At 35.2% G+C, this 72,089-nt stretch overlaps 2 protein-coding genes across 2 annotated transcripts; one reads left to right on the forward strand and one right to left on the reverse strand.

Annotated features, from left to right (window-relative positions):
* The first annotated feature begins 22,028 nt into the window (after positions 1-22,028).
* LOC121997282 (potassium transporter 5-like) lies at positions 22,029-25,828 on the forward strand. Its single transcript, XM_042551626.1, has 9 exons — positions 22,029-22,222; positions 22,334-22,556; positions 23,039-23,287; positions 23,376-23,426; positions 23,563-23,823; positions 23,924-23,976; positions 24,050-24,164; positions 24,250-24,504; positions 24,599-25,828. The coding sequence occupies exons 1-9, from the start codon at positions 22,061-22,063 to the stop codon at positions 25,594-25,596; spliced, it is 2,367 nt and encodes a 788-aa protein (XP_042407560.1). The 5' UTR covers positions 22,029-22,060; the 3' UTR covers positions 25,597-25,828.
* A 4,879-nt stretch (positions 25,829-30,707) lies between these two features.
* Positions 30,708-39,195, reverse strand: LOC121997283 (tyrosine--tRNA ligase 1, cytoplasmic-like). Its single transcript, XM_042551627.1, has 10 exons — positions 39,030-39,195; positions 38,786-38,933; positions 37,907-38,190; positions 37,707-37,803; positions 37,484-37,589; positions 37,323-37,405; positions 32,905-33,050; positions 32,380-32,485; positions 31,132-31,191; positions 30,708-30,988 (listed from the first exon to the last, which is right to left on the reverse strand). The coding sequence occupies exons 1-10, from the start codon at positions 39,119-39,121 to the stop codon at positions 30,968-30,970; spliced, it is 1,143 nt and encodes a 380-aa protein (XP_042407561.1). The 5' UTR covers positions 39,122-39,195; the 3' UTR covers positions 30,708-30,967.
* Between the last annotated feature and the right edge of the window lie 32,894 nt (positions 39,196-72,089).

The raw sequence follows: 72,089 nt of genomic DNA on the forward strand, positions 1-72,089 counted from the left end.
TGGCCGGCCACACCATAAAGCCCTAATAATGGCGGGCTACATTAAAACCAATTGGATGTGTAACCTCCAATGAGGTGGCATACCATTATGAGGTGGTGATGTGGCTAATGATGTGGCTAGGTTGGTCATGCCAAGTAGGATGAGTCAACCTTCATGATGATGTGGCAAGACATCAAGTCAAACTTGATGTTTCAACTTCCATTTGGTTAAGTCAAACTTGACCAATTCTCTTCCTTGTTGAGTTAAATCCAACCTTTGATTCAAGTCAATTTTAATTTAATGAATCTAATTCATTAATATAAATTGACCCAATGAATCAAATTTAAATTAGACTCATTCAACATTTGAATCTAATTGAGTCTAACTCAATAAGTCTAATTTTGAATCCAATCTTTGGTGCATCATATGAACCTAATCAATTGGTTCATCATATGAACCTAATCTCTATCCACATGTTCTTTGTGTGTGACCCAATAGGTTCTTGTAACGTTGGCAATGTTTCTAAACTCTTTTAGAAACATAAGCAATGAGCGGCATCTAGCAATACATCATTGCTACCCAAGTTACAAGAAATGTTGAGATCCAACATCACCTTGTGACTACTAATTGTGACTCCTCACAATATGTGACATTGTCCTTCTATCCTAGACATCTAGATTGATCAATATGAGGCATAGACCGTGTCATCCTCTAATCAATCTAAATCTTGAACTCCAAGTAGACTCACTCGATCAAATGAGCTCAACATCTAATGTTGACTCATTTGGGCATGGCCATGCACTTAGTGGTCTCACTCTATCAAGAATATTGATGTCGCTCCCGTCATATGGGAGGGATAGATCCCATCTACATCACTCACATCCCTCTGCATAATTTGTTACATACCCGGTAATCGCCTTTATAGTCCACCCAGTTACGGGTGACGTTTGACGAAACCAAAGTACATAACTCCTTATGTAGGGATCCATGGTGACTTCAGGTCAAAGGACTAATAGTCATACTAATAGCCACATGAGAAAGTATATGACACTCATATAACGATCCATGATACTTTCTCATGGCGGGTCATTCAGTATACATTCTCTAATGCATACCCATGTGTCAGCTTAATATCTCTATATCCATGACTTGTGAGATCAAGTCATCGAGCTGACCTACATGCTAGTCTTATTGTATTAACATTGTCCCTGAATGTTAATACTCGACTAGGAATGATTTAGAGTAGTGTTCCCTATATCATCTCACTATCGATTCAACTAATCGATTGATATAGGTAAGAACCTTCTACTCAAGGACGTTACTATACTTACTTTATCTGGCACTAATACAAATAAGCATAATAACCAAAAACCAAATGCCTTAATATATATATAAGAATATGATATACATGAGTCCATACAATCATCAAATGATTGGCTCTAGGGCTCTAACTAACAATCTCCCACTAGCACTAGTGCCAATCAGTATAGGCTCTAAGGCCTAAAGACCTAGTGTGACCATTATGCTTCCTCTGTGCCAAAGCCTTGGTCAAGGGATCTGCGATGTTAGCCTCTGTAGGTACTCTGCAAATCTTCACATCTCCTCTATCGATAATCTCTCGAATGAGATGGAAGCGCCGTAGTATATGCTTGGTCCGCTGGTGTGAGCGAGGTTCCTTCGCCTGTGCTATAGCTCCATTATTGTCACAATAGAGCTCAATGGGGTCAGCAATGCTGGGAACCACCCCAAGTTCAGTGATGAACTTGCGGATCCAAACTTCCTCCTTTGCTGCCTCTGATGCAGCAATGTACTCGGCTTCTGTTGTAGAATCAGCTACTGTATCCTGCTTCGAACTCTTCCAGCTGACAGCGCCACCATTAATGCAAAATACGAACCCCGATTGCGATCTATAGTCATCCTGGTCGGTCTGGAAGCTAGCATCACTGTAACCCTTTACAGTTAGCTCATCATTGCCTCTATATATCAAGAAATATTCTTTAGTCCTTCTTAAGTACTTAAGAATATTCTTGACCGCTATCCAGTGACTTTCACCTGGATCTGACTGGTATCTGCTCGTCATGCTCAAAGCATACGAGACATCAGGTCGAGTACATAGCATGGCGTACATGATCGATCCTATGGCTGAGGCATAAGGGATCTGATCCATGCGGTCTCTCTCCTCTCTAGAAGAGGGACCTTGAGTCTTCGAAAGACTCACGCCATGTGACATCGGCAGAAATCCCTTCTTGGAGTTCTGCATGGCAAACCGAAGGAGTACCTTGTCAATGTATGTACTCTGACTTAGGCCAAGCAATCTCTTAGATCTATCTCTATAGATCTGAATCCCTAGAATGCGGGATGCCTCACCTAAGTCCTTCATTGAGAAGCAACTCCCTAGCCAGGTCTTGACAGACTGAAGCATAGGAATGTCCTTCCCAATGAGTAGTATGTCATCCACATACAATATGAGGAAGACAACTATGTCCCCTACAACCTTCTTGTAGACACAAGGCTCATCTTCGTTCTTGATGAAACCAAACTGTTTGATCGCATCATCGAATCGAAGATTCCAGCTCCGAGAAGCTTGCTTTAGTCCATAAATGGACCTATGCAGCTTGCATACTCTGCTAGTATGCTGTGGATCTACAAAACCCTCAGGTTGTGTCATGTACATATCCTCGAGTAGGTTTCCATTCAGAAACGCGGTTTTGACATCCATCTGCCATATCTCATAGTCATGGTAGGCTGCAATAGCAAGCATGATCCGAATGGACTTAAACATCGCTACTGGAGAAAATGTTTCATCATAGTCAATACCATGAATCTGCTTGAAACCTTTAGCTACCAAGCGACCCTTATAGATAAGTCCATCCATGTCAGTCTTTCTCTTAAAGACCCACTTACACCCAATGGGTTTTACCCCTTCAGGTGGATCAACCAAAGTCCATACTTGGTTGGTGTACATGGAGTCCATTTCAGATCTCATGGCTTCTAGCCATTTCTCAGAATCTGGTCTCATCACAGCTTCCTGATAGGTGGTAGGCTCATCCTCTATGAGCACAACGTCATCATGGTCAGACAAGAGAAATGTGTATCTCTCAGGCTGACGACGTATCCTATCAGACCTACGAAGAGGTATGTCTACTTGAACTGGTTGTTGTTCCTCAACTCTTTGTGGAAAAACATCATCCACAACACTTTGTGGTTCCAGTTCAACTTCCATCGAGGCATCAGTGCTATTGTTCGCATCTTGAACTTCTTCAAGATCGAGCATCACTAGTCTTTCTAGAAACAAAGTCCCTTTCTAGAAAGACCCTAGTCTTTGCCACAACTACCTTGTGCTGACTGGGAATGTAGAAGTAATATCCCTTAGTTTCCTTGGGATATCCGATGAAATAGCACTTGTCAGATTTGGGTCCTAATTTGTCTGAGACTTGACGTCGTACGTAAGCCTCACAACCCCAAATCCTCATGAAAGACACCTGGGCATCTCTCCCAGTCCATATCCTATATGGTGTCTTTATCACGGCCTTGGATGGAACTCGGTTGAGAATGAAAGCTGCCGTGTCTAGAGCATATCCCCATAGATATGTCGGAAGATCTGTGTGACTCATCATAGATCGTACCATATCTAATAAGGTACGATTCCTCCTTTCGGATACACCATTCCACTGTGGTGTTCCAGGAGGAGTGAGTTGAGATAAAATCCCACACTCAGCTAAGTAGTCACGAAACTCATGACTTAAGTATTCACCACCTCGATCTGATCGAAGTATCTTAATACTCTTGCCAAGATGGTTCTGTACTTCATTCTTGAATTCTTTGAACTTTTCAAAGGATTCAGATTTATGTGTCATCAAATACACATAACCATATCTACTGAAGTCATCAGTAAATGTGATGAAGTACCTATAACCGCCTCTAGCAGCGACATTGAAAGGGCCACATACATCACTATGTATGAGTCCTAACAAATCAATCGCTCTTTCACTGTGCCCACTAAAAGGAGTCTTGGTCATCTTGCCTCGTAGGCATGACTCGCATATCTCATATGATTCAAAATCAAATGAGTCCAGCAAACCATCCTTATGGAGCTGGGATAAGCGCTTGTCATTTATATGACCTAAGCGACAGTGCCAGAGATAGGTGTAGTTTATATCGTTCGATTTGAACCTCTTGGTACTAACGTTATAGATAGGGCTCTCTAGATCTAGAATATAGAGTCCGTTTATCAGAGGTGCACTACAATAGAACATATCGTTTAAATAGATAGAACAACATTTGTTCTTTATTATAAACGAAAATCCTTTCTTGTCCAAACAAGAAACTGATATAATGTTCTTAGTCAATGCAGGCACATAACAACAATCGTCTAACTCTAGTATAAGCTCAGAGGGCAGAGATAGAAAATAAGTCCCTACAGCAACAGCAGCAACCCGTGCTCCATTGCCTACTCGTAGGTCTATCTCGCCCTTTGTCAATGCTCTGCTATTTCTCAGTGCTTGTACACTAGTACAAATGTGCGAAGCACATCCGGTATCTAATACCCACGATGAAGAAATAGAGAGGTTGACTTCTATAACATTTATACCTGAAGTAGAAATCTTATTTCTCTTCTTGTTAAGATCTTCCAGGTATCCTGTGAAGTTCCTCTTCCAGTCCTTGATATAGTTGACAAAGATGTGCAACCATATCGTAAGCACCCATTAACTCATGTTGCTTCGAAGCTCAGAGTTCATGGTCGTGAGCATTATACATGACACATCTAATCGTCATCTTGATGCTTCTTGTAAGCATCTTTGTCACCGTGGGGCATTGGCGGGAGGAGCCTCCGGAATGGGCTGCTCCGAACGTACAGTTTACGTTCCTGAGTGAGAACTATTCTCGGGTTCCTGTACCAGTCCGGAAATTTGTTCCGTTGAGCTCGTCCTTCTTAAGGACAGATCGCAGGAGAAAATGTTCGTATTTGACGTCATGGCAATTCTACAACAGAAATAAATGCAGAAATAAGTATCATATTCTTTAAAATCATTTAATTAGGCCTTTAATTAAATGATGCTCCCACTGAATTCTATAATTCTTGTGGGACAAGATCCACATCATACTAACCCTTGAGTTAGCTTTGGCTAATACGCCCAAGGCTTAGTATGATCGGTAGGTAACGATTACCAATTACATCTCTATGCAACTCTTGTTTATAGAATCAATATCCGTATTTATATTAAAACTCGAGTTAGCTTTGGCTAATACGCCCGAGAGTTAATATAGATGTGATTTTGACCTATCTTTTCCAACCGTTGGAATAATGCCTATAGTTGACTCGATCCAACCGAGTAACTAGGAATACTCAATCTAATTGAGTTTGTATTCTCCCATGCGTTGATAGGCGGGACCAAGATTGTCCCTCCGTACCCTACCAAGATAATATGTATTGCTCTGCTTTGGCAGATTCAACAATACATGTGATCGAGGTAGTGATATGTATCACGACACGGTTAGGCATTTAGAGTTGAGTCGATTGAGATCTAATCTAATCGAAAAAGGATGCATCTTGTGCACGACTTAGATCTAATCTAATCGCAAGGGTGCATCATGTGCACGACTTAGATCTAATCTAATCGTAAGGCACTAATTAATTAACTACTTATTAAATATGCATCACATACACAAGCAATTAATTAATTTATTTGTGATTTAGTCATGGCCCTACTACGATCTTCTCAAGCCAATGAGAAGATCGATTGGTCAACCTAGGGTCAACAGCTTCTCCAAGCTCCTCCCTTTGACCACCTTGTGTTGCTTGTGCCCGCCTCGGAACTCCGTCTCGTGTGGACCCTCCACCGCTCCAATTTGTACATTACAATTTGAAACTCGAGTTACATTCGAGTCTAAATCTAATTTACAACAAGAATATAAGAGAAAGGCACGACGCGCAGGTCGCAGAAAAATAAAAACATACAACACGCGCAAACACATAACGGCACGCAGGCCGTATTATGAATTACAACACAATCCAATCATATTGGGTTTTTGGGCTATGACTATCACAAAATTAATATATAATTCAAAATTATATATTTTCATAATTTTCTATAATTTTACGAGTAAAATTTCCCGGCGGTCCCGTTTAGCGGTTTCGGGCGCAATCGCGGAATGGATCCCCTTACGGGGCCCAGGGGCAGCGCCCCTACCCGCGATCTAACCATCGCGAGGGTTCGTTTGCGATCCAACAGCGCCTAAACCCGCTGTTCCAAAACGATTTGGGCCGAGACATTGCCGTTTCGGAAAAATCTTCCCGGCGGGTTCGTTTTTAGCGATTTCGGGTGCGATCGCGGAGCAAATCCCCTTGCGGGGTTAGGGGCAGTACCCCTACCCACGATCTAACCATCGTGAGTTGCTCCTTTGCGATCTAATGGCACCCAAGCCCGCTGTCCCAAACGGATTTGGGGCAAAACGAAGCTGGTTTTGAAAGATCTTTCCGGTAGCCGAAGCCTACAAGTGCCGAGACACTTGTGTTTCGCTTCTACGGAAAAATTACCCATAAAATCATAAAAAACTAATTTTTACAGAAAATCACAGAAGGTTTTTATTTTTCATAAAAATAAAAATGAACTCGTACAAGCCTTGCACGTGGCTCTGATACCACTGTTGGGTTCTTCGGGCCGCGAAAACCGCTTTTCGCGTCGCGGAAACCCCGAATCGCCCAAGCCACGGATCTCGTGCAAGGAAAACCAAACAAAAAATACGAGTACGAGTTTCATAATTTTAGATCTACTCCTAGATCTATATGTTAAGAGTTTACCCTTGAAGCGTGCCCTTCGTTTAGTCCCGCTCGTCCAAGGAAGCGTTGGATCTCGAGAGTGTCAATGTAGACACTCCTCTAGTGATATCCACACGAACAAGGAGTGGTCTTCTACCACTCAAAGATGGAGAAGAGAGCCCCAAGTGTGCTAGCACTTTTCTAGAGCTCTCGGATGGGAACAAAAAGGAGAAAAGAGAGAAATAGAAGAGAGAATCACATACACTCCTTTAGTACCCTCCTTTGTGACCTTCACTTTCCCTTGTGCTCTTGGAAACAACTCAACATCTTCTCCTCACCATGATAGCCACGACCACAGCCACTCAAGAGGAGAGGAGAACCCAAGTGAGAAGAAGGAATAATGACACCACATCAATACCCAAAACAAAAACCTCCACACCATCTAATGTGTGGCCGGCCACACCATAAAGCCCCTCATTAATGTGGCCGGCCACATTAAAACCAATTGGATGTGTAACCTCCAATGAGGTGGCATACCATTATGAGGTGGTGATGTGGCTAATGATGTGGCTAGGTTGGTCATGCCAAGTAGGATGAGTCAACCTTCATGATGATGTGGCAAGACATCAAGTCAAACTTGATGTTTCAACTTCCATTTGGTTAAGTCAAACTTGACCAATTCTCTTCCTTGTTGAGTTAAATCCAACCTTTGATTCAAGTCAATTTTAATTTAATGAATCTAATTCATTAATATAAATTGACCCAATGAATCAAATTTAAATTAGACTCATTCAACATTTGAATCTAATTGAGTCTAACTCAATAAGTCTAATTTTGAATCCAATCTTTGGTGCATCATATGAACCTAATCAATTGGTTCATCATATGAACCTAATCTCCATCCACATGTTCTTTGTGTGTGACCCAATAGGTTCTTGTAACGTTGGCAATGTTTCTAAACTCTTTTAGAAACATAAGCAATGAGCGGCATCTAGCAATACATCATTGCTACCCAAGTTACAAGAAATGTTAAGATCCAACATCACCTTGTGACTACTAATTGTGACTCCTCACAATATGTGACATTGTCCTTCTATCCTAGACATCTAAATTGATCAATATGAGGCATAGACCGTGTCATCCTCTAATCAATCTAAATCTTGAACTCCAAGTAGACTCACTCGATCAAATGAGCTCAACATCTAATGTTGACTCATTTGGGCATGACCATGCACTTAGTGGTCTCACTCTATCAAGAATATTGATGTCGCTCCCGTCATATGGGAGGGATAGATCCCATATACATCACTCGCATCCCTCTGCATAATTTGTTACATACCCGGTAATCGCCTTTATAGTCCACCCAGTTACGGGTGACGTTTGACGAAACCAAAGTACATAACTCCTTATGTAGGGATCCATGGTGACTTCAGGTCAAAGGACTAATAGTCATACTAATAGCCACATGAGAAAGTATATGACACTCATATAACGATCCATGATACTTTCTCATGGCGGGTCATTCAGTATACATTCTCTAATGCATACCCATGTGTCAGCTTAATATCTCTATATCCATGACTTGTGAGATCAAGTCATCGAGCTGACCTACATGCTAGTCTTATTGTATTAACATTGTCCCTGAATGTTAATACTCGACTAGGAATGATTTAGAGTAGTATTCCCTATATCATCTCACTATCGATTCAACTAATCGATTGATATAGGTAAGAACCTTCTACTCAAGGACGTTACTATACTTACTTTATCTGACACTAATACAAATAAGCATAATAACCAAAACCAAATGCCTTAATATATATATAAGAATATGATATACATGAGTCCATACAATCATCAAATGATTGGCTCTAGGGCTCTAACTAACATCCGATAGCCGAAGTATAAGGAACTGCCTTCATGCCCTCTATCTCCTTTGATGTCTTCGGAGACATCTCTTTAGATAAAGTTACTCCATGTCTAAAGGTAGAAAACCTTTCTTGGAGTCTTGCATGATAAAACGAGCTAAATCATATCGATATATGAAGCTTGGGATAATCATAATATTCTTTTCTTGCGATCCCTTATTACTTTGATCCCAAGAATATGTGCATTCTCCCAAGTCCTTCATATCGAATTGTTTGGACAACCATACCCTTACTTCTGACAACACTTTGATATTGTTTCCCACTACCAAATATGTCATCTACGTATAGTACAAGAAATATCACCATGTTTCCATCAAACTTCTTGTATACACAAGACTCATCTGGACACTGAATAAATCCATAAGTCTGGATTACTTTATTAAACGGGATATTCCTTGAAGCTTTGCTTCAATCCATAAATAGACCGATTAAGCTTACATACTAGATGTTCTTTGCCCTTCGTAATGAACCCCTCTGGTTGCTTCATATGGATGTTTTCTTCAAGACTTCCATTAAGGAAAGCTGTCTTGACATCCATTTGCCAAATCTCATAATCCATATGAGTAGCAATAGATAAAAGAATCCGGATAGACTTAAGCATGGCTACCGTGAAAAAGTTTTCTTTTTCAATAAGCCTTACTTTGAAAGTTTTCACCTTCCCGTCTATCCCTCTTTTCCTATTGTAGACCTATTTACACCCAATGACTTTTACACCATTTGGTGGTTCTACAAGATCCCAGACTTTATTAGAATACATAGATTCTATTTTAGTATTCATTGCTCTTTGCCAAGATGCTGCATCTTTATTTTGGAGCGCTTCATCATATGTCCGGAGATCAGGTTCATGTTCACCAAGGATCAAGTCCAGAGACTCCCCCAAAACATGAATCTTTCAGGTTGCCTAACAACGCTCCCATTATAACGAGACACTGTCTGTAATTGTGCATTATTTGTGACACGTGTTACAGTTTCTTGTGGTATCTCATCTTGTACTGTTGGTACTAGATTAGACGTGTCCTTTATTATTTCCTTAAGAACAAATTTACTTATGGACATTCTAAAAATCGAACATTGGTGCTAACAATTACCTTATGATTTTTAGGACTATAAACCTACTTTCGTTTCTCTAGGATAGCTCATAAACAAGTGAACACTTGTTCTTAATTCCAACTTATTAGTGTCTCCCTTCAGTACATGTGTTGGACTACCCCACATCCGAATATGCTTTAGACTAGGCTTACGCTCATTCTACATTTCTATGGGAGTATAGGGTTCTGATTTAGAAGGTACTATGTTCACTTCTGTTTCCAGAGTATATCCTCAAAATGAATTTGGTAATTCTGAATGACTCATCATCGATCTAATTATTTCCATAAGAGTCCTATACCTTCTTTCTGGCATACCATTTTGTTGGGGTGTACCAGGTGCAGTCAGTTGTGATTTAATCCCGACTTCTGATAAGTGTCTCCTAAATTCTCCTAAGAGGTACTCACCACTACGATCTCACTGCAGTATCTTGATACTTTTTATCTTGACGTTTCTCCGCATCAGCCCTGTACTCTTTGAACTTATCAAAGTACTTAGACTTGCGGCGCATCAAGTAAATGTACCCGTATCTCAAATAGTCATCTATAAAAGAGATAAAATATTCAAAACCACCTCTTGCCTGGATAGTCATAGGTCCTCACAAATCAGAATGAACCAATTCCAACACGTCTTTGACTCTATACCCCTTAGACTTAAAAGGCTGTCGGTCATTTTTCCTTCCAAGCAAGACTCGCAGGTTGGAAAGTTTTCCACCACCAATGAATCCAAAAGTTCATCGGTTATTATCCTTTGAATCCTACTCAAGTTAATATGACCTAGTCTTAGATGTCAAAGATATGATTGGTTCATTTCCGAAGGTTGCTTTCTCTTATTAGAGCTAGAAGATGTGTTATTAATTTCCATTTGTTGCATCGTGGAATTTATTAGATTTATATAAATTGCCAACCAACGTACCAGAACAGATAACTTTCCTTTTTTTCTTGATAACAACTTTGTTATCAAAAGAGACAGAATATCAAGTTCTTTGAATATTTTAGAGACTGAAATCTAGTTCTTTCTAAACTTGGTAGGTAAAGATAATTTCTCAAAATCCATGTTTTATTCCTATCAGAGAATAAACATCTCCCACTGCAACAACTGCTATATTTGTAGTAGTGCCCATGTAGACGGTGATTTCTTCTTTATATAGTTGTCGGGTTTCCTGGAACCCCTGCAATGAATTACAAACATGATCAGTGGTTCCCGTATCTATACACTAGGTACTGGTAAATAACACCACCAAACATGTTTCAACAATTAAAAAAACACCTTTATTATTCTCAGTTCTGAGAGGACAATCCACCTTAGTGTCCAAGTTTTGTTTCTAATCAGTATTGGGACTACTAAGTATAACGGCTAGGGGATTGACAAACATTTGAAATCTTAAGAATCCCAAAAATATTTGGTCAAGACCAACACCTCAAAATCCCAGTGAGTTATCCATTAATTTTACTGTCTTGTTAACTTAACTTTATGCTAAATAAAATTAATAGTTGGTCTTTCTTTGATCAAATATTTGGTCAAAACTTTGAATTTAAAATAATATTGATTCCTCAAAACAATATCATTTAAATTCACCAACACCTCAAATACCGTGAATTTTGCATGCCACGATAGTGTCGACGTATGTAAATTCAAACATTTGTAATAGGAGGGTTTTACTCATTAATTATCTTGTCAATCTCTCTTTATGACAAATAAAATTACCTCAAACACCGTGAATTTTGTATGCCACGATAGTTGGACGTATACAAATCCAAACATTTGTAAGAGGAGTTTTACCCATTAATTTTATTATCTTGTCAATCTGACAAATAAAATTACTTCAAACACTATGAATTTTGTATGTCATGATAGTGTGGACGTATACAAAATCATACATTTGTAAGAGGGGGTTTTAATTTTATTATCTTGTCAACCTTTCTTTATGACAAATTAATAGTTGATTTTCCTTCGGTCACACAAATAATAGCAGTGACTCCGATGGGGAGGATACTATTAAATATGCCTAAGTGTATACCAGTACTTGATACTTAGTCCATTAAATAAGATTGTGCCCCTTTCGATGGGGAAGATCACACGCTCCTAATCAATTTCCTATAACCATCCAAAATGAAAGTTTGATCTAGTGATCTGCAAGCAAACTCATCTGATGGGGAGGGAAGCACTCAGAGCCAACAACATCACTTACAAACCAGTAATGGAGACCGTGAAATTTATTTACTAATCCCTCTCCCACTTAGTTATTTAAGGTGAGGAATTTTAACCTAACAAGTACACATTACATACATCACAGTAAATAAAAGCAATAAATATGGAAATTAATTTTCCAACTATTATGGCATTTTCCATCACTGTCCTTCGCATGCTGCCAGCCCTAGGGTTCATGTCGTCGGGTCCATCGAGTTTCCTTTTCCACTGCGCTTCTGGTCCTCCAATAACACCACGCCTCGCAAGGATACGATCCGCGATAAAAATAGAATTTTACATATATCGATCCTATATTCCACAAAGGAATGTACATGTAATCTAGATCGAAACAAAAATGTAAAATCCTAATAACTAATACAGTTCCTACTGTATTTAATATTACAATCATGTACACAATAAAATGCCCTAGACATGTCCAAGGGTCCAATCACACACAATATCTATAAGCCATAATAGTTGGAGCCTGCAACCACAAATTTAGCACATCCTATTATTATCCTGCCTAAATTATGTGTGACATGTGCATAATTAAACTGAAAACCAAACACACAGAGGCAAACCCTAGCTCTGATACCAATTGTTGGTTGGTCCTAGGAAGATCGTACCGGTTCCACTGTACAAAAATTTTGTACAAGTCCTGAACCTTTCCTAACAACCTATTGTGTTCTTTAGAAATTAAATTCAGAATCGCAAACGGAATTTAACATTATTGATTCCAAATTTAACTTATCTGTTCTTAATGGTTTAGATTTGGATTGCAAATGATGCTTAACATTATTATCCAAATCCACCTATATCATAAATTCAATTAAATATTAATTTCTATAATTGGCTTCTAGGACTACATGGCGAGGCACTAATCCTTCTTGAGTATGGGATCATCCACCATCGCCTAGACAAAGCCTTTTAAAGAAATCTAATATTTAATTTCCTTATATAACTCTAGGTTTAACCAAAAGGAACAATCGAATCACAAATTTGAAAAAACAAAACAAAAGAAACACAACTTCAAATATTTAATCCGAAAATCTAGAATCACTAGCCTCTTGTGTTTGGAATTCATACAAGGAAAACTAGTATGATGTGGAAAATAATTACTAGTTATACTTTTCTTTGTAAGCAATAACCTCTTGATCTTCTACCGTATTCCTCTTCTTATCTCGGATGTCGTGTGGGCAACGATCTACCGAGATGAGAACCACCAACACCTTCCTTCTTGCAAGATTCGACCACCAACCTTCAAGCTCCAAGGGATGCAAGAGCAAAGCCTCCTTTCTCTCCTTCTTCTCCTTACTAGAACCGGCCACCAAGGACTCCTCTTGTGTTGATGCCGCCGGCCACCAAGGAGGAAGAGAAAAGGAGAAGAGCAAGGAACTTATGGCCGGTCACCACCAAGGAAGAGAAGAGAGGAAAATAGAATAGAGTTGTGTCTCATGAAGGCACCCCCTCCCTCTTTTTTATAATCCTTGTTCTTGGCAAATAAAAAAATTTAAATAAAAACTTCCTTATTTTCTTTGCCATGAAAAGGAAAATTTAATTGATTAAAAACAATTTCCTTTTCTTAAATCAACATGGCTAGTCACCTCATAGCTCCAAGCAAGGAAAGTTTTGAACACAAAATTAAAACTTTCTTATTTACTTTTGGAAGAATTTTAAAAATAAAAATTCTTCTTTTGAATCCCTTCATGGTTGGTTTTAAAACGTAATTTTATAAATTAAAATCTCTCTTTTAAAACATGTGGATGATTTCCAAAAAGAAAAGTTTTCTCTAAAATTAAAATCTCCCTTTCAATCTACAAATAAGGAAAGATATCAAATCTTTTCTTAATCTTTTGTGGAGACTTAGAAAAGGAAATATTTAATTTTAAAACTCTCTTTTAAACCATGAACATGGTTACAAAAAAGGAAAGTTTTATCAAAAATTAAAATCTTCCTTTTAACTACAAATAAGGAAAGATATTAAATCTTTCATTTAATCTTTTGTAGAAAGCTATAAAAGGAAAGATTTAAATTTTAAACTCTCTCTTTTAAAACCATGATATTCACATAAGAAAAGATTTAAAATAAAATCCTTTTAATTTTATTAGGGACGACCACAACAAGCTTGGGCTCCAAACTATGGCCGACCCCCTCAACTTGACTCATCCCTTGGCTTGGCCGACCACCTAAGGGTGGGTAGGAAGTGGGTATGTGGTGGGTATAATTCTCTATATACAAGAGGCTACGATAGGAAGTGGGAGTAATTGGTTTTGGTCTCCTGATGAAATTAAGCTTCCCGTGTTCACCCCGAATACTCAACTTAATTTCATCAATAATAATTCATACCACTAAAGAATTATTATTGAACTACCGCATCAATCTCAAATTACATTTTGAGCTCCTTTTTATTATGAGTGTGTTAGTCTCCCTGTGTTTAAGATGTCAAATGTCCACTAATTAAATGAGTTACTGACAACTCTCTTTAATTATATATTAGTCCAAGAGTAGTACCACTCAATCTTATTGTCATGTCGGACTAAGTCCACCTGCAGGGTTTAACATGGCAATCCTTATGAGCTCCTCTTGGGGGCATTATCAACCTAGATTACTTGGACACAGTTTCCTTTTATAATTAACAACACACACTATAAGTAATATCATTTCTCAACTTATCGGACCTATTGATTTATCGAGCTAAATCTCACCCTTTGATGAGTCAAAGAAATAAATACTAAATATATGTGCTTGTTATTATATTAGGATTAAGAGCCCACACTTCCATGATAACTAAGGTCTTGTTCTTTTATTAAGTCAATATAAAAAGAACTTACCTTAAATGGTCCTGCTTAATACACTTAAAGTGTACTAGTGTAATTTATTAGCCAAGATAAACTCATACCTAATTACACTACAACTATTCCAATGGTTTATTCCTTTCCATCTTAGTTGCGAGTTACTGTTTATAATTTATAAAGAACCGATAACATGATCTTCTGTGTGTGATACCACACACCATGTTATCTACAATATAAATTAATTGAACAACTACACTTAGCATAAATGTAGACATTTTGACCAATGTGATTCTTTATTTCAAAACAAATATTTACAAAAGCTAGACTTTTAGTATACACTATAACACTACCTTGTGCTGATGGCATCCAAACCGGAATTAGAAAGTAAAGCTGATGAAGATGATGAGTTAGAATATGAGTTAGAATACGAGGCAAGTTACGAGTCCATACTCTTTTCCAAAGGTATTAACGAGGTGAATTCTAACCTAACTGCTAGTGTTTTCAAAATCATTGTATTTTTGAACAAAAAGTTAAGAAAATCATAAACTCAAATTAATCAACTTCTTAAAGAAAATGAAAACCTAAAAGAACAAATTGAAACAAATGTAATAGCTAAATCAGTTCAATCTGAAATTCTAACTCAAATCCTAAAACTTGAGGAAGAAAATTTTAAATTGAAAAATGAAGTAATTGAAGTAAAAGAAGTTTTAGAAAAATTCATAATAAGATCCAAGTACCTAGACATGATACTTGGGTCATAACAAGCTATGTACAACAAGTCCGAACTCGGATATAAGTCCAGTTCAACAAATAAAAGATTTGTATCACTTATAAGCCAAAATAAGAAACAACCCAAAGCTTGAGTTCCGAAAGCTTGTCTAACCAAGCAATTAGGACTCAATCAATTCTATATACCTAAAAATAAAATTCACTACCTAAAACCAAATCAAAATAAACTAACTAATTCAAAACCAAACCTAAAATATAAAATGAAATCAAATAAATCAAATTCAAATCGAAAAACTAAATTTAAATCAAATAACTACAAATTCAATCTAAACACAAGTTACAATCAAGTTTATTATAACTATAAAGCAAATCAACACAAACTTAAAACCAAGTTTAATAATTCAGGAGGAGACTCTAAATTAGTTGATACCTCCAAAATAATAATTTACTCGGCTGGGTAATTAGAACTAGTGTAATTAGAGACAAAAGTTTAACTTGACAAATAGTACCGGAGAAGTTTTGGATGATAGTAGATTAGGGAAGCTCTGTCTATGCATGTTTAGGAAGATATACCTTCGACCTGGTGCATTTGATTTAGTTGAACTAACTGAAGCTACCCCTCACTAATTCTAGCTGGTTAGACCAAAGTTTTATACTAATTTCAGTGGACAGGACTATTTAGAAAATTTTGAAAGCGTGGTTACTCTAATGATGTCCAAGTGATTCACCATAGCTTAGACGTTTATCCCAAAAATGCATGTTTGCTGAATCCAAAGCTAAACTTAAATCTAACACAAGTTGAATTAAATCCTGAAATTCAAACTTAATTAATCTCATAAAATTATAGGATTTCCTGATTACAAAATATAGATCGGATGAGAAGAATAAGGATTAAATTAAATTAAATTAAATTAAAATATAAATAAAACTTAAAAAATTAACTAAAACTTATACTAAAACATTAATTAATTGTAAATAAGATCTAAAATAAGATTTAAAACTCTAATTAAACTTACATTAATTAAATAAAGTTAAACTTAAAGTTGACTTAAATTGATTAACTTAAACTTAAAATTGAATTAAATAATTAATAAGTAAATAATTAAAATTAATTAAATTAAACCCTAAATGTTAATCCACTTAAGCTTTAAAATTAAGTTAACTAAACATTAATCTAACTTAACTTTAATTAATCTAACCTTAATTGGTAATTTAGGATAACCTTAATTGAAAACTCAATTTAATTAATACCTTAATTCAACCTAATTAAAACTATATACTAACCTAATTAAAATCAATCAAATTACTAATCAATTAACTTAATAACTAAGTATTATCAATCCAAACATACACGTAATTCGAACTTGAAAACTTCGAACTTAACTTTAACTTAATAAAACATTAGGAATCTAAGAAGGCAACAAGGAATATTAGACTATAACTCTTATTATAAAATAAATTTTTAAAGGATTTGCAAATTCTAGAAAAATTCTTTACTTATAATTTCTAAAAATTCCCATCTTTTTTAGTGTTTAAAAATTTATTTTGGCTAAAGTCTAAGACAAATCACTAGAAAACATGATCATATAGAGCTAGGTCTACCTTAATTATGTATTCAAAAACTTAGAATGATGTAAGAGATGTAGGTATTTTGGCTTGATTTAAGATGTTTATATCAGTGCATCAAAATAAGTTTGGGCTATAAATACAATAGTACATTGATCAAATTAAGTAGTCTTTTTTCAATAAATTTCTAACTGAACATTAGTATTTAACTTGACTAACCAAATAAATACTACTATTTTCTGATTATTAGTAACTAATGGTTAGACATTTAAGGATAATTTTTAGATGAATATTATTTTTTTAAATAATATTAAGTTTAGGAGGAGGATATTTGAAAACTACTTTTAAAATGTCTTAATTTCAAAAATTTTCCTCTTCCTACTGTTTGCAAACTAGTAGTTTAAACAAAAAATAAAATAAAACTTACTTAAAGTTTTTTTTAAAATGTTTTGAATAGATATTTCAAAAGTTGCATTGAAAAACAATTACTTTACTTAATCTTTGTGAAAAATATTTTACAAAATACTTTCAAAACTTGCTTTGAAAAAAGTCTTATAAATATCTATTTTGAAAAATAAAGTAAAAGTGTTTTGAAAATTGCATTGAAAAATTGCTTAAAAATACTATGAAAAATATTTTGAAATATGTTTTCAAAAACATTTTGAAAAGTTTTATAAAATTCTTGCAAAGGCTATCTTTTCACTTTGAAAATCATCTTTAAAATATTTTAAAAAGTTATTCTTAAAAACACGTTGGAAAATATTTTGAAAGATGTTTTCAAAAATACTTTAAAAAGTTTTATAAAATTCTTGTAAAGTTTATCTTTGCAATTTTTTACAAAATTTTAAAAATTCCTTTTAAAATTTCCTTAATTACTTTGAAACCTTCTTTGAAAATATTATGCAAAGTCATTGTGTAAAATATTTTAAAAACTATTTTATAAATTATTTTTGAAAAACTTATTTTGATAGGCATTTTAAAAAAATATTTTTGAAAATTATTTGGAAATACTTTACAAAATTTCCTTGAAATCATTTAGTTGTCCTTACATTAACCTGTAGAATTTTATGTAAAAACTTTACCATTGAATTTTTTTTTACTTACTCTGCTTACTTGTGTATTTTCATATTTTGGTATACTTATATGCATTATTTTTTATGTATACTAAAGGGGAAAGATAATAAGTTAGATTAGAAAAATCAACTTACTTTACTCAAAAGTAAACTTAAAGTGCATTACATGTTTAATTCTTATTTGCATATTTTTTTCTAAGGTTACCCCAGGTTATCATTATATCGAAAAGGAAAAGATTATTGGCGCAAGTTGCACTGATAATCAGATTTTGATGTATGATAAATAAGTTAAAGTTAGATGTATTGTTTGTCTAATCTTTTACCAAGTATGCAAGACTTGATGGGTCTAGAGAACCGAAACACCAGGTTGAAGTTCAACTAGATTGATAGCTGACACGAAGTCTAGATTAGTTGAGATCTAGCAGGAGGAAGTCTAGTTTGGTTGACAACTTGTTGAAGTCCAGTTTGGTTGAAATCTAGCAGGAAGTCCTAGTGGGTCAAAGGATATGACATCAAGCAAGTCTGCAAATGCTAAGTGAGGTAAGTCACTGAAAGAGAGAGATCCAGTGAGGAGAAGTCCCAGTGGGACTATAGGAGCGGTCCAGCTTAGAGCCATTTGGAAAGTCTAAGCTGAGATTATGACTAGATCCTAGTCTTGGGAAGACAAGATCTAAGTCATAAATTGATTATATTTTTAATGTGTTAACTTGATTTTGTAGGATAAACATATTATGGTTACTTGGACTAACTTTTTTTTTTTTTTTGCAGAAAAGAAAAAGGTGAGAAAGAGTGGTCAGGGCACCTGGAGTTGATCTAGGCACCCAGACCAATTTCAATGAGGGTCGAGTGGGTGCCTGTCTAGGCACCCGGACGGTCCGGGCACCCAGAGTTGGTCCAGGCGCTCGAAATTGGTCCAGGCGTCTGAACCAATAAAGTTCATCCAGAAGCTGAGTTAGAGCGCGACAACTGACCAACCCATGTCAATGGCCCAGGTGCTTGAAGGGGGTTCGGGTGCCCAAAGGGGGATAAACTTCGAGGGTAGAGTTTCGACGAGAACTCGTCACATCAACACAGTCCAGGCGCCCGGGAGGGGATCCAGCCGCTCGGATGGGGCTATAAAAGGAGGCTTCGACTAGCAGCTTCAGAACATCAGTCTCTACAACTTTTGTACTCGCGCATTGCTCCAAAAAAGTCTCCAGGATACCTAAAAGCCGCACCGACAATCTGCGCTCAAGTTTCAAAAATTATATTGTCGATATAATTTAATTCTTGCAATTATACTTAAGTTCTGTAATTGTTTCGTGATTATAGTGATTGTCTAATGAAAGTACTCAACGAGTACTAACCTTGAACTAGGAGTTATTGAAGACTTCGAACTAAATAAAATTACTTATGTTAGTATTTGTATTTTCATAACTTTTTCATTGTATATTCTTGATTTTTTAAAAAGTGATGAATGCTATTCATATCCTTCCTCCTTTTAAACATCTTTACGATCCAATAGATCAAAGTTTGAATCTTAATGAGTAGGGATAAATATTTTCGAGCTTGTGTAAAAGTTGTACTTTGATTTATCTCCTAGATGAATTAAGAGAAAAGTCGTCTATATTCAAGATTAGTCGGTCTGAACACTTGAATTTCAATTTTATAAAAAAAGTTATTAATTAGTAAACTTTTACTTGGAGGTAAAGGGAAAGAGAAGGGAAGGGTTTTTTAAAATCCAACATGTAAAACGTACATAACAATTCTAAAGTATGAACTAGTTCAATAAACAACCATCAATCATTCAAGTACAGAATAACGTTTCCACTATCCAAAAAAAAAAAAACTTTCTTGATACAAATTGAACGATTTATTTAACATTGACGGGTATAATATGCCTCGACAATATTATTTTTTTAGTGCATTATTACTTTCATTCTGGCTGTCCTAGAAAGTGACTCGGTGAGAGAATTACCCGATCCTCAGCCAATCACTTAACTCAAACTTAATTCTTAAATTCCAATAAATAATATTTATTTAATTTCTTGTTGGAAAGTGCAATTATTGTATAGATTTGATTTGTTTACATAATAATTGAGCTCCAAGTCAAGCTAATAGATTCTTGTTTTAATAAATTAATTATATAACGTTATTTGTTGGAGAAGCTAAATCTAATATTCAGAAAGCACCCTAATATTTTTCTTCATTGTTATTTGTTTGAGTAGTTGTCAGTACTCTTTTTTATATATAATTTTCACATCCAATTGTATGTGTCTTTACGTATAACTAGCATATCGAAACTCAAGGGTAATTTGAAAAAGAGAATAAACTTTGGATTAAAACAAAATTTTCCCAAAATAAAATTGTATTATTATTGTTCGTAGACTTACATATTTGATACTCAAGGGGCAATCATTGCCATTTTGGAAAGTATCGATCGAGGACCTTTTTCAAAAAAAATATATGGTGGAATATATCAAATTATCCTATCAAAATATATATATATATATGTGGAAATTTTAAGTGTAATTATTGTAACCTAGTAATAGTTTATACAATAATTGAACTAATTAAAAATTATGCTTAAATAAATTAAAATTGTTGTCAACATTAAAATGAGCAATTTGGAAGTACATGAACACGTTCACTTTCTTGCCTCTTGTGAAGGTCTATTTGGATCCTTAAAATATATATTTTTTTAAAATATAATTTATTTGTTGATCTTTTGCTTTAATAAAAAACAATCAAAGGCAATAACATAATTGTGGTGGATTTTTGGGTCCCGCATTGGCCTAATTCAATTAGTTTTCAGAAAGGACCTCAATTTTCTTTATATATTTTTTTCTTAAGCAAACTTTTAAAATTGTTAACTCAAATGTACAACTATCTAGTTTTCTATAAAAGGCATAATAAATTCACGGTCTTTGTGTAAATATCTTTGTAGAAAACAAAAAACAATGTTATTATATATTCTTGATTTATATTGGCTAGTGATGAGTAGTTTGGACTATGATTTGTATTTTAGCACCGAGGAAGACATTAAATCTTAAATAATCAAGATCATGAAACTCTAGTTTAGTTCCTTCCACGTAGATTGGATTCATACACGTTTATCTTTGGTCAAGGACAAAACCATAAATTTCATATTAGAGAGAAGGTGTATTTATGTTGAGAGGGACGACCGTGTCATTACCTCTTATTCTCCCCTATTTTTATTGAAGAAAGTTAAATGTCTCACACCCCCTTTACATTTTACATGTGAGACTAAATTTCTCCACAAAAATTGTTGAACCTCTTTTTTCTTCTTCTTCTTCTTCTTCTTCTTCTTCTCCATGTGCTTGAAATTTTTTTTTTGAAATAATTTATTTCAAAAATACCAACATCATTTACTTGGCCAAAACAAACCTAATTAACCACCACCATTATTCTATGCCAACCCTCATTATTGTTTTGACAAAAAGAAGAAAAAAGAATGTCCATGATAGAATGGTGAAGCATGAAACAAAACAATTACACTAGCATTGGAGAGAATATGTCAAAGCTGATGGCATACATATTGCCCTAGAAATCTAGTGATAGTGATTTGGACCAAGATACAATGAACTAGATCTACATAATAGTACAAAAGAAGTGGGATATTTACTTGTATCATAAAATCAAAAAATGCCTTAAAGTTTTCTTTAATTATATTTTAAAATGTTCTAAACATTTCTCTTCCCATTTTGTTTTCTTTATTCAATTATATGAACCCTAATGTTCCTTTCACAAACCTCATCAGTATATTCCAGGTATCAACTATACCAAAGTCCTAAAAATTGAAGAATAATGAAGCAAACCTAAACTTGGTTCTTAGTGATTAAATAAATGTTTAGGTAGTCCTCCTGTGTTTCCTATATAAAGGCAAGACTCAATTCATTAACAAAAGATCAAGAGGATTCAAGAGAAGTAGTAAGGAAGGTAGGGAGAGCAACCATGGCTGTCAATGATCATGACGGTGGAAGCTTGGATATCGGAGAGAAGCTAAGAAGGGATGAAGGACAAATGCCCTCTCCCATACATCGACGGTTGGTCCGCACGGACTCGTTGCCTTTTGAGGCAGGGAAAATCCCACCCAAGCACACTTTCACTGCTCATGTATGTTTGAAGTCCAAAAGGAATTAAACTCAACCTAATTTTAAAATGTCAAGACCTTTATCCTCCTCTTCCGCATCTTAACCTCTTTAACTTACAAGTTATTATGTGCAGGAGAGTTGGAGCCGGACGTTGCTCTTGGCATTCCAAAGCATCGGGGTGGTGTACGGTGACATTGGGACATCACCCTTGTACGTCTACGCGAGCACATTTCCAAATGGAATCCAACATGACGATGATCTCCTTGGTGCCCTTTCCCTCATCATCTATACCATCATTCTCATCCCTCTTCTCAAGTATGTCTTCATCGTCCTCTGGGCCAACGATAATGGTGATGGTGAGTGTGCATATATTGTTGATTGAAAATAATACAACTATCAAGTATTATCCTATTAAGTGGGATCAGTTATATGAATCCTTCTATGTTATTGGATCATATCCTCTATCATATCATCACTTATATTCAAATATATTTTATCTTATTTTATTATTATTAATTAAGTTTTTTTTATCTTTCTCTTCTTCTATTGATTGACGTACACATTTGTCATAGTTATTGATAGAAAATGATAAGAAAAAATGACTTAATTTATTTATCCTTCTTCTACAAACCATGTCTTGGAGATTGTTGGTGCCCATTAACAAAATTGTTGCTTCCAAGGACAGAGATCGGGCGCTCTATATAATTTGAATTGATCCGGATTAAAATTTTAATATTGATTAATTTTTTTATTAATTAATCATCATCAGTTAAAATTTTGGACTTTAATTTGCTGTGGATTTTCATTTTGATGATATTTCTGAGTTTTTGTTTTCTAGGGGGGGCATTTGCACTCTATTCGTTGATATCTCGATATATTAAGGTGAGCATGATCCCAAATCAACAAGACGAGGATGCCAAGGTTTCAAACTACCGACTTGAATCGGTATCCAATCGACTGAAGAGGGCTGAATGGATTAAAGAAAAGCTAGAGAATAACAACATCGCCAAGATTGCTATCTTCGTAGTCACAATTCTAGGAACATCGATGGTCATTGGTGATGGTGTTCTAACTCCCTGCATCTCAGGTACCCATTTTACATTACCTTGTTATTGCTTCATCGAACACTTCCCAAATCGACTAGAGCAATTGACTTTACTTACTTTGTTCCTCAGTTATATCTGCAGTTGATGGAATCAAGGAGAAAGCACCTTCTCTTGATGATAGTAAGTGCCATTACTTAGACAAGTAAAACAAGAATTAACATAGAGATCTTCGATTCAAGCTAACACAACTTGAGACTTCTTTTTCGTCTAGACTTTGATAACCAAATAACCCTTCTTTTGATCCTTCTTTTTACAGGTACAATCTCTTATATTTCAGCAGGGATACTTGTTCTTCTATTTGCCATACAAAGATTTGGCACAGACAAAGTTGGCTATTCTTTTGCACCTATAGTTCTTACATGGTTTCTACTAATCAGTGGCATCGGACTCTATAACTTATTCAAGTATGATGTCGGAGTTCTTCGTGCTTTCAATCCTAAATACACAGTCGACTACTTTCACAGAAATGGAAAACAAGGTTGGATATCTCTGGGAGGGATTGTTCTCTGCATCACAGGTGATCCATAACTTTTTTTTTTTAGTTTGCATAACCATCATGCTCATCATTGTCAATTCTTCATCATTAATTAAATATCTTCAGCCTCGTTTCGGAATAGGTACCGAAGCTATGTTTGCTGATTTAGGTCACTTCAATGTTAGAGCAATTCAGGTATACTTTCAACTAAACTTCTTTTGATATCAGATTCTGATACGTCTTCATTGGTGCTAAACTATATATACAGATAGGCTTCAGTTGTGTTTTGCTCCCAGCAGTATCATTTGCTTACATTGGGCAAGCTTCGTATCTTACGAAACATGGTGATAATGTCGGCGACACTTTCTACAAATCAATTCCAGGTGACTGTGAATTGCAACTTAACAGAGTACATAATTCTTCTTTCTGCATAAATAAATCATAATGCAAAGATTGAACTTGTTTTAGGCCCGCTATTTTGGCCAACATTTATCGTTGCTATTTCTACGGCAATCATCGCAAGCCAAGCTATGATATCTGGTGCGTTTGCGATTGTATCGTGGTCTCAAAACCTTGGATGCTTCCCTAGAGTTAAAGTCTACCATACTTCTACCGAGTACGAGGGGCAAGTGTATATCCCTGAGATCAACTACATCTTGATGGTCTTGTGTGTTTTTGTCACCCTCCTCTTTCAGACTACTACAAAGATCGGAAATGCTTACGGTATGTATGAACATTTATATCGATGATAAACACTACCAAAATCTCCTTGAACATTACAAAACAATTAGCAGTAGCTACATTTTGGTGTGTGCAGGAATTGCTGTGGTCTTTGTGATGACGATCACAACATGCTTGGTGACAATCGTAATGGTTGTCATATGGAAAACAAGGATGTTGTGGGTAGTCCTGTTCGTCCTAGTGTTTGGGGGTGCAGAGTTAGTGTATTTGTCTTCGGTTCTATACAAGTTCAGGGAAGGTGGATTTTTACCCTTGCTTTTCTCACTGGTCTTGATGATAATCATGGCAATATGGCACTATGTTCATGTCAAGAAATACCGATATGAACTTAACAACAAAGTCACAAGCAACTATGTAAAGGATATAATTCAGAAAGGCGAGGTGCAAAGAATACCCGGCCTCGGTCTCTTTTACTCCGAGCTAGTGCAAGGCATACCACCCATATTTCCTCATTTCATCGAGAAAATACCTTCCATCCACTCAGTTCTCATATTTGTCTCCATCAAGCACTTACCGATCAGTAGAGTGGAGTTGGAAGAACGCTTTATTTTCAGGCAGATCAAGCCGGAAAGCAGTAGGATTTTTCGGTGTGTGGCGCGGTATGGATACAATGATACAGTGGATGAACCAAGGGAGTTTGAGAACTTGATCATCGCATATCTGAAGAAGTTCATGCAGTATGAATACTTGGGATTGGAAAATGCAGCTGCCATGCATGGTGATACTGGGCATGGCGATGAGAGTGCCATCGAGAGGGGGAAGCCTTCCACAGTGAACAGCGAAGAGACGCTCAGTGCTTCTAATGGACTAATACAGCCCGCTACCGATAGAAACTTGTCGGATAGCTTCAACATTGAAGAGGAAATGAAAGTCATTGAGGAAGAGAAAATGAAGGGGGTGGTGTACCTACTAGGGGAAACACAGGTTGTGGCCGAAGGCAAGTCCTCTCCCTTGAAGATCGCAGTTGTCAACTATTTGTATGATTTCCTAAGGAAAAACTTTAGGCAGGGGGAGAAGTCACTTTCAGTTCCTAGGAATCAGGTGCTCAAGGTGGGAATGACATATGAAAAATAAGTTACACATCTTCTTGGTAGTTTGAATATGATAAGATAATTAAGTTGCCTCATGGTGAGAATGTGTGGAGGTGGCTTGTTAATTTCTTCAGCAGCAGATGATTTTGCAGAGCTGAATTATTTATTCTGAAAGGCTAGTTTGATGTTAGAGCTCCAATTTATTCACTGTCCTTACAGAAGAATTGGGTACAAAGCTTTTGTGTTTGTAATTATAATACAGTATTGAAACTTAAGAATTTGGCTTGCTATTTATTCATTGTCCTTATAACAGTTGACTGATAATTTTTCGATTTAATTAATTTATAAATTTTAAAAACAAAACTGAATCAAATAAAAAAAATTAAAATTAAAATCGAATTTCTGAATTAATGGGCTGGTATTTATAAAACAATACCACAAAGGTCATGTTCCTTATCGACACTACTATTTTGTGATTGCTCCAACCCATTGGTTTTTATCTTTAAATAACAATAATCACATAGGTTCTGATGCCCCGTGTGACTAGGGTGCGAGAGGTTAGTTTAGTCTGCAAGATTAGGTGGTGATTTTTAGGGTTTTGTGTGGTTGTTATCTTTAAACAACAACATCACATAGATTCTGATGTCCCTGTATGACTAGGGTGCGAGAGGTTAGTTTAGCCTGCAAGATTAGGTGGTGATTTTTAGGGTTGTCTGTTTGTCATGAAAGACAAATTATAGCACCACGTACAATTTACGATCTTGGATGGGCAATCGTTCAAAATCAAACTGACATAATTAACCAAGCCGAAATCGATCAAATTGATTTTTTTTAGGTAAATTGAATGGACCAAACTTTACCAATAAAATTAGAGCTGTCAGACGGGTCAACCCGTGGCGGGGCGGGTCGGCCCGTGACGGGCTAACCATTTGACGGGGCGGGGCGGGCCAACCCGTCAACTTGGTGGGTTGGAAAATTTCCAACCTAACTCATTCTAAGACGAGTTGCGGGTTTGGCGGGCCAACCCGTGGGCCCATCAAAAATTTTTAAAAAAATTAAAAAATATTTCATATCTTCAACATTTTACTTTGAAAAAGTTTTCTACAATTAAATGTATACATAAACATGTATTTTAAATATAAATGAACACAAACGAGTATTTATGTTGGATGAAAAGTACTATTTTTATTTTAAAATTATAACAAAGAAAGATAATAAATTGGTCTAATACTTAGCTTACATGTATTTTTCAACCCGCAGGCTAACCCAAGCCCGAGCGGGCCGATCCGCGCGGGTCGCGGGTCTAGGCAGGTCGGCCCACGGCGGACTTGGGTTGATAAAATTCTAACCCAACCTGCTTAAATTGTTTGGCGGGATGGGTCAATCCGACGGGCCCAACCCAAATTGATGGCTCTAAATAAAATCAAACAAATCAAATTGATATAAAATTGATTAATTTAGTCAGATACCAAATTAACTAATTAGTCGATTGATAACATCATTATTCAAGCTATGTAATTGTTATTTGATTTAGGTATATTAGTCAACTATGTTGGTGCGGGGAACAACAGATAAATGAACTTGAGTTTTGGTAATAGTAGAGTGTTCTAAGTTAAGTGTTATTGTTATTCTAATGAATTGAAATAAGTATATAGGAAAGTCTTAAGTGATCTTAGGTAAAGTGAAAGTCATAGTTGAGGTTAAACATAGAAGTCCTAGTGGACACTAGGCAGGTGAAAAGTCCTAATTGCGGTTAGATAACGAAGTCCTGATCAGGGGGACTGGGCAAAGTCTTGGCAGGTCGAAGACGTCGGGTAAAATCCTAGGGTCGAGGACACTAAGTGAAAATACCTAGGGTCAAGGAAACTAAGTGAAAATCCTGGGAGTCGTCGACACCAGATGGAAGACTGGGTGGGTCAAGGTTTGGACGTCCAGCGAAAAGTCCTTAGGCTTCAGGTGCTGAGCAAAAGTTCAGGCTATCTGGAGGACAGTTTTGACAAAAGGTAATCTCTCTTAAGAGGCCGGAGTAAGTGAGACGCATTCCCGGAAGAGAAAACAGTAGTCATCGGTCCGACCTAGAGTTTTAGCAAAACTCAAAGTCATGATCGGATAGTCCAGAGACTGTCAAAATACCTTGTTTACTTATTATTCTAACTCTGTTTTGCAGTAAAACAAACATTTTATAGTTTAAGATTTTTACCTTGTTTGGTCGACCGAACGTCCGGATCAATCGACCAAACCCCATAGATCAGATTAGCTCGTGTTGAAGTTGTGACCAAGAAATCGGTCGACCGAATGTCCGGTTCAATCGACTGAACGATGGATAAACAATGGGTTGATTGGACCAGATAAGTCAGGGAGCATCGAAGGTTCGATCGACCGAACAACTGGATCAGTCGACCAAATGAAGACATATCCGAAGCGGCAACATCTGAACAGGAAGCTGAGCAGATTCAGAAGGATCAGTCGACCGATCAGTGTCAAGTCAAACAATGATTTCGAGATTAGTGATCGAATCAGGTTCAACTCGGCTATATAAAGAGGGTTCAACTAGCAGCTTTTACAACATCAACTCTCGCCATCTTACTCTTGTGCGCTGCTCCAAAGACAAGTCTATGAAGTCGTAACATTGCTCCGAAGACCAAAAGCTAACAACTTCAACTCTTTAAGTCGCCAGTATAATTTTCATTTATAGCACTTAATCTATAATTCTATTGTACTTCGTCTCTGTACTTATAATTTATGGATTAATAGTGAATTACTAAAGTAAACACTCAATAAGTGTGAGTCTTAGAGTAGGAGTTGTCACATGCGTCGAATCAAGTAAAATCAATAGTGTTAATATTATTCTTTCATTTCTACTACGTTTATTTTGTGTTTTTCAAAAATGAAAAAAAAAAATCACTGAGTACTATTTAACCCTCTCTCTCCTAACACTTTCAATCCTACAAACTATGTATAACATAGCAATCGACTATTGATGTTTCGATTTAATCAATTCAATAAATAAATGAACTTTAAAATCAAAAGTAACCCAAATAAATGGGCAAAATTAATATTATTTTAAATAAAATCTTATTTTTGAATTATTTTAGAGGGTATTTGGCTGAGCTTATATAAGCTCTCTAAAACAGCTTATAAGTTGTTTTGGAACTTATAAACTCTTCAAATTTGTTTGGTAAAAATTTTTTCAAACAGCTTATAAGCTATCAAAATAAGCTGGTTTTGAGCTTATAAGTTGTTTTTAAAAAAGTATGGAGGACCCTACTTTTTTAAAAAAAATTCTTATTTTAATAATTTTTTTCTCTAAAATATCCTTATATAATTTCATAAATCCTCATCTTATCCTCCATAAATTTTTATAAGCCTAATATCTTTTTATCTTCGTTGACTTCTCTTCCAGCGCTGTGTCATCTTCTCCGCCGCCTCTTTCCAATTTTCTCTCTACTGGTGCAGAAATTTGCCCAAAACCCTCTATTAATAAAAAGTCCAGAACCCTCTATTAATAGTATTATACCCTTTTTGATAATTTTATTAATAAAAAAATCTTATAATACCAAACACATCAATACCTTTAAGTTGATTGTAATAAGTTCACACAAATACTTTAACAACTTATTTTTAAAATAAGACCTAATAACTTATAAGTTTCTAAAACAACTTATAAATTGTACGAGTTTATAAGCTGTTTTTAATAAGTTTAGTCAAACATCCTTTAAATCAAACTTCGAAATTTGATGGACTGATATTTATAAAATAACCCCACAATAATCATGATCCTTCGAAATCATGATCCTTCAAAATTTCATGAATTTCATGGACTCTGCATACAGGGTGTGCAGTGTCAGGTGCGGCCAAGGTGGCAATGGCTGTGGCAGCGGCAAGGCAGGAGACACCATGTAATTAGGACATGCTAGTGGTTGGCGTCGCGTGCAAAAGTCGGGCAAGGATCCCTGGATTAGTCTTGTCCCCTGTTTATTCATTGGCTAGGTAGAATGAATCCCACCTGTTAAATAGATAGGGTCGAAATGATGGGCCGTTTGAATTATCTAAAACTCATGATCTTCCATCAGTATTTTTTACGAGTTCATAAAAAGCAATTAGTGCGAAATTATAATTGTTCATAATCATCCTTAAATAGCCTCCAAAAAAAATAGTTTTGCAATGAATATTAGCATTCAAATCAACTATATCGGCTGTCAACTAAATAAAAAAAATTGATAATTGAATAGGTTTTAATTGGAGACTTGGTGCCAACTAAATAAAGAAAACTGATCAAAGATTCAACATTCAATATTATCTATATCATTTTTTTGTTCATAATTATTTATAAGATTCATTTACATATTCATTCATATTTTGTCATATTTAAATTTATTTTATAATTTTATTAGTAATCCAATTTTATTAATTAGTTAACAAAAATATAAAATTATTTATTATTGGTTCTCTTATTTACTCAAATAGTTAATTTCTATCCCATCAATTTTGTGTTAAGTTTAAATATTCAATGGATAAATGTATAATGAAACAAGTGCATTTAGATAATCATATGGTTAACGATAGATGAATTTTGATTATTTGGCACTCACATTTCTTAAGAATACAGGAAATTAATCATTATTTTTTTTATATTTTATGATTATTTTTTATAGTTTTATCAAATTTTTTATGTTGAATCGGGTATGCTCATCCATATACAAATGAAAAATATTAAGAGCATAAATATATAAACTTTTTCTCCCTGGTAGTCCGGTTATGAGATAAATGGCTTAGATTTTGCTTCTGAATCTCTATTCCTCTCAATATAACATCCGGATTGATACCATCACCCGTAATTTACCTCTTCCGTATTAGCCTTGGAACGAATTAGCAAAGGTGCTGAGGCAAACATAATCGCCTTGCCACCATGTAAGCTTTTAACCATCTCAACCATAGTTTGTGCCTCACATATTGTTGATCATACCCAATTGAATATTTGTCACTGGCACCATAATCATCTGCTAGATTGCTTTGTTCTCCTAATAACGTTTAATCAGCAGACATTCATCGAATGCTAAAGCCAAAGGTGGTGGCTCTCATTCTTCCAAGTATATCGCAGCCGGATTTGCATACACACCATGACTATGCCAAGGGAAATTAATTACAGTGCTATTTCTAAGGAAAATAAAGTGCCCTAAAGCAGATTAATATTCATAATATGCTACTACAAATCCCGGAAAACTTGACACATGAAATGTAGAAAACAAGTACTTGAGGAAAATTTGTCTTGACTGAAGAAATGCCTCCGATTAAATTAGTAAAAATATAAACTGTCGGCAATGGACCAGTAAATATCAACTTTTCTCAAATGTGAAAAGAACACGACTTTCATGATTTATAAATCCACGCTGCAGCCAATCTCTTTGAAATAATCACCTGGTGACTCTGTAAGCCTGCAATTTCCATGTCCGAAACTTCAATCGACTCATCAGCACAAGTTAACAATAACATATTGTGATAAATCCATCAGGCACTATGGGTGTTGCAAGCAATGCACACAAATAAAAATTCAACTTAAGCGTGCGGTCAATCATACCTTCACAGTTTTTAGTAGATCCCTTGCCTGACTATTATTCTTGAAGTGGTTGCGTACAGGCTGCAAAAATTGAAGAATGGGCTAAATGTGCAAGTTGAATGAGACCAAACTATCTCTTGAGAATTCAGTCATTCAAATATTGACTTGAAAATAAGAGTATTCTAAAAATTACTAATCTGGATTCAACAAATAATACTTCAGCATCACTGGACACTATGTAGCAAGCTGCTTACACAAGCAGTGGTAGGTGTTGCTGTCCCCCTTAGGTAACAAAATCAATGACGGTAAATTCTGACTGAGACTAGATTCTGTATTGAAATCTACAGTAAATAATAAACTCTGAATACAACTCCAATAACACAATACAAACATGTACTGAGAGTCAATTAAGTGCATGGCACTACTACAGGAAGATTACAACTCTGGCATGAAATGGTGTCTCCAACACGTTCATTCATGATGCATTTGGTTCGTGGAATAACTTGATAAGGAAGAACCATTCTTATATAATGGAATTAACAAAAACAATAAAATAAGAATATCAACTCTCTATTTAGTTTATGGAATCAGACACATTCTTCATTTGAATTAATTTGTAGAAATGTAATTAGTAATAAACAAAGAATAATCTGTATGACGATAAATATCCATACATGAAATAATGTTTGGCTCATCCAACTTGCCAAAGCAATCCAACAGATCATTAAGCCAGTCAAGCCAAACTAACTCGCAGGGTCCACCGAGCCCAACCAGACAACTTTGCTCAAATATATAAATAGAGTAAGAATAGATATTCTTTTAAGAATAGAATCATATTAGGAATTGCTATTCCTTATAATCAAGGAGTTACAATTTCATGGGTACTAGTATTCCAAGTTCATTTTTATAAGCAAACCAAAATAGAAACACTTGTTCTATTTTTCTATGGAAATCTGATAGAAAGTAAAAACACATACTCCTATGAACCAAATGCACCAGTTGTCAATGTGATAGTATGATCATAACTAGACAATGCTTAACTTCAATCTCTTTCGATATCAAAGTCAAAACATAAGATTAGAAGTTTCATTTTACTTTCACAATTATCTAGTAAAAGAATTATATAGAAGACTTCAATGAAATAATGAACTGAGCAAACAAGTTTGATTCTTTCTCTCTCTCATTTCGGTTTAAAATACATAGTGACTCATTAACAATATTAGCATCCATGACAAATTAGAACAAAATATCAAAGGATCAAAATAATACCTGTAATATGACATTAAGTGCTTTTGAAAGAGCAGGCTTTAAATCTGCAGGATGCAATGCCCCACTCTCATAGTCTCCAAGTAATTCTTCCATGTTGTTGTACACCCTTGAGGAAAAGGTCTAATGAGCCCGTATTTTGCAATTAACTATCAAGGGACTGAAACAAGACTAAAATGCATGACACCCAAAGGCAACAAATTTTCAGAACTGCACAATGGATGCAGAAAACAAGGCAAACACTATCTGGCAAGATATACTGTTTAAAAACGCCTCGCACTTTACTAGTTAAGAGTAACTACAGTCCATGCCTGTGAATTCATGATTGTAATCTCTTAAATAGTGTTGTTCAATGATGATTCATGACATGATGCATGCAGAAGATTATACAAAGAAGCTGAAGTATGGAATGATTTTATAACAATGATACAGGATGAATAATGCATTTTTCCTTCCAATGCCAAACTTGTATATAACAATTTAATGAAACATTATTAGTAACTAAATAATATGACTGATAAAACTTACTTAGTTCCTCCATTTTCTTCCTGTCGCACAACTTCAAAATGACCAAACCATGGGAAAACAATATATTTGACATACTCCAGGCATGGATTTCCTTCCACAACCTTTGGAGGGCAGTAAGCCTTCTTTATCTTCACATTTACTTCAGCCTAGTCAGAAAGAAAGTATTACTCGCAAGCTCAAAATATGCATGGTACATACATAAAAGTCACAAACCTTCCCACATGCATATATAATAGTTTTTAAGCCTTATAAATAATACATTCCCCTTAAGGATTGTTTGGCTTTAACATACTTTGCATAGTAATATTGGTCACTGATGCAACCAACATATGACAATCCTAAGGGAATAGCAATTATAAGAGGTTAAAGAATAATAAAAAAAATGTTTGTATGATTAGCCATCTGAGTTTAGAGGATATATTTCAGTTTAGCATTGAATTTCTTCATTCCATATGGTTAATCTTGTTGAAACCATACTCGAGTTTTAGTCTATGATTGGAATGATACTTTTTCGGTATTGTATCAGTTCGTGCTAGTACAATTTCAATATGTAGTTAATTGAATTATTAGTAATAAAATAATTAATTTTACGTAATATAAATTAAAATTTTTACTTAACTTTTTTTTATTAGTACATACTTAGTGTTCTACTTTTTAGAATTAAAAATATTTGTGTCCATTTAGTTTTTTATTCAATTTTTTCTGTTTCAACTTTTGTCAAATTGAGGCAATTTTAAATTTAAAGGCCCAAGAATCTTTATTTTTTATGATATAATTTTGTTAGAAATGGACAAGTATTTTGACTTATATAATTTTGCAAAATATCTCACATGAATACCTACATAGAAAAAATATCCTTTTTCTCATTTCTACATCCAACAAAAGATAAATCTACGCTATCAATCTTTCCTCCAAGGCACTCGAGTATTTTTCATTTTCCTTCAGTATATTGTATTCTACTGTAAAATATCACTTTAGAGAGAAACTCGCTGAGGAGATTAATTCTTCAGATCTCTCTTCATTCTCACTTCACTTGATCCTTTCTCTCTTTAACAGTGAGGTCAAAAGAATTGTTAGTTGCGTGCTCAGCTGACTATTTCTAGAACTTTGCTTTATTGTGTTTTTAGTTCAATGGTGATATCCTTATCTAGACCCTCCACTTTATGTTTCGATTATAAGAATTTTTCTAATTTATGAAACAAGCTGGAAAATAAATAATATTTATGCTCCCATTTAACAGTGTTAGAGTATTAGGTTAACAAAGTGGGTGATACAGTGGGTCTAATCCCACATTGATATCTTCGATTTAGAGTCTCTACATTTATCCTATATATATATGATTGGTAGATGAGCCAAGTGCAATCCACACTTCTGCATTAGTGAATCTTTTGTTGTGTTAGCAATTAACTTAATACAGTATAAAATCAAAGAACCAAATTAAAGCAAAGATTAAGTTTAAGGAAGTTTAAAAAGCTAATACAGTATAAGATCCAAAGTTTTGACTCGGATAAGAACAATATTGATATTCCACAAATTAGCATAAATTATCCATATATCTGACACTTGATAACTCTGAATAAGAATGCATAGAAACCATTTTAGCTTCAATTGTACTTAGAAATCATGTTTTTTTAATTACTATTTCATAAAGTACACTAAATTATTCAAACTCTTGTGCTCGAAAATGTCTGAACCAAAATGGGCAGAAACTCTTTAGCTTCACCACGACTTTGAACTTTGAAGTCATTATTGTGCTTCTCATATAGTTTGATGTGAATCAACTCCCACAGACTGTATGAAAAGGCAGCTTAGCAGTATCAAGAATCCCAGAGGGATCATCAGAATCATAATGAACTCTTTATTTTCCAGACTTGTTGGAGGGAAAGTCCCTTGACAAAATGGGTTATCTTCACCTTCAACCTTTAAAAAAATAGGTTGAACTTTCTTAAAGATATCTTCTATATCCTCGTGATATGGACAAATTTGAATAGGTCAAATGACACAAAGCAAACAACCTTGTGGCACTATACTTTCAACTCAAGCTTTTAGACACCAATGGTAACGCTAAGAAGCCTAAAAATGTACGAGGCATTGGTTGGTGCCAAATTTCACTGACTGATTATATTGCTACTGTAGAAAGCATACTGGTGGTATCTAAGATGATCACATATTTTGTAACCTTATTCATTTTGAACGCAATGAAATTTTCCTTCAGTTAGCAGTTATAAGTGTCATGTCATTTCCTACCTCAAACAAGACATTCACAAGGGCAGCAGGGAAAGGTATATTTATAAGGTAGCTACTGTCATTCACTGCTACACCCTTCAATTGGTCATGGGATGGAAAATTATTCAAATTATGGGGAAAATAGTGAGGGCCAGCAAAGCTTGCTCTGATCTAATCAGATAAATTGCAAGTTCACGCCAAGATATGTGGGATATATGAGTATGGCACACAGAATTCGTTAGGCAATCTGTTCTGTCCAACAATTTGTTTCACAACAACAACAGAAAAACAAATTGAAGTCAAGGCAGATAAAACCCATGAGCATGGCACATAAACCGTACACTGTACAGACAACAATCAAAAGACAGCCTTTAGAACCATCTGTGTAGCACAAGGGATCAGGTTTATTCATGGAATTGTCACAAAGGAGTCCCTTTGTTCAAAGTTGCTTTATGTGTCAGGACTTTAGTAACCCATTAAAATAAATGACTTTCAGTGTTCAACATTTACATACCACCAAACAGGATACTGCCAGCCAACAACAAGGATGCCACAGTTTCTGCACCTAAGCATTGTAATTTTTTGTAAACAATATAAAGATAATTTGGCTAGCAACTGTTATCCTTGTTTCCCTAGACTCTACAAGCTGTTGTCATACAGATTATGGCCAGCAAAGTCCACTCGAGACAAGATGATTTCAAGAAAAAATAATATTGAAGAAAAAACAGTTGATGCCTGTCCCACAGGTTACCAATATGCAACGGTTGTCTTGTGACATGGATGTAGCATGCACTAATACAAGATGATCCTCATTAGCCATTAGGAAAGGAAGTGGAAGAAGTTGAGGTGACGGAAACAATGGATTAGGAATTGGAAATTAGTCAAGAAGAGATAACAGTGCAGCTAAACCAAAAAAGAAGTGAGGGCCAACTAAAAGACAAAAAAGAGATTAGTGAAAAAAAAATAAGAGAGAGAATACAGATGGAAAAGAGAACAAGTAAACAGAAAAAAAGAAAAAAAAATCAAACAACGATAGATACAAGTTATAAAAAAAAATCAAACATCAAGCAATACAAGTTATATAGCTGCTATCAAAGTTTAAAATTCAAACCATGCTAGAGTTTCGATTTATGATCAGTACCGTATCATGCAGTATCAATACGTTTTCAGTATTTTTCAAATATAAATATATTACTTAAAAAATATTTTTATTAATATTTGATTGTCATAAATTTTTTACTATTAAGTAAAAACTCATTTAGGATAAGTAGTTTAATTTAGTTTTAATTTATTTTTATCAGTTTAAATTTAAAGCAATTTTATATTATAGTAATATATTTTACAAGGATAGAATTTATATTGAATTTAATTTTTTTTCTATTTTTCAAATAATCCGTCTCCCATTTACAAAAGGAAAAAAAATTACGAGAAGGCAAAGTGAAGGGAAGGAAAGGAATTAACCGGAAATAAAGAAAAAAAATTAAAAAATAGCCTCCCGGCCTCGCAGAGGCCTCCACGAGGCGATTTGAATCTGTCCCGGAACATGTTTCGGTTTAGGCAGCAGACAAAACAGTAAATTCCATTCGTGCCAAGCAGCACGACTCAGTATTGCATACCTTGGCTGCTATACACAACTCTCTAAACCGATAAGTGGTCATTAAGAAGATATAATGATCATTAACTGTAAATTGAGAAAAAATGAACCTCACTTATTTTTTCTGTGTTCTATTTTAGCGTTGAACATCTAAAGTCACTTATCAATTGCACTATAATGTTAGTTACAATTTCAAGCCTAGATGTGAGTCCTCAATGGAATGTAGAGTCTAATAATATACTACTATATTATGTTCCCACAACATTCTATTAAGATTTAGCCTCATGTGATGATATAAAATAACAGAAAAAACTAGAAGAAAATAAAGAGAGCAAAAAATATCAGTCAAATACCACTTTACCAATGGACTGAATGAGATATAAATTTGGGACTGCTATTTTCAATCATATAAATTTTTAAAAACCATTTCAATCTTATGAGTGAAAAGTTCCTCTGTTTTAAGCCACCAAGACACTAAATCCCCATATGATATAACTTATCATTATGTTCATTTCAAACCTAATATGTAAGGAACAACCCTCCAGAAACAACAAAGGTGACAACAATTCCTACTAAAGTATTTACACAGCATTCGTACCTCTTCATCCTCCATGAAAATGGAGGAAGAAGGATCACTTTTTGACATTTTCTCCTGCCCCTCCTGTAAACCCGGAAGCATATCTGTATAAGCAATATCAATTCATATCATGATGGTAGAAGTCCACATGATTTCCATAATAGCAAGCATAAGATTATTACGATGGGACAAGATGATGGGCTTATTTTTTCTTTTGATATCATCACAATATTCTCTTGCAAGTACATTAACTTTCCTCTGATCCATGCCTAATTGGCAGATGTCAGCCTGCAAAATATTTGATTGAACAAGGAATACATTTAGCCAATATGCAACTGGGGGATAGTAGAAATTATAATAAAAATAAGAGAACAAGAAAAAATATCAATCAATAATAGACATAACCTTCAGGAAAAATATATCAGCACATTGCATGCATGGATATAGAATCTGAGCTGCAGTCAATTCATCTTTTTCATTTCGTCCCATTATCTGACTGCATCTGAACATTATCGAGACACAAAATCACTGATCACCTTATTATCAATTTCCAAAAATTTCCTCACATAGAGATACTCAAAGAAAATCATGCATTTACAGTATACCTTATTATCCTGTGAAGTGTATTTCTCCGTGCTATATCCATTACTAGAGGCCAATATTCATGTGCTCGACTATTAATTTCCTCTGAGGACCACAAAAACTCAACCTTGTCAAGATTCATTCCAACAGCTTTCCATATTTCAATGAGATATCGACCAACTGTTTGAATTTTCTTGAGATCGCCGCCCATCTTGTTATTCAACTGTGCAAACCAGTCAGCAATCCAAATTTTCACAGTGCACCCAGCTGAAGTCAGCTTATTCACACTGATTGTCTTCATAACACCCTATTCATATTTCAATTTGTGAATCATATAAATCAAATCCTGTTTAGAATCTTGTTATTGTAGCAAGCTGTATTTTTGAAAGTAAATAAATAAATTGTTGTTGCATGCTCCTAGTTGTCCAAAAAGCTATTATTTCTGCATCATTAAGGAACTATAATACCACCTGAAGAGAAATAAATTTTTAAGAATTTAAACATTATTCCTTGTGTTTTGAAGGAAAAAAGAACAGAATTTCTCCATATATTCATTAAGTTATCTTTATAATTCTCTCATGCAAACTACCAAACTATATCTTTTAGTAAGAGATTTAAGTTCAGACTGTTTTAACCACTAGGGTTTGAATCCCTAAATTTATTGGTTCCAAACAAGTAATTTCACTAGAGGTATGCAATAAGAATTCCATCTTTCTCTTAGTCTCAACGAGTTGTTGCTGGATGTGCAACCTGAACAACATCAGAGCCATATTGTTCAAGATGAAAAGATGGCTATAGTTCTAGAATATAAAATAAATTGATGAAACTCGATCAGGACAAAACTGATCCTAGTAAAATGATATTAGTTAGGTGGCTCTTGTCAATTAAAAGCAGACTAGAACCTGCGCGATGTGCATCCTCCCAGATGGTTCGAATCCATCGTAGCAGACCGGAATCGGCTTCTTTGCCAGAAGATTCATCAGCTCCTCCTCTTGTATACATTCCTCCCCTACGCTCCTCACCAAGGCGAATCGCTCCTCTAGCGTCAACCTGGGTGAATCAAACGTGATAAGCCGAGAGTGGAAAACATTGATGCAAATACCAAATCAGGGAAAAATCAAACGACTGCAATGGTTAGGTACTCACTGGAGCGAGACCGATGGAGAAGGATCCAGCGACAGACTTGCGACGCCAGAAGATTGATCGGCGGGAATCTGCTCATCCGATGCCCCTGCCATGGTAGGGAGAGTTTAGTCGGCAACGCAATTATCAGAGTTTTATGTGTGTTGTGTGCAAGGGGAGGGGTTTTTATTATTAGGGTTTCGAGAGGTTAAGAGCAGACTGAATTTCAGTAAGATGTAAATTTAGATTGGCCTAAATCGGATTTAGGATCGGAAAAAAATTTGATATATATTAAAATACATCGAATCATCTTAATTTAATAATATATTAAAAATTTAAAAATGATATAATATCTGTATTAAAATTTTATGTATTGGTATTGATATAAAATTTATATTAAAATTTGATATCGAAATTTAACTATATATGGTATAGAATTTGTATCATATAGAAAATTTGATATATCAAATTTTTTATATGTATCGATATGAATTTTTGTTAATTGAAATTTTCAGTATGATATATAATTTAGATTTTGGTCAAGGGCTTTTGATTTTTAACGGTCCCTAAATTTGACAAGCATATATAACATAATATAATATAATATAATATAATATAATATAATCAGATTATTTTAATAAAAATCTTTAAAAATATATTTTATTGGATTATTTTAATAAAAGTCAAAATATATATATTGTTGAATTATTTTAATAAAAAACAAAAAAAATTCTATTAAAATTTAATTAAAAAGTAAGAAAAATTAAAGTAAACTATTTTTTTCTCTTTTCAAAATTTTATTTCTTATGTATTTTTTTTTATTAATTTATTTATAGAGATCATTAGAGGCAAGTTACATTAGAACAACATGATGCTTCCGTCGAATCTTTCCTCGAGTCTTCCAAGCTAATGAAGATCTAGAAACCATGATTCACTGGATTTTTTTGTGGGTGACCATGGATGACAAACTTTGTCGATTGTCAAGTGTTGAAGCATTTTTCAAGTTTTAAATAGAGAAATGAAACTAAGACAATAAGCATGACATCCAATATTGGCCATAGGGAGAGCCAAGATTAAAATTGACTTCTCAGAAAAATTTGGAAACATACAAATTCAAATTGGAAAGTATCACCAATGGTGCCACCATTCTCCACCAACCAATAAGCTCTGACGATAGGAAGAATGATCCACCAAGCAAAATGACCTTAGAAGCAAGACCACCATGAGTGGGCCTAACAACACCATACCCCATGGAAACAATCAGTATTAGCAGTCGTGACATCAAAAGTTACTACTCAAAAGGTGATTTCCTTCAATCGGACTCCAGTTTCATTGAATTCAGCAACTAAGAAAAAAATGATTAATAAGGTTGAGTAACGTTGAGTCTGGAGTAATCGGTTTGATTTTATAGAAGTTTTTCATCGACCACCAAGATAAATCAGAAAGCGCTCGCAGTGAGCCGCCCAAGAGCCTAGCATCCTTTAGTTGCGTGCCTCATTTAGAGAAAAAATTCCTACAAATTCGTCATATCTGGGGCACGGATATCTAGGTGACAACCTTAATGCCCTGCCGCTGCACCATAACCCCGGGGGTTAAATTCAACAATGTTTTATGGTTTGCAGTGGCATGGTCTCTATCTAGAACCTTGCATACTGAGATAATCTGTAAGTACTCCGTGTGAATTTTGATGTAATCAACCAAGTTAAATTAAGCTCTACGATTTAATACATTATGTCTAAATGTACATGAACTTAGGTGTAGGATCGAAAAAACGTTGGGGGAGTGAATTGCATTTGTTGTTTTTTCAATTTTAACAAGTTAAAACAAACTCAGCAGGAAAGAAAAAGACCAAAGAACAAAGAACAATCACTAACACAAGTATTAACTTCTATTAACACAAGTATTAACTTCTATTCCAAGGTCTACACTCGTTGAGTGTTTTTATTGGACAATCACTATCAGTTCAAAAATAGGATTATAAAATTGGAGTATACGAACTGTAAAATAAATGTTACCGATAAGAAAGAAGTAGAAACATAATTGTTTGATCATCGGTTGTCGGAGTTGCCTTTCGGTATTGTTGGAGTCTTCTCAAAGCAGTGCACGACTATGAAAGTTGAAGCAAGTGATTTTATGGAGTTGCTAGTTGAAGTCCTTTATTAAGCCATCTTCGGGTGCCCCGACCACCCTTGGGCACCTGGAGTGCTGACGTTGCTGCACCTCGTCGAAAGTTTATCTCCGAAATTTTTATCCATCTCTGGGCGTCTAGACCCTGACATGTGTCATCCACTAAGCTTTTGCCATCAGCTAGTCGCCAACAGGCTTCGCCCCTTGCTTGGGTATCTGGACCACCTCCGGGCGCCCGAATTATCTCCGGGCACCCGGACCTCTGAGCGTTTCGACCAAGTCTGGGCGCATGAACCTTTTTTTTTTAAATATTTTTAATTGTTTTCAAAATAAAGTTTTTCAATATAAATTTTCAACACTTCTCCAATAAGATTTTTAAAATACTGTTTAACATAAATTTCAAAGTATTTTTTAAAATATATAACTTTAAGTAAATAAGGAAATTTAAAAAGTTTGAATTTTGGAAATTCTTTGCTAAGTACGTGGTTTTCAAATAGGATTTTTTTAAAATAACATATTTAATAAGCATTTTCAAATAAGAGGATTTTTAAGAAACATTTTTTCAAGCAAATACTTTTCTTATATTTTTCTCCCCCTTTAATTGATACTCCCCCTTAATTTGATACTAGGGTTTTGGTTTAACATATATTAGTTAACTTTCTCAATATATTTTCAAGAACATTTTCTCCCCCCTTAACCTAAGGTCTTAATTTCAAGTATGAAATATTTGAAATTATTTTATTAAATTTACAAGTATTTTAGAGTAGCTTATAAATTAAATATTAATTTTGAATTCTTCATATGTATTAATTTATTTAAAGATTGTTTAATTTAATTGTGGATTAGGTTATTTTGAATTAACCAAATATTAATTAATTAAATTAAAACTTAATTTTGAATTAAATTAATTAACTTGAATCGAATAATTTATAATCAATTTTATCATTTTAGGTTTAACTTTAATTTAGTATTGTTTAATTAACTTTTTAAATTAGCTGAATCAGTAATTAAATTTAGATTAAAGTTAAATTTTGGATTGATTAATAATGAGTAGTTATTAATTAAGATTTAAGTTAAATTTTGGATTAATATAAGGTTATTAAATTGATAAAATTTAGGATAAATCAAAGTATGATTGATTTTATTATTGAATCTCAGGTCAATTAACTTATTAGTTAGAATTAACTGTAATTTAATTTAATTTAATTTTAAGATTGAACCAAACTTTAATTTAATTTAAATTTTAATTAAAGTTTTAATCAAAGTATTAAAATTAAATTTCAGGCTAGAGTTTTAATTAGTGTTTTTTTAATTATATTATTAATTGAGTTTTCGTTAATTAAATTAAAGTTTTTATAAATGATTTTTAAAATAATTTTAAAAATAATTTCAAAAATCATTATTTTTAAAGAATTTTAAAAATATTTTTTATAAAGTTTTTAAAAAAAAATTTTAAATATATTTTTAAAAGATTTTATTCAAAAGATTTTTAAAATAATTTTTGAAAGATTTTTAAAATACTTTTTAAAATAAAAATTTAAAGATTTTTAAAAAATATTTTTAAATAATTTTAAAATATTTTTAAATTATTTTTTAAAATAATATATTTTTTGAAAACATTTCTAAAATAATAAAATAATTTTAAATATATTTAAAAGAATTTTTTAAAAATATTTTTAAATTTAAAATATTTTAAAAATATTTTTAATATAATTTAAAAATATTTTTAATATAATTTTAAAATAATTTAAAAATATTTTTAAAAGAAATTTTATAATATTTTTAAAAGATCATTTTTTTAAAGGATTTTTAAAATAATTTTAGAATATTTTTAAATAATTTTTAAAATTTTTTTAAGATAATTTTAAAATAAATTTTAAAATATTTTTAAAATAATTTTTTAAGAGATTTTTACAATAATATTTTAAAATAATTTTGGAATATTTTTAAAATAATTTCTAATATATTTTTAAAATATTTTTTAAAGGATTTTAAAATATTTTAAAATGATTTTATTTAAATATTTTAAAATTATTTTTTAAAATGAGTTATTTGAATCTTAATGTTTTTAATTTAATTATAATTATAATTATATTTTAATTATAATTTATTTTAATCATCTCATCTAGTCTAATTGTTTAATCAAGGTGTTCTTATAGTTTTGTGAGATAGTTATATTGAAATTTTAGTTTGAAGATAATTTGACCTTTTGTTAGATTCAGGTTTAATCATTAATTAATTAAATATTTATTTTAAAAATCAGCTTCCAGATTATGGCGAGACACAAGAGTCTTCTTAAGTATTCTAGATAAAGTCTTTTTAAGAAATTTGACATTTAATTTTTCTATTTATAAACTTTAGTCTAACTAGTTTAGGATATGGTGAGGTCACTTCAGTTAGTTCCACTTAGCTAAGCAGACCAAGTAGAGTACACCTTACCCTACTTGACTCCCTAGACCAAACTTTCATAACATATTATTATCTCGCCCCACCCTAGTACTAAGTTGGATAAGAGTTAAATTATTTTTTTTAGTCTAGTCTTAACTACTCAGAAGAGTAGGTTATGTTTTTGAGGTACAAGTTAATTTGGTGCCTCCTCCTAGATCTTAGAATCTATGTTTTTATTAAGTTTAATTAATTTTTATTAAGTTTTGATTAAGGTTTAATTAATATTTTAATTAATTGTAGTGTAAGTTTGATTTAAGTTTGAATTTTAAATTAATTAAGTTGATTATCTTTCTTTTAAAAATAGTATTTAACATTTAAATTTTCTTTTAATTTTAAATTTGTTAAATTATCTCTATTCAAAATATTATCTTTAATGTTTCTTTTTTAATTTATAAGATTTAGTTTTTATTTTATCAAGGTATTTGAATTTATCCTTAAATTCATATTTTCTTTATTTTTAAGTTTATATTATTATTTAAATGTATTAGATTATTTTTATTTGTATCCTTAAGATTTAAATTTTTATAAATTAAATTATCTTTGTTTTGGATAGAAATTTCTAAATTGACATTATCTAGATTATCAAATATTTTATTTAGATATTTATTAATTTTATTTAGATCTATTTTATCATTTCAAAGTTTTAAATTAGAATTTATCTTAATATTTGAATTATTAATTATTTCTAAATTTTAATGATTTTTATCAACTAATTTGTTTAAATTTAAATTTATAGAATTAATTAAATCTAAATTTTTAGAATTTTATGAATTAATTAAATTTTCAAAATTAATTAATTTTTTAGAATTAATAATTTTATTTCTGAATTATTAGTTAAATTTTATTTATGTAAATCTAGATTATCATGTACCATAGTAGGGGTAATTTCATAATTATCTAAATTATCATGTATATTATTTAATTCTCTATTGACATGGGTATTTTGGTAAATTGTACTATCCTTAAACGCAACTCCTAATTCAATAGGCTTTTTCGTTAGGTTAGACTTAGTCTGGATTCACTTTTGACTTGATCCTCTAGCTCCAATGACTCCTTGTGAAACTTGATCAACTGGATCCAAAGCTTGTATGCATTCTTGTATTTTTCTAGTCTGCATATAACATTGTTAGGTAAAATGTTATACATTAACTTATTTACCTTTTGGTTCAATTTTGAGTCCCAAGAAGGCTTTTTCAATAATTGTAAGTTGTTAAAATTTAGACTTCCTAAGAATCATTCTATTGCTCACATCCAGTAGTTGAAATTTTCTTGGTCGTATGGTGGTGATTCATTGACATTTTCCCCGAGCATTTCTTTGTTCACCATTTTTCAACACTGAAAAAAAACTCAAGAAGATTCCAAAATTATATCTTGGGTTAAGTAGTGTGGGAGATAAAGAAATAAGGCTTGAGTAATGTTGCACTAATTTTGAGAAAAAAATAATAAAATAATAAAATAAAAAGAATAATGAAAATTTTGTCAGAAGAGGTGATTGCACAAATTCTAACTAATGGTGAAAACTGAAAATGCAAAATCATAAAAAATATATAATTTGACAAATTAATCAAAAATAGTATATATAATTTTTTTTAAAAAAAAAATCCTTTGCTCGATTAGTAGTTGCACCAATTCAAATCGACATCATTCTAATACCACTTGTAGGATCAAAAGGATGCTAGAGGGGGTAAATAACATTTGTCACTTTTTCAATTTTAACGAGTTAAAACAAACACAACAAAAAAGAGAAAGGAGAAAGAATAAAGAACAAGCATTAACATAACTATTTTCACTTGGTTTAGAGTCTTCTATGACTTCTACTCTAAGGTTTGCACTCGTTGAGTGCTTTCGTTGGGCAATCACTATCAATTTGAAAATAGGGTTATAAAATTTGAGTACACAAATTGTAAAATAAATGTTATTAACAAGAAATAAGTAAAAACACAATTGCTTGATCGTCGGTTGTCAAAGCAGTCTTTTAGTATCGTCGGAGTCTTCTCAAAGCAACGCACGAGTATGAAAGTCGGAGTAAGTGATTCTATGGAGCTGCTGGTCGAAGTCTTATTTATAGGCCATCTCCGGGCGCCCAAACCACCCCCGGGTGCCTAGAGTGTTGACATGGTTGTACCTCGTCAAAAGTTTGTCTCCAAAACTTTTATCTATCTCTGAGCGCTTGGACCGGGCCGAGCGTTTGGACCCTGATGTGTGTCGTCCACTCAGCATCTGTCACATCAGCTGGTCGCCCGCTGGCTTCACCTCTTGCCCGGGCACCTGGACCACCTCTGGGCGCTCGAACCTTGTGGTGTTGGATCGAAAAGCTGCTAGAGGGGTGAATAGCGATCCTTGCTTTTTAGAAATCTAAAGTACACAACGGATAAAAAGAAAAGAGAGAAAGAAGTTAGAAGGAAGAAGACAAGCATGCGCTAACACAAGTAAATTTTTACTTGGTTCGAAGCCTTCGACAATTCCTACTCCAAGGCTCGCACTCGTTGAGTGTTTTATTAAGCAATTCACTAATAGTTCAAAAAGTTACAATAATGAAGTACAAGAACTATAATGAAAGGTTACTGACAACAGAGAAAACTAAGTAGAGCTTGATGTCCGATTGTCGATGGAACGTTACAGCGTCGTGGAGATTTTCAGAGTAGCACGCAGAAATGAAACTTGTAGTAGATGTTATTCTGAAGATGTTGGTCAAATGCCTTTATATAGTCCCATTTTGGGTGCTTGGACCGCTGCTGATGTGGTGATCTCTTGTTGAAACTTGATCCGTCAAGTTTATCCACCTCCGAGCACCTGGACCCCCTCCGGGCGCCTGGACCATTAATGTGGGTTCAGTCAGTCGTCATGCTCTAAGTCAGCTTCTGAATGATTTTTCTGGTCCGGACGCTTGGACCAACTTTGGGTGCCTAGACAACCCAAGTGCCTAGCCAGGCACCTGCCTGGCAAAGCTGGTCAGGGTGCCTAGATTAACTCTGAACACCTAGAGTTTGGGCGGCTGGATCCCTTCTGGGCACCCAGAGTCTGGGCGCTCGAATCTCTTCCAGGCCCTCGGACACTCTTTTTTCAGCCACTTATTTCTTGTAAAAAAGAGTTAGTCCAAGCAACAAAAAATATGTTTAATCCTGCAAAATAAAGTTAGCACAATATAGTAAGATAGTAGTAATTAGAATCTGTCTCCCCGAGCTCAGGATCTAGTCAAGGCCTTATCTTACGTTTCCTAAATGGACCTAAGCTGAACCTACACCTACGGTTCCCTCAACCGGGAACACATCATCACTGGATCTCTATTCCAGTTGCTTACCTTTTACTTACAAACTGTAATCGCTTGACTTACCTTTGGCCCACCAAACCTTCCAGCCAGTTGTTAGATCCGTAGATTCAATTGGACTTCGGCCAGATGTCAGGTCCCGTGGACCTAACTGAACTTTCCACTAGATATTGGATCCCATGGACCTATCTGGACTTCGTACCAACTATCGGGTCTCACAGACCTAGCTAGATTTCAACCTGGTGTCAGGTCCTTCAGACCCGTCAACTCCTGCACACTTGACAAAGCAATTAGACCACAAATACTCTAACTTTAATCCACTTATCATTTATCAAAATCTGAGTTAGATCATTAGTGTAAATTGCAGCAACAATCTTCCTATTTTTGATATCATAACAGCCTAGGTTAAAGTTAAAAAAAATAATATTGAAAGATAATATTCAAAAAGTAAACAGTCTAAGTTTTGAATTTGATTTACTTGATAAAGTTTGTTTGTTCTTTTTCTATATTAACCTTTATCCTCCCCCTTTGACATTCATCAAAAACTAAGGTAAAAGACAAGCATAAGAAATGTCAGACATTACTACAAAATATAACTGAAAATAAATACTTTGTATTTATCAGACTTAGGGAGATGTTTGAATAAAAATTTACAAATATTTTTAAATATTTTTGAAGTCAAAACTGGATTCCAAGTAAGGCTTTGTGAAAAGCTTTTTATGGAAACTTCTTTAAAATTTCTAAGTAAACTTGTTCAAAAAGTTCTAAGTAAACTTTTTTTTAAAATGTTTAAGTAAAATTTTCAAAAAAATTTGGAGTAATCTTTTTAAAAGATTTCTAAGTAAAAATTTCCTGAGTAATCTCTAAACATTTCGAAGTAAACTTTTCAAAATTTTCTGAGTAATCTTTCAAAAATTTCTAAGTAAATTTTTTAAAATTTTCTAATAAAGATTTTCATAGTAATTTTAATTAAAATTTCTAAGAAAGATTTTCATATTAAAGAAAAGTTTTTAAAGTAATGAAAAAATTTTATAAGAAAGTAATGTTCAAAAAAAATTAAACAAGATGCTTTCAAAAGTTTTTAGGTAAACGTTTTCGATAAGTGAAATAAAATATCTAGTAACTAAAGTGAAAATCAAATAATATCAAGTCAGGGAAACATAGCAGAACATAACATGAACTACTAAGAAGATGAGGAAGAGGGGTCCGAACCCCAAAATTGTAACATGATCATCAACTCAGTATGATGAGTCTTCTCCTCATCTCGAAGACTGGAAACGCCCTGTCAAAGGTCAGAGACCTTCTATCGAAGACTCGTCATAAACTCCTCAAGGCCTATAACTCTATTGTCTAAAGTAGGAGGAGCTAGAGGTGGAGGCAGTCCAAAAAGCTCGACAATGATATCAGGTATCTCTACCTCCACTCCTGGAGTTGGGTCAGACTAAGGTTGTGCTACGGGGCCAGGCTGAGGCTGGGATGTAGGGTCAGGCTGATGTTGTGCCTCTCTTCTCTACAATAGAGCATCCTGATCATCTATATGGATACCAGCTAAGAACAGATTCCTAGCTCCTACTATGCCGAACTTAGTTTGGACTCTATCATCACCCGTGGTGAGATCAATACCTAAAGATGCTAAGTAGGAGGTCAAAATATGACAAAAGGGCATATAGACCCATCGACTAGTGGTAATACCCACTAACTAAACGATAGTATGAAATATATGCAAACTAATGTCTATGTCTAACCTATGATATAATGAATAAAGAAGAAATGAATGAATGGGTGCATCATGGCTACTTTCCGGGTAGTCAGAGGAAAAATACACATAACTAGGACTCTATAGAAGACATAGTCCTAGATCCTAAAGGTGAGAGATCTAAACTGGGTCACAGTAGGTACGCGCTGTCCCCTCAAAAAAATATGAATATATCGTATCGAGAGTGATATACGAATAAGGATTACCAAATGTTAGATCCCTAGAGGTAGCACAAAAACGGGCATGTAGAGGGTCGTAATCCTAAAAGTTTCTAATGATAGCAGGAGATAGCGTAATGTTCATACCGGCAACCCTAAAGGTGTATGCAACATCATTGACTTTAACTAAGTTATTATATAGTTCAACACATAGACCTATGTTTATAGAACTAGAATAATACACTAAACTCTGTAACCTATAATAGTCAATGACTTTTACACAGGGAATGCATGATCGCAAGAAGAAATGCCTATTTAAGTATCTAGAATGCAATGTCATACCTGAGATTTTGATGACCTGAGTCGAGCTTAAAAAAAAAATGACCCCCCTTACAACATCTTATCACTATTTTAACTTAAAAAATCATCCACACTTTAAAATATGAAAGTATGAAAGTCAAAAGTCTCACCTCATTTCACTACCAAAATCAATAAACCCATAATCCAAATCTCTAAAAGAATAAATGTCATAGCTACAAATTATGTAACAATATGAAATAAACACTATAAATTACTATGTGCATCTCTTACCTCGAACTGTAGGCATTTTGAAGCAAGTTCCACTAGCTTTGTAGCATCCTCATTAGCATATTGCCCATCTAGGAATGAATCCATTATCATCAACATGCTCTCTCCTCTTATCAAATCTAGTGCATGACAAGAGACATCAAAAATTCAGTTTGGTCATAATCAAATAGTATTAGACTAGTAAACAGTAAATTGTCAGACAACCAAATATATCAGGAAAACAACTTGAGATTTATTTATAAACATAAGCATTAAGAAATACAAATAAAATTGAACTAATTGCAACGTGCACAAAGAGCTACTGAGCTACAAAGATGTCCCCGGGGTCATGGTGCCGCGGTAGGATATCCAGGTTGTCACCTAGGTATCCATGGTTCGAACCCCAGTTACGACATATTTACAGAAATTTTTTCTCCAAATGGGGGCATAACCAAACGATGTTGGACTTCTAGACTGACTGCCGCGTGCGCTTCCCGATTTACCCTGGTGGTCGATTGGAAACTTCCGTGGGGTCGGGGTCGGTTACCCTATAGATAGTCAATGAGGCTAACTGAAATTATCATTTTTTTTACTGAGCTACAAAGATAAAATAGACCACTGTCATTGAGAAAAATTAGGTAAGATAATAGTAAGCATATAAATATTATAATGTAAAATGAAATGCACCAATGAAGATTCAATGGTAAGATAGATTTAAGCCTAAAAGAATAATGTAAAATAGTATTTATAATGATCTATCAGAAGCATATCTAATTAGAAGTAAAGAATTTCAAATGCAACAAGTTAACAAATTTAATGACTTAAACTAATTGAATCGAATTGGATGGAGTTAATAGGAATTAAGCAGGAGTAAGAGCATAGCAGAAGAGAACAAGAATAATTGGTCTTGCTTAATTGCTTTTGACTCCCTCTCACGGTCTCACCTTTTCCCTTGATTTTGTAACCACACAAAACATTAAACACACAACGCTTCAAAAGCAAGAGAACTAATGCCGCAAGCAAGAGAAGCGAGCCAGTGAAGTTGATCGGAAATAAAAACTGGACAGATCGAATAGAATTACATAAACTTACCAAAATAGAAGATGAATCAAAGAGGCTGCCATCATCGGCCGTGTAGGAGACGAGCACCCTTGAAGAGTAGGAGCTTAGTATTGACAACGAGGGAGGGACGGAAGAGGAAAATGATTCCCACCGCCCCACGCTCGAGGCGACAGCACGGAAGAAGTGGAAGGGGAGAAGACTAAAGGGGGAAGGGACGGCCCCGGGGATGACTGAAAGGGAGAAGCCGGCGGAGGGCACGGTAGAGCCCTCGAGGACAGCATCTGATCTGACAAAAAGTATCTTAGCGAGTCGACGTCGGGTTGCTCACGACAAAATTAGGATGGAACCAAAATTTTGGGTCTCTCTCAAAAATGGGCCCGAGGCGAGTGCCACCTGGGCCTCACCTCAGGTTCGGGCCTGCTAGAATGTAACGGAACATATGTAATGGAGGAAAATCTAGTCCTAAGTTTTCTGTTGGAAGCCTAGGATTCGTACTAGGAGTTGAAGGACTAGCACCTGTATTTTGTCTTTTTCGAATTAACAATAAAAAATTTGAAAAAATATTCTAAATTAAACAAATGAAAAGAAAAAATTTAAATTTAAAAAATCATCGACGCATCGTGAATATTTATAAAGAAGTGATGACCTCAGTCGATCACCAGCAACACGACTCGAGAACCGGAGGAAAAAAAGTTTAATATTTTGGTGGAAAGAAAAGTTTAGTTTTTCCATTTTTTTGAAGAGTTCAAATAAAGAACTCTTTGAAAAAATTAGAATGAGGCAAGTGTAAGGGGCGCCCGCTGACCCCCTTATATAGGCTGGTCCAAGAGCTTGGACTTGGAGGCGGAGTCGGGGTGCTCGGATCCCAATCCAGGGGTGCCCCACCCCGATGCAATAGGTGGGTTTTGCTGCATTGGGGTGGGGCACCTAGACGTTGTCCAGGTGCACGGGTCTTTTTTTTTTTTTCAAACTTAAGTAAAAAAAAACTTTAATTAAGTTGTTAAAAAAGTTTTAAGGTAAAAATTAATTTGTTGAAAAAAAATTTAATTAAGTAGTTGAAAACTTAATTAAATTGAAATTTTAATTAAAACTTATTTAATTTACGTTTAAAAAAGTGGTTGAAAATTTAATTTAAGTTAAAACTTGAATTAAGTTGTTAAACATTAATTTACCTTAAAATGATTTTTTTTTAAGAAATTTAATTTAAGTTGGAAAAATAATTAAGTTGTTAAAAAATATTTAATTTAAGTTAAGAAATTATTTTTAGTTAAAATTAATTAAGTTAAAAATTAATTTTAAAAATTAAAAATGATTAATTTAATAAAACATTGAATTAAGTTTTTTTATTTTAATTATAGAATTAAGTTGTTAAAGATTTAGTTAAGTTACTGAAACTTTAATTAGGTTAAAAAGATAAGTTGTTAATTGGAAAAAAAATCTTAGTTTAAAAATACTCATTTAAAATTGGTCCATAAATGTCAAACCTTTAATTATAGCTAGCTATGCAGAAAATAATAATTTTTACTTGGTTAGTCAAGTTAAGTAATATTGTCCAGTTAGATATTTACTGAAAAATGACTACTTAACTTGATCAATATATTGTTGTATTTTTCGCCTAGATTTATGTTGATGCACTGATATAAGCATCTGAAGTCCAGCCAAAAGGTATACACATCTCACACCATTCTATATTTTTGAATACACAATAAAGGTAAACCTAGCGTGTTTGTAAGATGTTTGATTCTTAAATCTTTAGGATCATGCTTTCTATTAGTTTAATTTAGGGTAAGGCCAAAATAATTTTGAAACACTAAGAAAATAAATTTTTTTAGAAAATATAAGTAAATAATTTTCCTAAAATTTAAAAATTATCCAAATAAATATCCTCTCTCTTAACCTAAGGTCTTAGTTTTCATGAAAAATAATATACTTATAATTATTTAGAAATATGATAGATTAATAAGTTTAAAGGAATTGATTATTGAATTTAAGATTGATTAATTATAATTAATCATGCTTTAATTTAATTATTTTATTTTGAATTAATTTAATTTTATTTATTTTGAATTAATTTAATTTTATTTATTTTGAATTAATTTAATCTTATTCATCTCACTAGTCTAAGTTTTCAGACAAATGGATCATATGATTTTATGAGATGAGTTAAGTTGAATTTCTAGGCTTGGTTTAACTTGTGCAAGTTTACCTTTGGGTTCAACGAACATATATTCTTTGGATAAACTTCTAAGCTATGGTGAGTCACCTGAACATCATTAGAGTAACCACACCTTTATTTTTTTTAAATAATCCTGCCCACTGAACTTAGTACAAAACTTTAGTCTAACTAGTTAGGATTAGTAAGAGATAACTTTAGTTAGTTCTACTAAGCCAATGCACTAGGTCAAAGTCATATCTTCCTAGACATGCATAGACGGAGTTTCCCTTACCTACTATCATCCAAAACTTCTCCAGTGTTATTTTTCAAGTTAAACTTTTATCCCTTTTTAATCTAGTCCTAATTACCTAGCTGAGTAAATTATTATTTTGGAGGTGTCAACTAATTTGGAACCTCCCCTAAATTATTGAATTTTGGGTCTAAGTTTTAGATTTGTGTCGATTTATTTTACAGTTATAGTAAACTTGATTATAATTTGAATTTAAATTAATTTTGTAGTTATTTGATTTAAATTTAGTTTTTTTATTTGAGTTTGATTTGTTTGATTTCATTTTTACATTTTAGGGTTAGGTTTGAATTAATAGGTTTAGTTGGATTTGGTTTTAGGTAATGAATTTCATTTTTAGGTATATAAAATTGATTGAGCCCTACTTGCGTGGTTAGGCACGCTTTTGGAACCCAGACTTTGGTTAGTTTCTTGTTTTGACTTATGAGTGATATAAATGTTTTGTTTGTTGAGCTGGACTTGTATCTGAGTGCAGATTTATTATATACAGCTCGTTGAGATCCAAGTATCATGTCTAGGTACTTGGATCTTGTTGTAAATTTTTCTAACAATTTTCTTAGATTGGTTATTTCAGTTCTCAATTTATCATTTTCTTCCTCAAGTCTTTTGTCTTGAGTTGGGTTAGTGGTTTTTGTTTGAGAGTTAAATTGTTCCTTAAGGTGTTGATTTTCCTTATGGAGTGTTTTAATTTGTTTTTCAAATCTAATTAATTTTTATTAAGACATGCAATTATTCTAAATAGTTTAGCAGTTAAGATAGAAGATACCTCGTTCGAAACTTCGAAAATGAGTGCAGACTCGTGGCTTGATTCGTCTTCAGACTCGTCATCTTAATCTGCCTCACTTTCTACTTCTGGTCCGAATGCTATCAACATGAGTTAGTTGTGATGCTTCTGATCTTCGACGTTCGATTTTTCCGAAGACTATTTGTCCCAAGTCACCTTGAGTACCTTCTTTCTTCTGGTTGTCTTGGGTTTGTCCTCTTTCATTTTTGGTCACTCGTGCTTGTAGTATCCTTTTTGGTTACACCCGTAGCATGTGATCTTTACCTTCACGTCGTTTGATTTGATTACCTTTTGTAAGTCCTTCTTTGTGAAGTTGTTATTTCTTCTTGTGAATATTTTTCTGACCATGTTCATGAGTTGTTCTTCTTCGTCAGCTTCTAAGTTAGATTTATCTTCTGACTTAGGCTTGACTCGAGCTCTAGTCTTTGTTTCTTTTGATGGACCTGCAAGAAAAGTCATACCTTTCTTGACCTGCTTTGAGTTAGTATGTTAGTGGAGTTCGAGTTCACAAAATAGCTCATCTAATTTTAATTTATTTAAATTCCTCAAAACTTTATAGGCATCTACTATAGATGCCTATAGTGTATTTTGAGGTAAAGAGTTCAAGGCATACTTGATTATATCCCTATTCTCTAGTTTGTGACAGATTAGGTGAAGCCCGTTCAGAATATCCTTGATTCTTGCATGTAGCTGAGTAGCTATTTCTCCATCTTGCATTTTAATGTTAAATAAATTATTTAATAATAAGTCACTCTTCGTTACCTTTGCACCACTCGTTCCTTCATGCAGTTCGATCAGTTTGTTCCAGAGCTCCTTAGCATTCTCGAATGGGTCAATGCAGTTTAGTTCTTCGTTAGTAAGTCTACACTAGATTGTGTTCGTTGCCTTCAACCTTTTTCTTGTCTTACGAATTTCATCTTTTTGGGTCGACGAATACTTTTGTTGCTTCATCTATCGGTACCCTATATCTTCGTCAGATGGTGAACCATGGATCGATGTCTATCTTTAGATACACTTCTATCAGCTTCTTCTAATATGGGAAGTCATCCCCATTGCAGAGGGGGGATGAATGACATTGTATCCCTCATTTTAGGTCATTTAAGAATAGAACCTTGCACAAAAAAAAGAGGAAGAAAGAAATTAGATCTTTGATTAGCGGTGTGGGAGATAATAAAAGTATAAAGACTCGATTGGTGTTGTACCAATTTAGAGTATTTTGCAATGAAAATAATTGTCTAAAGAGATAATTGTACCAATTTGGATTATATCAAAAAGCTCAAAACTGAAAAGAAAAATTAAAAGAAAGTTTTGAAAGTCACCCCTGCTTGATTGGTGGTTGCACCAATTCAGAGCCAGCTTAGTTTTGATACCACTTGTTAGATCAAAAAGACATTAGAAGGGAGGTGAATAGCGATCTTCACTTTTTAGAAATTGTAAGTGCGTAACGGATAAAATGAAAGCAAGAAAGAAGTTAAAAGGAAGAAGACAAGCATGTGCTGACACAAGTAAATTTTTTTATTTGGTTCGGAGCTTTCAACGACTCCTACTTCAAAGTCCGTACTCGTTGAGTGCTTTCGTTGGGCAATTCACTAATAGTTCAAAAAATTACAATAATGAAGTACTTGAAAGTTACCAACAACAGAGAAAACTAAATAGAGTTTGATGTTCAGTTGTTGGTGGAGCATTATAGCATCGCAGGAGCTTTTTCGAAGTAGCACGCAGGAATAAAACTTGTAGCAAATGTTATTCTGAAGATACTAGTCGAAGGTCTTTATATAGGCCCATTCTGGGTGCTTAGACCGCTGCTAATGTGGCGATCTCTCGTCAAAACTTAATTCGTCAAGTTTATCCACCTTTGGGTGCCTGGACCCACTTTGGGTGCCTAGATCGTTGACGTGGGTTCAGCCAATCGTCGTGCTCCAACTCAACTTTTGGGTGATTTTTCTGGTCCGAGCGCCTGGACCAACTCCGAGCGCCTGGACTGCCCGAGTCTTGGCCAAGCACCCACCCGACAAAGCTGGTCCTGGCGCCCGGATCCCTCAGGGCCCCCATATCCCTCTAGGCACCCGAACACTCTTTTTTCAGCCACTCCTTTCCTACAAAAAATAGTTAGTATGCAATAAAAAATATATTTATCCTACAAAATAAAATTAGCACAATACAGTAAGATAGTAGTAGTAATTAGATCCTATCTCTCCGAGACCAGGATTTAGTCAAGGTCTCAGCTTAGGTTTCCCAAATAGATCTAAGCTGGAACGATGCCTACAATTCCCTCAATCGGGAATATGTCCTCATTGGATCTCTCCTCCAGTTGCTTACCTTTTATTTACCAACTGCAGTCTCTTGACTTGCCTTTGATCCACTAGGTCTTCCCAGCAGTTGTTAGATCTACAGACCCAACTGGACTTCGACCGATTGTCAGGTCCCACAGGCCCAACCAGACTTCCTGCCAGATATCAGGTCCTGTGGACCTATTTGGACTTTGTGCCAACTATCGAATCTCGTGGACCTAGCTGGATTTAAGCCTGGTGTTAGACCCTCTAGACCCGTCAACTCATACACACTTGGTAAAATAATTAGACCACAAACACTCTAACTTTAATCCACTTGTCATTCATCAAAACTTGAGTTAGATCATTAGTGCAAATTACACCAATATGGGGCGCCTGGATCAAGTCCGGGTGCTTGGAACTCTTTTTCAACCTTTTACTTTTTTGTATCATAAAGTTAGCATAATAAGTAATAATATGAAAATGAGTAATATATTTGACAGTCTACGAACTATTTGGTTCTGACTTTGAGTTTCATTGGAACCCTAGGTTGAACCAACGCTTATTGTTCCCTTAATCGGGAACGCGTTCTCACTGAATCTCTCCTCCAGTTGCTTGCCTCCACTTACCAATCGCAGACTTCCTTGATGTCAGGTCCCTTGTGTTGGGACCGAAATGTAGCTAGAGGGGGGGTGAATAGCTCAGGGTGATCTCGTGCTCGTCGTTGCTTGCTTCTTGTGATGAAATGCAGCAGAAAATACAAAGAAACAACCACACAATGCTAACTCGTAGATTTACTTGGTATCCATCTCAAGAAGAGGTGACTAGTCCAAGGATCCACACACTCACGCACCCTCCACTAATAAAACACTCCTTTACTGTAACTACCGAAGGCGAAGAAGCCCTACAAGCTCACAGTACAAGAAGAAAGGGAAGGGAAATACAATACAAGCAAAAGCTTACAAGATATGCACAAGAAACCCTAACCCTAGCTTCTTCCTCGCCTCTTGACTTGGACGTGCACCATCACAAGCCTCTAAGAACCTTCAAGATCTGGCGTGAGAGCTGTGTAGAACTGCTGGGAAGATCTATGTAGAGAAAAAATCGGAGACGTGGGAGATCTATCAAGAGAATCGCTCGCTCACGGCTAAATATGACGCCAACGGTCGAATCTCAATCGATTGGATTGCTCCCAATCGATTGGGGAGGCTTTAGATCGATCAGTCGATCGATCTAGAGTGCCTCTATGTTCCTGGGAATTGCTTGGATCGATTGGTCGATCAATCCAGGGCTTATCACGTAAAATCGCAGCTCCCAATCGATCAACCGATCGATTGGAGGCTCCCAATCGATAGACCGATCGATTGGGAGGCTTTCTGTGCGATCGGGAATTCTCCCCAATTGATTCGTGGATCGATTGGGGAAGCCTTTGTCGCGGGAACTCACCCAATCGATCAGCCGATCGATTGGGCATGAGCTAATCGATCAGCTGATCGATCCAGCTCCTTGTTTTTGCCCAAAACAAGTCTAAAGTCTCTTAAACCAACATCTGATCATCCATGACATGTCAGTACATCATGCCTAGCATCTGGTCATCCTTGACCTGCTAGGACTCCCTTACCAAGTGTCCGGTCAATCCCTTTGACTTACTTGGACTTCCTAACACCAGATGTCCGATCAACCTTGATCCATCTAGATTTCCTCGTGCCAAGTATCCGGTCAATCCTTTTGACCTACTTGGACTTCCCAACACCAGATGTCCGATCAGCCTTGATCCATCTGGATTTCCTATGCCTGGCTTCACTCATTAGGACTTCTCTTCTGCCTAGCTTCACTCACTAGGACTTTCCTTACTGCCTAGCATCACTCACTAGGACTTCCCAACTACCTGGCTTCACTCACCAGGACTTTCACCTAACTTCACTCACTAGGATTTCCCAACTGTCTAGCTTCACTTACTAGGTCTTTCACCTGTCTTCACTCACCAGGATTTCTCTCTGCCTAACCTTCCAGTTAGGACTTTCACCTGGCTTCACTCACCAGGATTTTCCAGTCAAGTATCCGGTCAACCTTGACCTACTTGACTCTCCTTCATAATCCTCCCACATGACCAATCGCACCTACAATCTCCATGTGTTGTCTACATGTATTGTCAAAAATCGAAACCCAAACATCAAGACTCGAGTTTGACCCAATTCAAGCTCAGTCAAACAGGTCAACCTTGACCTAGGGAATATTGCACAAACAATCTCCCCCTTTTTGATGTTTGACAATACCTCCTTTAAGTTAGACTAATCTCATAGCCTCAACTTCCTTCATGCCAATATGAATGAGGATTTCCTTCATTCTCCTCCTTTTCTAGAGGGCAAACTCCCTCTTAGATAATGAAGACCTAACTTAAACCCTACATTCTCCCCCTATTGGCACACATCAAAAACTCTCCCCCTAAAGAGTTACCCAACGTTGTTCACAACTTCACTCATTGTCTATAACATAATAACGAAGGTCCCATACCCTTCATTATTCTTAACGCTCAACCTTGAGCATATACCACCTGGTATCTTCACGCACGATTCAAATGAAGGTTCCATACCCTTCATTGTCATCAAATGCTCATCCATGAGCATACACCACTTGAATAATGAAGATATCCACTCTCCATTATATTTAAATGTCTAATCTTGAGCATTTTCGCTAAAGAAGGTTAACCACCTTCCAAGTTGTATGAAAAATAGATTTTCATGTCCTTAAAGAGTAGCTCCCCCTAAAGACATGCACGTAACTTCTGTCATTGCACCAACAATGACTTGAAATCCCTAAACCTTTAGGAAACCCAAATGTAGAAGTTTTGAGGTTCAAAAATTCAATATTAAAACCAAACCTCAACCTAAACCTCTACTTAGTCTCCCTTAACCAATTCGTCCTTGTTTTCATTATGAAAACTCCCCCTAAATATATACAAATGAGTTTTGAGGGGTAAGGAATGGTTACTTAGACTAAAAGTGGTTTAAAATGCTAAAATCAAGCTTTCCCAGCCAAAATCAGCATTCTCAATCGATTGGAGTTGGGTTCCAATCGATTGAACCCTGCTGAATCGATCCACTGATCGATTCAGACTGCATGAATCGATGGGTAGATCGATCCAGTGAGCTTCTGCTCGCGAAAAATGCCTTCTCAATCGATCGCCCGATCGATTGAGACCCTTTAATCGATCGGGTGATCGATTGAAGGTCTGAAGTTGCTGAAATTTCATTTCAGTCAACTTCAGAAACCCCTAGAAAATTCTACAAAATTCGAAAAATTATGAAAATTCATGTAGACATTATTTAGGATATATATTATCAAGGAAAAATAGTTTTCTATGAAAATACTTTCTATTTTCTAAGATTGATACAAACTTGAAAACTAGTAAAAACTTTAGTGTTTTCTTCTAATTTGTGTCTAACTTTTCAAAGATAATTACTATCAACAGATAGTCTTCACCAAGGTTTTCCAAAAGCATTTTAAAATCATTTTCAAAACCAATATCCAATCATGTTCTTTGGGCTCAATGCACATGACTTGTACATTAGCTTTCCCAATGATTGGAGAACACATAACTATGTGTTTTGATGAACTTAAAACTCATAAAAAAATGTACTAAATCAACATCTTGAGTTTTGTTCATCATCCTAACATCTCACTTACATTTAATGTGTACAAAAACACATACAAGTCACCTTATAGTTCTTTAGTGAGATGTAAACTTTATTTTTGCCCTAAACTAGGGATCATGCATATCTATCTAGGCATTTTGAATTATGAACTTCCACTAAGGATGTTACTTGTTAATAAATATTATTTGTCCTTAATTGCAAGGAATTAAGCATAATGCATGATATGTTATGGCATACATCAAAAAGAAATAATTTTTAAAAGAAAATTTCCTATAACTATATAATGTATGTATGACATGACATGGTATTTTTGTGTTTTTCATAATAAGGCATGAGTGCAAGAATAAATATGATGTCATGACATATGATGGGTAAAGAATGCATGAAAAATTAGCATAAATAAAATACCTAAATTATCTATCTAAGGATCTTTAACCTTAGCTAACTTAAAGATTTAAACCCTAGATTGCTCACTATTTCCCAACAAAATGCCAAAATCCAATTTTGACATTTCTTTTGCTTTTAACTTCACAATAAAATGTCAAAATCCTAACTTGACATTTCTTTACACTTGATCTCTTGTGCCAATTAAAATTATATCCAAATACTCAAACTATGGCACATTTTACTCCATTTAAGAAGTAAATGAATAACCCTTATCATTTTCAAAGGTTAACAACAACCTTGAAAATGCTCTCCGAGTGTCAACTTCATCAAAGTTGGGTTAACTATCCTTCTGATCAGAGTTGACACTATCTAACCCATCTAAGGGGTAGAGAAAATGCTCCTAGGAACCCAAAACCTATTGGTGCTCCTTGGATGCTCTAGGTATTCACTAGGAATAACTTCCCTAGATACCTTCCTATTGACCTTGTTAGGCCTCTTAGAGTCCTTGGTCATCTTTTCTAGGTCAACTCTAAGGATTTCTTCCCTTGTGACATTCTTTGTGACTTTCTTAGACTTCTTAGAAGTCTTAGTCACATTTGTTGTTGCAAAAATACTTCTAGGGATAACTTCTCTTGTATTTTTGACTTGACCACTAGGCCTAGAGTTAGTTTCATAACTATATGGAACTCTATGGTAAGAAGGTACATCCTTTTTTGTTTTTGGTTTGAATCCCAAACCTCTATGGCCCTTGGATAACCCTTGTTGTGCTAAACTTAGGTTTTGCTCTTTTTGCCCTTTTAGGATACTTTCCATCTTTTTTTAGGGTCTTTTCATTTTATCAAGCCTTGACCTCAAGACTTGATTTTCTTCCCATAAATCCCTAGATTTTGATTTTTCCTTAAATCCTTGATCATTTTTATTTCTAGGCTTATAACTAAAATCCTTAGAATTCTTGTCTAAATTTTTATTTACCTTCCTAGATCTAGGTGTGGTAGTTTTAGCATGAAGAGCTACATGTTTTTTCTTAATGCTATCATGCTTCCTATTTTTATGGTAAATAGCATTAAAATGATATAAATTAGAACTAGTATGTTTTTTACCATTATTTAAAGGGGTAGGCTCAACAAATGATACCTTGCATTTTACCTTGGAGGCTCCCCCTTGAGTTGTGCTTCCTCCTTGAGCCTTGACCGCTTTCTTCCCCTTGGGACATTGACTACAATAATGTCCCTTTTGATTGCAAGAGAAACACACAATGTGCTCCTTACTCTTCTTTGTTCCGGGAGCGGTCTCTTTGGGCTTCTCCTTGCCCTTTAATGTCACTTGACCCTTCTTCTTTGCCAAGTTAGGGCACTTGCTTTTGTAGTGCCCATGTTCCCTACACTCAAAACATATGATATGATTTTTATTTTTAATTGAAATACTTATACCTTCACATGTAGGGATGACACTTGCTCCTCCTTTTGATGTTTCTTGTTTTTTGGATGATGCATTGTCTTTTTCTCCATTTAACCCGGATGTAGAAGCTTCTTCTTCTTCTTGATCCGATGTCAACAAGAGTCGCTCCCCCTCAATCCTAGAGGTGGAGACTTCTTCATCTTCATCTTGTACATGGAACAAGGAGTATGCTCCCTCTTTGTTCTTTTCGTTGCATTCCTTTGAAGATGAAGCTTCTTGGACTTCTTCTTCGGAAGTTGAGCATCTCTCAACTTCGGAATCCTCTTGATTTTGATCCAATGAGTCACCCTCTTTGGATTCTTCTTGATCTGGTACAGTGGAGGGGATCTCATGAATCGTTGTCAATTTGCTCCAAAGCTCCTTGGCATCCTTGAATTCTCCAATTTGCTCTAAAATGTGGCTAGGCAATAGATTGATCAAAAGCTTGGTCACTTTATCATTGGCCTTGCTCCTTTGAATTTGTTCTTGGCTCCACTTGCTTCTCTTGAGAATTTTGCCCTTTAAACTTGTTGGAGCTTCGAAGCCTTCCATAAGAGCAAACCATTGCTCTATCTCCACCATCAAAAAATTTTTGATCCTTGATCTCCAAAGATCGAATCTCATCATTGTGAATGGTGAAGGCACCCTCGTGTTGAATCCAAGTCCATCTCGGAATTTCATCTTGAAGTTGAGCTTCTTGAATTCTTTGACTTTGATGAATTTGCTTCAACTTCTTCACCCTCTAGCTTTGTTGCCCCTTCCGGCGATGATTCCGGTGAAGAGCGGCCTCGCTCTGATACCACTTGTTGAGACCAAAATGTATCTAGAGGGGGGGGTGAATAGCTCGGCGTGATCTCGTGCTCGTCGTTACTTGCTTCTTGTGATGAAATGCAGCGGAAAATACAAAGAAACAACCATACAACGCTAACTCGTAGATTTACTTAGTATCCATCTCAAGAAGAGGTGACTAGTCCAAGGATCCACACACTTACGCACCCTCCACTAATAAAACACTCCTTTACGGTAACTACCGAATGCAGAGAAGCCCTACAATCTCACAGTACAAGAAGAAAGGGAAGGGAAATATAATACAAGTAAAAGCTTACAAGATATGCGTAAGAAACCCTAACCCTAGTTTCTTCCTCGCCTCTTGACTTGGACGTGTACCAGCACAAGCCTCCAAGAACCTTCAAGATCTGGCTTGAGAGCTGTGTAGAACTGCTGAGAAGATCTGTGTAGAGAAAGAATCAGAGCCGTGGGAGATCTATCGAGAGAATCGCTCGCCCACGGCTAAATATGATGCCAACAGTCGAATCTCAATCGATTAGATTGCTCCCAATCGATTGGGGAAGCTTTGGATCGATCGGCCGATCAATCCAGATCACCTCTGTACTCCTGGGAATTGCCTGGATCGATCGGCCGATCGATCCATGGCTTATCGCGCAAAATCGCAGCTCCCAATCGATCAGCCGATCGATTGGAGGCTCTCAATCGATAGGCCGATCGATTGGGAGGCTTTCTGTGCGATCGGGAATTCTCCCCAATCGATTCGTGGATCGATTGGGGAAGCCTTTGTCGTGGGGACTCACCCAATTGATCAGCCGATCGATTGGGCATGAGCCAATCGATCGGTTGATCGATCCAGCTCCTTGTTTTTGCCCAAAACAAGTCCAAAGTCCCCTAAACCAACATCCGGTCATCCATAACCTGTCGGTACATCATGCCTAGCGTCTGGTCATCCTTGACCTACTAGGACTCCCTTACCAAGTGTCCGGTCAATCCCTTTGACTTACTTGGACTTCCTAACACCAGATGCCCGATCGACCTTAATCCATCTAGATTTCCTCGTGCTAAGTATTCAGTCAATTCCTTTGACCTACTTAGACTTCCCAACACCAGATGTCCGATCAGCCTTGATCCATCTGGATTTCCTGTGCCTGGCTTTACTCACCAGGACTTCCCTTCTGCCTAGCTTCACTCACTAGGACTTTCCTTACTGCCTAGCTTCACTCATTAGGACTTCTCAACTGCCTGGCTTCACTCACTAGGACTTTCATCTAACTTCACTCACTAGAATTTTCCAACTGCCTAGCTTCACTCACTAGGTCTTTCACCTGGCTTCACTCACTAGGATTTCTCTCCGCCTAACCTTCCAGTTAGGACTTTCACCTGGCTTCACTCATCAGGATTTTCTAGTCAAGTATCCGGTCAACCTTGACCTATTTGATTCTCCTTCATAATCCCCCCACATGACCAATCACACCTGCAATCTCCATGTGTTGTCTACATGTATTTTCAAACATCGAAACTCAAACATCAAGACTCGAGCTTGACCCAATTCAAGCTCAGTCAAACAGGTCAACCTTGACCTAGGGAATATTGCACCAACACCTTGATCCACCAGGACTTCTTGCCAGACCTTAACCAATTTGGACTTCATCTAGTTATCAATTTAACTAGACTTCCTTCTGCCAGATCTCAACCAATCAAGACTTTGTGCCAGCAATCAACCTAGCTAGATTTTAGCCTAGTGTTTTGGTCCTCTTTGTAAGGGAATAGGTTTCTAAACACGCAAACGCGCAGCGAAAAAAACCTATTTCCTCCATAAGATCCATGCGAAGGGAAACATAATCTTATACTAAGTTAGATCAAAATACATGATAGAGTTATACCTTTCAAGCGTGCTCACGATCTCTCGACAGCTCGGATCACAATACGATCAATTGTTCGCACCTCTACGGTATCCACACAAATAAGCCTTGCCTTCGTTTGTCTCACAAACTCAACAAGATGGAGAAGAACACACAAGGTTGTGCTAGCAACCTTCAAGGGTGTGTTCAGCCAAGCAAGGAAAGGAGGAAGAAGAAGAAGCAAATAGACCTTTCACCTTCTCAAGTGATGAAAATCTTATGAAAAATATCATCCAAATGATATTTATAGCCATACCATGGAATTCCAAGAGTGTCCACCCTTTCATCTTCTAATACAATGGCTCAAAATCAACCATTCAATCCAATGGTTGAATTTTGACCATTCAACTTCTTTGATGAACTCAAGTTCACCCAATGAGTCTAACCCATTGATTCCCATGCAATTCGACTCAATCCAACAATTGGATCTATTTGAGTCTAACTCAATGAGTCTAATTCGGATTACACTTAATCCAATGAGTGGGTTCATTCGAGTATAAATCAATGGTTAATCCAAAAAGTCTAATCATATCATGATTGGCTCTTAGGGTTAATTACTAACACTCTTGACCCATCAAGTTCATATCCTGCATACTTGATAAAAGGATCACAACATTATATAACTTTAACCTTTATCATACATCAAAATCTAAATTTGATCATTAGTTCAACTTGCACCAATATTAGGCGCACAAGATGTCGAGAAGAAGACACAGCTAGTGAGAAAGATGACACGAGAATCGAGTCAACAAGCTTGGTACATCCGGGGGAGAGGTGCTATGAAAGAATGCACTGGTGGATGAGAAGGTTAGGTATGAAGTTTTCGAGGGACAAGAAGCCGAAGAGAAAGACTATTCGAGGAGAAGGCCAGAGTTGGGTTCGAGTGAACTCAACTTTGGAGGGCCAGAACATCACCCAAGTGACCGGACAACAATCAGCTGTTGAGTTGTCTATGTCCAAGCGCTTGGACTAGGTCTAGGTGCCTGGAGTCCAGGCACTCAGACCTGGTCCAGGCACTCGGATCCCTTCTGGCCACATCATACAACCATTACATTGAAGAGGATTAGCGCAAAGCCACATCAACCGAATCCATGCGCTCGAAAATTGATAAACACTTATTAATTAGCCGTTGTGAAGTGGATTGAAGCAACCATATCCATACGTCCGGACCGAGTCCAGGCGTCCGGGAGCTGCCACATTAGTAAACAGTTATTTTCGATCAGTGGGCTATAAATAGTTTCCTGGACCTCATAGTTCAGACAACACATACTATATTTTCATTTTCGAATTCATTCTTTATTTTTGTTCGTGCTTTAGTTTGTGTAAGAAATTGCTCCACCTATTATGAAGGAGAATCTTAGTGAGCTATTATTTGCCTTGGATTAATAATCTTCTTGATTGTAACCAAGTAAATTTCATTATCACTTACTTTTTCTTTTGCATGTTATATTTTCCTAATTAATGTGTCTTTGTCCTTGCTAAGTAAGTAGCAAGAGATTAGCTTTAAATTTATATTGCAGGCTATTCACCCCCTTCCCTCTAGCAAGCCTACCGGAATCATCAATTGGTATCAGAGCCCAACCGCCTTAGAACAACTAACTGCTAATTGAAGCAACGAGATAGTCAGAGCGAGCATTCATCCACCAAAGTTTGAGAGGGATTTCACGATTTAGAAAAAGAAGATGGAAGTATTTTTTAAAATAGACTTTGAAATTTTACTAACAATAAAATATAATTTTGTAGCATTTAGAGATCAACATGGAGAGAAAAATAAAGAATATCTCTGGAGCAAAAAGCAGTAGACCGACTTCGTAGCTAATGGAAAAGTAAAATTCTATCTACTAACCATATTACCGCCTCAAGAACTCAACCCCATCAGAAGTTACAACTCGGCCAAAGAACTCTGGGTAAAGTTCTTGAAACTTCATGAAGGCACATCATAAGCAAAGCTAGCAAACTAGGACACCCAACAAAGTAAGTTAACAAACCTCTAAATGAAAAAAAGTAGAGATTGTGGCTCAATTACACATGAAGATCAAGGAGTTAATCATAGGGCTTATCAACCTCGACGAATCGGTAACAAATCGGAACTCAGTTCGTTATGTACTTAATATTTTTCCAAGAACTCCAGAGTGGACATCAATAGTAGATGTCTACTACATCTCAAAAGACTAGAGATAAGTACTTTACAAGATTTATTTTATACATTAGAATTACACGAGTCTAGATGTGCAGATGTAAGAAAAGAAAAGGAGTCAAGTCATAACTTATCATTGAAAGCCAACAAGAAGGATGAATTAGAGTAAGACTCTTCACTTGACTAAAATGAAAAAGCGTACATGGTAAGAAAATTCAAAAGGTTTTTTAAATCTAACAATTTTCATAAGTCACAAGCTAAGAAGCTCATTCGGAGCAAATGAAAGGTTCGGTGCCACAACTGTGAAGAAGAGGATATATCAAGGATAACTGCCCAAAGCTCAAAACCAAAGTAAAGGAGAAAGGAGGGCCAAGATGGTCAAAGCATAAGAACCTTAAGGTAACTTGGGATGAGATATCATCATCAAAATCTGGAGTAGAAACATACGCCGGACTTGCACTGATGGCAAGTCATCAAGAAGAAGGCATCGATGAAGACAGAGCTACTTTGAAGAAAGTAGTAATGAAGGAGGAGAATCAAACTGCGAATCAGACGACACCATAAGTGAGGTACGTTAGCTTCCTCCTAACCAATTATATGAGTGTAAATACTAAGTAAATCATTATGCAAACTAAGAACTAAACGTATTGCATTTAAAAAAGGAAAATCTGGCTCTAACAATTAAATTAGCAACAACTTGTCCGTTAGAATATTTAGATAAAGTTCAAAAAAAAAAATGAAAAACTAAAAGAAGAAATAGAACTATTGAAAAATTCTGCATGTGAATATTCAAATTTTTCTAATCGATCAAATTGCAAAATTATCAAGAAAGGCTAAATTAATATTTTAGATTTCACAAGGGTCAAATTAGAAAAGTGACACAAAAATATATTCCAACAAATTATTTTGTTAATCTAGTAAGTAAAAAACTTATATTGGGTTCCTAAATCATGTTTAGTATGATTAAAGTTAATTTTTATGCTTGCTTTAGATTTACTTTGCTTTAATTTTTAACATTGCTTAAAAAATTAATTAGTTTATATACCTATTTTTTAGGGTTTTTATTGATTTTTTTTTACACAAATGGATTAACTATTATTATAAAAAAAATTGACCAGTAGTTAATTTTTTATAAATTTTTGATGAAAAACTAAATTTTAAAATTTAAAATATTTTGAAGATTAATTTTGAAGAACTTGATTTTTAAGAAAAATATTGTTGCATTATAAATGTATAGAAAAATCAACATTATTTTTAGATGATAATTTCTATTTTTAATCATTTTCTTTTAAAAAATGATTATGTCTATTCAAAAATATTTATTACAAATAAAATAAAAATGTTATATTCTTTAAATTTCTATTATGTTTTCAAATAATTATGATTATTACGACAAAAATTTTCAAGATTTTTTAACACTTTAAAATAATTCTTAAATTATTTTTTTCCAAACTTTGGATAAATTGACTAAAAATTATTCTTTTTGAAATTTAATTTCATAAAAAAGTTATATCACTGAAACTGTTGTTTTGTACCCCTAGAGATTTTTTAAAATATTTTTCTAACTATTTTTTTTTGTATTTTGTTTAACTTATTTTTGATGTGATCACAGAGAGAGAATTTAGGGAATAAGTTAAGGGGGAGATATAATATAATTTAATATTTCTTGAATTGATTATAAAGTTTTTAATTGTAATAATTGCAAATTAACTTAGTTAAATTGTTTTATTATTTTGGTTTAGTCCTAACTTAACTTGGGCCGATGTATTTCAAAAAGGAGAGATTGTAAGTACCTCGGATGAATTTTGATATGATCAACTGAGTTAAGTTAGTCTCTGTGGTTTGAAGCCCTGTGCCTAAATGTGCAGGGACTTAGAAGCACAAGAAGTTGAGCGGAAAATACAACTAGCGAGAAGAATGACATGAAAATCAAGTCAACGGGCTCAGTGAATTCGAGGGACGAAGTGAGAGACTTAGGAACACAAGAAGTTGAGCGGAAAACGCAACTAGCGAGAAGGATGACTTAAGAATCCAGTCGACGGGCTCGATGCATCCAAGGGACGAAGTGTTGCGGAAGAGTATATTGGCGGATGAGAAGGATGGGTGTGGCATTTCTGAGGGACGAGTAGCTAGGAGGAAGATTGCTTAAGGAGAAGACTAAAGTTGGATTCAGGTAAGCTCAACTCTAGATGGTCGGAACATCACCCAATCAACAGAAACAAAGTAAACTATTGAGTTGACTGTGTCCAGGCACCCAGAGTCTAGGCTCCTAGACCTGGTCCAAGTGCCCGGATCCCTTTGGGCCACATTAGACAACCTTTGCGGTGAATAGGATTAGTGTGGAGCCACGTTAGTCGAATCCAGGTGCCCAAGAACTGATAAACACTTATCGATTAGCCGTTGCGAAGTAGATTGAAGCGACCACATCTAGGCACCCAAACCAGATCCAAGAGCCCAAGAATTGCCATGTCAGCAAATGGTTATTTTTTATCAGTGCCTATAAATAGTGCCCTGGTCCTCATAGTTTAGACAACACATACATTGTACTTACATTTCCAAATTCATTCTTTGTTTTTGTCCATGCTTGAATCCATGTAAGAGGCTGCTCCACTTACTATGAAGGGGAATCTTAATGAACTATTATTTGCCTTGGATTAATTACTTCTTGGAGATAACCAAGTAAATTTTGTTGTCTCTTACTATTTCTTTTGCAAGTTATATTTGCCTAATTAATGTATGTTTGTCCTTGGTAAGTAAGTAGCAAGAGATTAGTTTCAAATTTATATTGTAGGCTATTCAACGCCAGCCCTCCCCCCTCTAGCTGACCTACCGGGACCATCAGAACCAACATACAAGACTCTGAAATGCAAGTTTGGAGACCCGTAAGGCTAAAAATTTCTTTTCTCGATACATGTTTCTAAGTCTGCCAGCTTTTTCATCCATGGGTTGATCAAGATTTTGATCTAGTTCTTGCGCGCTCCCCTTGTTCATCTCATTATTTCTAGAACTAGATGCTATCACGAACCACTGATCCCTTAACAATATGCAATTTCCTAATATTGAGCTCAAATTTATAACCACAAGGATGACTTTTAACAAACACTTGTAACAAATATTGGATTCGAGTGTGGGTAGAATGTCGGTATAACACCACTTTGGCAAAATCGAGGCTAGAGTTGAACTCTATCTCTTTAAGATGAATTTGCCCTGCATACGATGTTTACGGAACACAACAATCGTCTCTTAAGATATTACGACTTTATCTTGTGATAGTAGCACTACAAATTGCAAGACCTCTGAACCGATAAAGCTTCTCGAACTCTGCAAATGTAAGTATGGAATGCAATGCTTGTTTTGCTTTAGATTGGAATGAATCAAATAAAAATGTGAGAGATTTTATTTATACCAAATGAAGGGGTAGAAGAACCTCTTTGTTCAATTAGATCTCATCCACCAAACTTAAATTGGATGATCTAGATTGCATCCCTTCCCAAGGGGCACAATGTCTCTTTATTTGGATGTTTACCTTTTAAAATCAATGGTTGAAATTGAGTCATTCGAACACTTATGCCTTCTCATATGGATGAATCAAATTTATCAATCTTAATCCAGCAATTTTCCAACAACAAACACTACACAAAGTAGAAGCGATCATTGATAGAGTTTCGCATTCATAAACTCCACTATAGCATGACCAGTGGATAGGGGTGAGCAAAAGTTCAGTTAAATTGAATAAATCGATCAAACCGACCGAATTTAAAAATTCAGTTTGATTTATTCGAAATTTCGGTTTTTTTCTCCAAAAAATCGGTTAATTCGGTTCAGGTTTGGTTTTGAATTTTTTTTATTCGATTAAACTGAATTGACTGAATATACCGAATTTTTGAACCAAATCAGTTTTTTACACCATAAATTTTAGACCGAACCAATTTTTTATTAAGCCAAACCAAATTTTTAGAAAAAATCGGTTTATTCGGTTTGTTCGGTTCGGTTCGATTTTTATCAAAATCGGTTCGATTTGTTTGAAAAAAAATCGGTTCGGTTCGGTTCGGTTCGGTTTGGTTTTAACCGAATACTCACCCCTACCAGTGGAACCTGAAACATAACACACAATTCCCCAAGACAAAATAAAAAAACTAAAGTTTCAAATAGAAAGAGCCAAAAATCCATCCCTGCCGCAATATTTTTGGGCCAAGTGTCCCCGACGTTCGTAGAGAAGCTTAGCAACATTGAGGTGAGAGGCAGTGATACCCGTGGAGCATTTGGTGGGCATTGAACTAAGACCACTGAGTTTATGTTGAAGTTGGGCAAATTCAGGATTAAGGAAGTTGATAAAGGGGTTGTCGACAGAGGGTGTTAGCTTAGGGATTCCAGAGGGAGAGAGAGAGAGAGAGAGGGGGGGGAGGAGAGGAACTCCTCGACTATTGGAAGTAATTTTGTCCAATTTATCAAGCGAGATGCAAGGGAAAAGATGAACATTGTGTTGCTCTTTTCTTTGCGCCAAGATTTTGAGTAGGGATTCGCCTGGGCGCCAAGGTGGTCATTGTGGTAGGAGGCACCACGACGGGAGCAGGACACGCAATCACGACAGGGTGTGTTGTAGCTTACATAGTTGGAGGTGGCAAGGACGTGGTGTCTGGCCTCGAACCCTAGATTGAACTCTTTTTTAGCGAGGCATTTAACAACCGTGAACCACAACCCGACAAGGATGGGATCCAACTAGCATCAACGACTCTAGCGCAAACTGAGGGAATGAAGGTCGTGACAAATAGTATGAGCCATAAGAAGAAGGGTAATTCCTTCTGGCTGGCGCTTGCCTAATCCGTCAATGGATTCATCTTCCTCTTCCTCCACCCTGCCTCGAATGAGGCCCCCACATGTCACTTGTAATCAGGGAGAAGGCTTGTGATGAGTGTGGATTATGTATATTTTTAAGTATCATTTATTATATATCTTGTTGCATTTCATGAGTATAATTTGCATTCGCACACCCTATTCCTTTAGATTTTGTTACTTTCACTCTTTTAGTTCAAAAAATTATTCTTTGCTTGTTTTCATTGATAGAACGTGAATTTAGAACTAAAATAGAGTATTGAACATCAAGTCTTATTATCGAGCTGAGCATATGAAGCATCCACAAAGAAAAAAGATTCAAAAGACCATCAAAGTAAAGCTTTAATCAAGAAACATGGTTCGACAATGTCCCATGACACAAACGGGTTCATACTAAAGAAATAGGTCACAAAACAACCCCAAAACACCTCTAATAGAGCTCACCACGGCCACCCATGCTGCTGGGTACAACCCATGCCCAAATTGGGTGTTTTCAAGAGCCAAACACGGGTGCCTGTGTTGGGTACCATGAGTCATGCTCAATTCGCCCTGCACTACAGACCAAAAGTAAAACGATCATAACTTTTAGCTCAGTTTGAGTTAGAGGTCGGCCACTTATGGAAATATAGATAATTTCACGATCGACAATTTTGATTCAAGGGCCAACCCAAGGAAATTGGGTATAAGGGTCGAAAAACCATTTTGGTGAAGCCATGTAAACGTACAGATCTGTACAGCTTGGGAGGAGGTATAAAATGGTGAAACTTGAGAGGAGGACTTCATCCTCCTTATTGAGAGAGGGGTTCCCCCTCTAAGGAAAATCCTAGAGCTATCACCTTCATCCACTCTGACGATCCGTCCACTTCGCCGCAACGGACCACTCTGAATACACCGGGAATCTTCTCCCTAAGCATTTCTCATCTCTATTCTTTATTTTGGATTGTATAATTGCTTCTTTTAGTGTCTTTGATTTGTAATCATTGCAATGAAGTAGTTCTCTTGATTCTAGGATGTAGGGAGCAACTTTTTTGATATGTGAATA

This window comes from Zingiber officinale, chromosome 6A, assembly GCF_018446385.1.
Source record: "Zingiber officinale cultivar Zhangliang chromosome 6A, Zo_v1.1, whole genome shotgun sequence".
NCBI lineage: Eukaryota > Viridiplantae > Streptophyta > Magnoliopsida > Zingiberales > Zingiberaceae > Zingiber > Zingiber officinale.

Excerpts from the sequence above, each read along its gene's own strand:
- LOC121997282 (XM_042551626.1), top strand. The coding sequence starts at position 22,061 with ATGGCTGTCAATGATCATGACGGTGGAAGCTTGGATATCGGAGAGAAG. Across the intron at positions 23,977-24,049 it reads TCAATGTTAGAGCAATTCAG|ATAGGCTTCAGTTGTGTTTT; the intron begins GTATACTTTCAA and ends CTATATATACAG. Across the intron at positions 24,505-24,598 it reads AAAGATCGGAAATGCTTACG|GAATTGCTGTGGTCTTTGTG; the intron begins GTATGTATGAAC and ends TGGTGTGTGCAG.
- LOC121997283 (XM_042551627.1), bottom strand. The coding sequence starts at position 39,121 with ATGGCAGGGGCATCGGATGAGCAGATTCCCGCCGATCAATCTTCTGGC. Across the intron at positions 37,804-37,906 it reads ACACTTCACAGGATAATAAG|ATGCAGTCAGATAATGGGAC; the intron begins GTATACTGTAAA and ends GATAATGTTCAG. Across the intron at positions 37,406-37,483 it reads GCCCATCATCTTGTCCCATC|ATATGCTTCCGGGTTTACAG; the intron begins GTAATAATCTTA and ends TTGCTTATACAG.